Source organism: Bidens hawaiensis, unplaced genomic scaffold (genome assembly GCF_021521415.1).
Source record: "Bidens hawaiensis isolate Kalapana, Puna unplaced genomic scaffold, B.hawaiensis_p1.1 tig00008161_1, whole genome shotgun sequence".
Classification (NCBI taxonomy): Eukaryota; Viridiplantae; Streptophyta; class Magnoliopsida; order Asterales; family Asteraceae; genus Bidens; species Bidens hawaiensis.
The window spans coordinates 846,223-918,311 of NW_027491582.1; positions in this window are offsets into that span (position 1 = coordinate 846,223).

A 72,089-nucleotide genomic window follows, 5' to 3' on the forward strand; every position below is an offset into this window, starting at 1 on the left:
AATGAGTAAACAAGTTAGGCTGACACGAATGAGTAGTTAGAAAATGAATGGGTAGTTAGACAGCTATCAGGAATGGCTACAACTATCAACCGAATGGGGTTTGAAATTAATGAATGACTCAAGAAATCAACGAATGAGCGTTCATCATCTTCAAATCTATCCAAACCAAATCAAACTCAATCAAAACTCAACCAAATCCATTTAAATCGCTTCCAAACCACTCGCAAACACAATCCGCACAAATTCAAACCAATCCGATCACACCAAGCTCATCAATTCATGTCCATTTTGACTAAAATACAGTCAAACACATGAACGTTTCCCGTGTAAATCGATTACAACAATTCAACACGAATTGTTACAATTAAATGATAACAAATACTCAGTACATCATTGCGAGTAAAGCTAGTGTTATTTCAGATTCAATTAACATTATTACAATATCTAATCGATTAGTTTTTCAATATGTGCCACACCCTCTAATTTCGACTAACAGAGTCTAACCACGAGGCGTGTGACATACTAGGATCTAGCTCATTTGCTATACCAAATATCGAATTCAAATATTCAAAACATTATTTAAGTCTCATTCAAATATGAGAAAACCAAAACCAAATTAAACAGTTTAAAGTTTCACGGAAGCTTAAGGTAAATGGTTTAAAGTAATAAACCACGTGCTCAAACATGCACAACCCATCATATGAATACATTGTGAAATAAAAGTTCATGAGACAACTATGACTCCTAACATATGCAATGCAGCCCGCTCCATAGCACATCTTGCAACCTGGACAAGTATAAATACTCAAGGGTCAACACGAGGTTGGTGAGTTCATAAGTTGTAGTAAAAAGTATTTATATTGTATAGATAGTATACATAGCCTAAGTAGTGTATGTATAAGTAGATTTAGCACTTTTCAAATATATCGTGGTAGCTAACCCATTTACAAGCTACAAGACGTTTGAATCGAAGCTGACTGTCTGTATGCCTTTTTACCAGGTATATCACAAAACACTGGCGCAAGTATGTTAGGACAATTTACACCCGTCCGACCCAGTAGTACTACTTAAATTTCCCTGCGATCCCATCCTAATGGTTCAAGGTATGTAAGGACTTTAAATGATATGAGGGCATCTAGTATACACTTGTGATATATATGAAATTACATAAATCCAAAATAAGTTGCTGCGTTTTCCTCCAGAAAACCTATATGTAAGTAGGTACGTGCTTTCAATCCAGAAAATACGTATAGACAAATGTTTTGTGTTTTCAATCCAGAAAACAAGTATAAGAAAATTGTTTAGTGTTTTCAATCTAGAAAACAAGGAAAATGTTTGGTGTTTTCTTTCTAGAAAACAAGCACACGAAAATAGTTTTGTCTTTTCTCTCCAGAAAACAAATTGGAAAAAGCATGAACTCACCTGGTGTCGCGTGTAATAGACTTTTCTCAAAACCCAAAATGATGCACTTGACTCGCTAATCGTTACCGATTAACATTAGGAATCATGTGAATCACTCAAAGACACCACTAATTGCAAGAATTAAGGTTGAATTGAATGTTGTGTGTATGGGTGTGGGATGAGAGGTCGTGAAAGAGGGAGAGAGGGCAGGAGTCTACTGATTTTTGGTGGGCTAGGGTTTGGTTTATTTGTTTTAATATTATATAATCATAATTTTCAAGAATGATCCTAATTGAAACAAGTTATGACTTAAACGAACCTTTTTAATTCCAAATCGAGTCATAACGAATCATTACAACCAAAACACTAACCCAAGTTTATAAAAAGAAATCCTCATTGTTATTTTATATATACTATATTATAAAAGCCAAAAACGTATAAGTTACGCTCATTTGATCATAATTTCACGAAACAAGCTACGAACTAAGCACATAATCATTTGGCAAGTAATTTCACATAAATAACATTATAAACATATGCTTGAGTTATTATTTTATATAATAACTAATAACATATTAAGCGAGCATAATGTACTAAATTGTGTGACACATAAAACCATCTAGCACATAACACTTATATCTGAATTATTTAAACATATTTCATTCGACATTAATCACCAACGCGTACTGACAAACTCATGTGTGTGAATCGTGTAAATGTTATGCATGATGTGTAAGATGACGAAGTTTGTGTTAACGGTGTTAACGTAAAAGTGCGGGGTGTCACATTATCCCCGTGTTGAAAGAATTTCGTCCCGAAAATTGATAGGTGCCGCTAAGTAAATAAGTAGACTCACCGTCTATACATGTGATCATAATGAAATTAAGTAGACAATCCGTCTATATGCATGATCAAAATAAACCAAGTATTGTTTTGCTAGTGTTTGGGCAGAGTTGCCAATGTTTAAAAAATAAAATAAAATCTCGGTTGTCACATTATACCCTTGTTAAAAGAAATTTTGTCCCGAAATTTTGATTATGATAGTTTGAGACCGTAACGATAGTTAGAGCATGGCTGTATAAAAATTTGAGAAATGTCTTGCAAGAATGATTTTTGTGATGCTTTATGAAATTGAGATTCATGGTCTTTGTTGCGAATACCGGTTATGTAAGGTCAAAGCATAAGTGAATATGCTTAAGGGACTAAGATCGAGAGATGATCTGTCTCTAGTCCCCATCATCAACATACTGTTAGTGCTTATATATAGGGTGTACCGCATCTAACCCACCACACTAATAGAACATTGCAAGTGGCTTCTATAACCAATCATTACTTTGCCAATGTGAACCATAACTGAAGGAGAAATAGAATAGTTTGAATTCGTTCCTTACCTTTAGCCCGAAGGATTGAGCTTAGGTGTCTTGTCTAGGGTCGTATCCATAAGAATAATTGCATTGTCGACTAGATGCTTGCACTTCGTGAATTACATATTTAGCGGGTTTGGTTGGTTTCGCAAAGGAGGGTTTCGAAAAAAAACGGAGAGCTTTACGCCGCCTAACAGAGGTTGTTCTTTCTGGTTGGTTGCATGATGGATTTATTCATCATATGTGCGATATAAGATACTTCAAGTGTAGAGACAATTTCTTATGTGAAAAAAGTTTCAAATCAAGATTCCGTACCACGGGAAAGAAAAATGGAAAAACAAAGTGAAAGAGTGCTTATGTGTTCATCACATATAACGTCATTGCAGGAGGGTGATCTATTATTCGGAATGGTGTCCATACGATAAAGGTCAGTCAGCATGGAGTTTCAGGAGTTGAGACAATAGGATTATCTTGTAGAAAATCTGAAGTTAGAGTTTGTTATGATAGAGCATAAAACAGATAAAGCTGAGGGTTGAACATAGCACAACTAAGGTATTCTCCTCCTCTATCCGAACGAAGTATTGTGATGGTTTTATTGAGTTGATGTTCTACTACACTTTCGAAGACTTTGAACATTTCAAAAGATAATGAGTATATTTCACCATTCCTTTTCGTTGCCTTAAAAGGACCACATAACCAAAGATCGCATACATACACTTCAAACCGTAATCCCGCAAATCTTACTTCTTTTTCAGATTCCGACTAAGGATGACGCAAGATTAATTTCAAGTCTACTACAACGGGATGTCAGTTTTATGAAAACCGGCTTATTGCCGGGCAGTGTAAGACGCAGGTCTCTACTTCAATCACCGAAGCCGAATACGTGGCAACGTCGAGTGTCTGTTCATAGATTTTTTTGGCTCTAGCAACATTTGCGGGATTACGGCTTGAAGTTTCTTACTACTCCCATATTTATTGATAATTCTACTGCAATTTGTATCACGAACAACCTCGTTCACAACTCGACAAACGAAACATATTGAAATTCAATATCATTCTATTCGTGATTTTTATGAAAAGAAATTAATTGATATTGAATAAATACACATGGATCATCAAAATGAAGACCTTTTTACCAAAGCACTTGATTAAACAAGATTTAATGTTTTTTGCTTGCTTTAAAAACACTTACTGAAATTCAAAAGCTCGGTTAATCGTTTTTTGTATAGTTTTGTTTTTGGTTATTTGTTTTTCTTTAGTATTTTGGTTTCTAGGGGGTAAAAAATGTGAAAAATAAAAAATTATAGTGTTTTCTGTTTGTATAGATAAAATCCAAAAACATTGAAAATTCTTCTCATAATGAACTTTTGAAGCAGGAAGGAAAAATGATAGTACAATGATTATTTGTATCCTATATCCAGTACGAAATAGGTGTAAAAGACCGTGTTCTTAATTGTATTAGTGCATTGGTAGGTCATAACCAAACGAGTAATGAAGAGGTGTTAGTCTCTTGCAAAATCTTGGTAATGAAGGCAGAAATGTAATAGTTTGTCATGCTTAAGCCTTAAGTCAGTTTGATCACCAAAAATTGTTACAAATTAAATCGTTTAAAAGCTAGAGTTAATGGTTAACACTTCAACGATGTATGATCTAATGGTCTTAAATCATGTATTGATGAGATGCTTCGAAAATTCTGGACTCCATTGGGTCTTTATGTGGTTTCTCAACTGGGTATTCACAAATGTAAATATTATTTTGCTTAAAAGGAGAACCCGCAGTTTATATGCCAATATAAGTTATTAAACTAGATCAAACCACGTTGTGGTGCCTTATAAGAAATGGACCATAAGGAACACAACATATGTAAGCCATACAGATGACATCGTGCATACTCTTCCATGGGAAAGGAAGTCAGGGTATTACTTGATAACGGAGATATATCTTGTAGTGGGAATTATTTGTTAGCTTGCTACTATAAAAATTGAAATTCATGATATTTTGATTTGCTGATTCTAAGGTTTAAGTCAAGTTGGGGTGAGATGGTAAAACCGAGATTAGAGGCTGATAGTTTCTAATATTTTATGCCCTAATTGAAACTTAAAGCATATCACAGAAATTTTTGAAAAATTTGTTGTATGGCTTATGTGGACAACAATATCAATGTCTGACTTAACACCAGTCATAATAAAGCCGAAATAAAACTGTGATTGACGAAATTCTTGGTCAATATAATTCTCTGCTCAATTTCACAAAACTATGTACTGCTTTCATAATTTAAATTTTAGTTTTCGTTTAGTTTTGGTTTTTAGCTTGTTTTGATATAAATTTTGAAAAATCAAAAAATATTTTATCATTGTAAGTCTTTAGAACGGATCTTTCAATGTGATATCACACAATCTTGTGATTATGTGGAAACTAACACAAGATGATTCAATATTAAGTAAACAAACACAACGAGAACACATTGAATATGCTTCAAAACACACGTATATTGACCGTTTGGTCCTTAAGCACAATAGGTTACACAAACCCACTGATATATGTTTCTTACGTCTCACACCGCTAGCTTTACTCTAAACCTAGTTACATGGTTTATATAGAGATTACACAAGCCCAATACTAAACAAAAGCCCACCGAGATCCATGTGATCTCAGTTTACAATGTTAGCCCAAACTAAGTACAAACTAGATCAATACTATCCCAACAATCTCCCCTTGGTTTGTATCTTCAACATTAATCGTGCTCAAGAGTATTTGAGTCTGTCTCTTTGTAAGTACCAGCCCATAAACTTGTACGAATATTTGATTCAACCATTCTTGTATACTATTTAGCAGCAGGCTTGTACAGTGGTTCAGCCATGATCTGAAAGTTGCTACGAGGTTTGATATCTTTCTCACCAAACTTCATAAGTCGTGTGGATCAACAAATCGAAACTGCCCTTTTCGTAGAAGAATGACAACAGTTGTTGTCTCACCGTCATACGTCCGGAACTTCATTTCATCCAAATCACCGTCAGGAATTCTAGTAGAAAGCGGAACGTGACTTGCCTTTTTGGTTGTCGACCACATTACATTCATTGACCATTGTTTTCCCCGGTGTTCGGATCTCGTACCCCTTTGGCTTAATTTAAGAATGATTCTACTGTGGTCATATTGGGAACCACTTGATCAACTTGACTCCTCAAAAAGTTCCAGAAGTCGATTGCCTTTTTGTCGTTGTTGGGGTTGTGAAAAGGAGTGTTGATCAAGTCACTCAGATAAAAATTCATCCATGATCCAAAGTCTTTCATCTTCTTGTAGTACTTCTTATTGCCAGACCTCCTTTTCACCCAACGCTTGACCGATCAACATCAAATCCCCACGACACAACGCTTGACCGATCACCATAATTGTCAGAAAATCCCTTTTGGAATTCAATGATAAATTTATCAGGGTGATCGGAAGACTCCACATTCTGGTTCGAATTCTTCATGATCATAATCTTCTTTTGTGTTCTCGCACTTTGTTCGGCAGTCTTTGGAGGGGCGGCAAGATATTGTTACAGTGTCTCAGAAGCGACTATATTTGAAAAAGGACGTGCACTGGAACCACCACCTTTACTATTAACAGTTGTCTTATCAACAATGTCTTCACCGCTTTTAAATTCATCTCCAAATTTCTTAAGAAGCTTTTGCTGGAGGTCTAAGTACATAGCGGTGAAGCCACCCATATTGGCTTGAAGTTCATTGATCTTTAAATCTTTATCAGAGTTGCTTGATTCAAGCTCTTGAATTCGTACATCCTTCACAACCGAGTCTTGTTGAAGTTCAAAGACTCGTCGTTGTAAGGACTGTACATCAACAAGTTCAGCATCAAGAGTGATCTCCTTGCCCTTGTCTGGCAAAAAACTTGTCTTGTATCGCCATAATGTGGGCAATCTTGTCAAAGACGCTTGAACTTGATTGACCAATCGGGTCAAACGATCCCGATGGCTCGTTTTTTGTCTGAATATTTGCTTCAAACTCAAACTCATGAGAAATATCATCAAAAATCTGGTCTTGAGTTCGATGTTCAGCAGTAAACGACTTGTATCAACTTGAGCTTCAGTAGTTTCAGGCTCAGTTTTCTTTTGTTGGCTTGCTAGTGTAGTTTCTATAACCAGCACACCCGGTCTCGGATCTTTCTTTCTCCATTTTCTTGGAATAAGATCGGTGGCTAAACTTCTTGAAGATCTTCATCTTGTGTCACAGTGACTGATTGAGGAGGCTTAGTCGACTGGAACTGATCTTTAAACATCTCAAAGTCTTCCAACTGATTGTTAGTAGCGGTACAGTTTGTTCTTCCTGGTGCTCAATCTCCATGTGTTGTGATGGAGAACTATTTGGCTCATCATCGGCAGAAATAGTCTCTAAGCTACAGTGAACCACTAAGCAGGTGTTGCATTCTCGTCAGCAATCGAGGCACTGGCACTAGCAGGGACAGCCTCAGTTTCACCAAATCTTCCAAATTTGACTAGTTTGTGAAGTCCTTTGTATACAACTTTGCCCCCCCTTACGTGATTGCTTCATCAACCCAAATGTGTTGGACCCATAACTTTCAAATCTAGCATTTCTACAGATTTGACGAGGTCGGGATAGTGAGAGTCGTATATTAGCTGTAGAAACCTCGGGTACATCAGGAACATCTCTTTCTTCTTTCCCTTGAGGTTTCTTATCATCTCATCGAACACAAACTTGGAATAGTTATAGTTCCAGTCCATGATTAAAGCAACCACAACCGACATCTGAATGTGGCTGATCTCATCTGAACCCCCCTTTCATCCTGAGACACACGTGAAGAATGTGTGAATCAAAAACCTCCAGTAGGGATGGAATAGCTTCTTGATGACTGGAGGGTAGGATCCTTCATATCCCATTCTCAGAGCTACTTCAGCAACAATATTAGTGGGGTAGTGAACATCTTTATTATCAACAAGATCAAGAAGAAATTGAAAACTTTTCAAGTATTGCCTTCTCTCTCTAGGAAAAGGCGATTTTGGTGTCTAACCCTATGCGATCGGCCGCATAGGGTTTTTGGCTTTCCTTGGGTTTTTTGTTGCTCTAATCTTGTTCCAATCCTTGGTTCTGATTGCTTAGTAGGTTTGTTATTGATCACGGCTATTGTTATAGTTTAGTTAGATCGATAACACCCTATTAATTGATTAAGGATCTTGTGGTTTTCAAGGTTAGGGTTGTTTCTTATTTCTTGATCTTGTTCGTTCTTGGGGTTGTTAGATCTTGGATCTTTGGGCAGATTTGGATTAAGGTTCCATTCTCCTCTTGGTTCCTTGGATTCGGCTGGCTTGGGTTTCTTGGATTCGGCTGGATTAAGGTTCTTGTTATTGGTTCTTGATCTTGTTCTTGGTTTCTTCGTTCTTGGCTGTTACGTGAGATCTTGTTCTTGGCTGAATCTTGCTCTTGATCTTGATCTTGATCTTGTTATTGGCGGACCTTGTTCTTGATCTTGATCTTGATCTTGGTTTGGCCGAATCTTGGTTTTGATCTTGTTCTTGGCTGATTTGGTTTATTGTGAGTGAGATATTGTTCTTGATTTGGTTTGATCTTGGCTGATTCGTGTTTCCTTATTTATTGATCTTGATCTTGATATTGATTTTGGGGTATCTTGGCTGGATTTTTATTGGGGTTGCATGGAGAATAAGGGTGGCATTGGTTCTGTTGATCAGGTTATACATGGGTTTCCAGCGAATCGGGTAACGAACATTGATGGGGCTCCCCCTCGTAGGGGGGTTCTGAAAACTGGTTCTTCGGGAAACCCTAATGTTACGGGTTCTTTTGGTTCGTTTGCTGCAAACACTACATTCACTGCTCCGTTAAATGACGTTATCCATAATGTTGGTGGTTGTTCAGCAGTGGGGAACAAAGCTAGTGGTTGCTTGAGCGATAACAAGGGTATTGGATCAGGTTCGCTAAAGAGTCAACAAGATAAGGGTTGTTCAGCTTTTGTTCCGAACGAAAATAAGGTGGTTGGAGCTGAATCGTCTAATATTCAGAGGGATGTAGGGAAGGAAAAACATATGGAAAATTCAAAGCCTTCCTACATGAGTGTTGTTCAACTTGAAAACAAAACATCGAAGGCAACTTTAAGAAAAGTAAATGTTGAATCAACGATGGATGGAGTTGATGTGGTTATACCGGTTGATTCTGTCAAGAAAGTTAAAGAGAGGTTTAATAATACTTTGTTTGGCTATTTTTTGGGTAATAGACTCCCTTTTCCGGTTGTTGAGGATTTTGCTAAGAAAAATTGGAACAAATATGGGCTTACGAGACTAATGATGAATGCGAAAGGGTTTTTCTTTTTCAAGTTCCATACGGAAGCTGGGATGATGAAGTTGATTGAGGATGGTCCTTGGATGATTAGGAATGTTCCCATTATTCTCCAAATTTGGACTATGGAGTCAGATTTGGAGAAGGAGGATGTACGGTCTGTTCCGGTTTGGGTCAAATTACAAAACATTCCCCTGGGTGCCTTTACTGAGGAGGGTCTAAGTATGCTCGCGTCAAGAATTGGGGATCCGATAAGTATGGACTCTTATACTGCTAATATGTGTAAGGAATCGTGGGGAAGAAGTAGTTTTGCTAGAGTACAGGTTGAGCTCCATGCAAATCAGGAGATTAAAAGGAAGCTTGTTGTTGCTGTTCCGGATACGTGGGGGGAGACAAATAAGATCTCGGAGATTAAAGTTGAATATGATTGGGAGCCCCCCAGATGTTCTTTATGTGAGGTGTTTGGCCATTCGAACGCCCAGTGCCCGAAACAAGTTCACGATAGAAAGTTAAATGACGAACAAACGAAAGTCACTAATGATGATGGTTTCCAGAGGGTGAAGGGAAAGAAAAAAGTTAATACGCAAATCAAGAAACATAATCTTGTCTACCGACCGGTGGTTAAACCTGCTGTGCCACAAACTATAAATAAACCATCCGCTCAAGAACAAGACAATAATTATCCTGTGGGTAAACCTACAACTTCCATGGCTAAGGGGGTCCAGTTAAAGGAAAATCATACTGTCCAAACCAGTAACAGGTTTGGTAAGTTGGCGGACGAGTCGGAAAGTGATGAAGATGATGATGATGTGGAGGAGTTGTTTACGGATGTGGCTAAAGCTATGAAAGCGGATATTTTTTCTGAGGGTGCAAGCACACCCGGTGAATTGGGTGTTTAATGGGTACCATCGCCACTTGGAATATAAGAGGGTTGAACCGCCCTCTTAAACAAAAAGAGGTTCGTAAGGTAATACAAGATAATAATATTCAGGTATGCGCTATTCTTGAGTCTCACGTCAAATTAAACGCGGTTTTTGATGTTTGTAAGAAGATCTGTAATAATTGGGATTGGACCAGCAATGGTAGTGTTTGTGATAAAGGTACTCGGATTATTGTGGGGTGGAATACGGATTTGGTTGATCTTATGGTTATTGATTATTCGAATCAGGTTCTTCACGCTCAGTTAAAGTTTAAGCTTGATTGCAAGGTGATGTATGGTTCTTTCGTGTATGCTGAGAATTGTTATTTGAAAAGAAGGGAGTTATGGCGTAATCTTCTTGTTCATAAACAACTCACTCGTGATAAACCTTGGGCTTTACTTGGTGATTTTAATTGTGCTCTTAGTTTGGAAGACAGCTTGCATGGTTCTTCCAAAATTTCTACTGGAATGATTGATTTTCGTGATTGTGTTAACAACATTGAAGTTGAGGATATAAAGGGGGTCGGACTCAAATACACTTGGAGCAATAAACCGAAAACGGGTATGGGCCAATTTAAAAAGCTTGATAGGGTGATGGGAAACTCTAAATTCTTGGAGATTTTTAATGATTCTTCGGCGGTGTTCCTTCCGTACCGGATTTCAGACCACTCTCCATGTCTTTTGAAATTCCCCTCTCTTATTAAAGGTAAGCCTAAACCGTTTAAATTCCCTAATTTCTTGATTGAAAAACCGGGTTATCATGATATTATTGCTAAAGGCTGGAATATTGAGGTGAACGGGTATCACATGTTTCGCGTGGTAAAGAAACTCCAGAACTTAAAACACCCTATTCGTTCTTTGCTGTACCGGCAAGGCAATCTCCATAAGAAAGTTACTGACCTAAGAACCCGTCTGGATGCTTGTCAAACCCGCCTTGACACTGACCCTACTAATTTGGATTTGATTCGGGAACAGAGTAATTATCTTAAGGCTTATCATGAGGCGGCTAAGGATGAGGAAGAATTCATTAAACAAAAGGCTAAAGTTGATTGGTTAAAGCTTGGTGACTCTAACACTGCATACTTTCACAATTCTTTGAAAATGCGAAACCATAGGGGTCGCATTGATATTATAAGTGATGCTCAGGGCCGTTTATTTGAGGGGTTGGATGTTCCTTCGGTGTTTGTTAATCATTTTACGAACATCTTTGGCTCTGATTTGAAACCATTGACGAAACTGGATAATCAGATGTTTACTACTAAACTCTCGGCCTCCCAGGCGGAGTTTATGATTAGACCTATCTCCGATTTGGAAATCAAGGATGCGGTTTTCTCTATTGAGAATTCCAAAGCGCCGGGACCTGATGGTTTTTCCTCGGCCTTTTTCAAGAGTTCTTGGGATATTGTTGGGAAAGATGTGTGTTTGGCGGTTCGTGAATTTTTCAGCAGAGGAAGTCTCCTTAAACAGGTAAACCACACCATTATTGCCCTTATTCCTAAAGTGACTAATATTGTGACTCCGAATGATTTTCGTCCCATCTCGTGCTGCAACACTTTATATAAATGCATTACCAAGATTATCTCGGTTCGTATGATGAAGGGGTTGGAGTCGTTAATTGATATTAATCAGTCAGCGTTTGTGCCTGGGCGTAGGATTTCTGATAATATCCTTTTGACCCAAGAATTAATGCATAATTACCACACTAATACAGGTCCGCCTAGATGTGCTTTTAAAGTTGATATCCAGAAAGCCTATGATACGGTCAGTTGGGACTTCATACGTGATATTCTTTTTGGGTATGGTTTCCACGATAAGATGATTCAGTGGATAATGGAGTGCATAACCACTTCTTCTTTTTCGATAGCAGTTAATGGGAATTTATACGGGTTCTTTAGTGGTAAAAGAGGTCTGAGACAGGGTGATCCGATGTCCCCTTATATTTTCACGCTGGTTATGCAAGCTCTCACGTTGATTCTGCATCGAAAGGTTCGTATTGATGGATCGTTCCGTTTTCATCGATGTTGTGAAAAGTTAAATATTATCAACATTTGCTTTGCGGATGATTTGTTCCTGTTTGCTCGTGGTGATGTGAATTCTGCTAAAATTATTATGGGGGCTCTGAATGATTTCAAAGATATGTCCGGGCTTACTCCGAGTGTTCCGAAAAGTACCGCGTTTTTCTGTAATGTCCCGGACCGTGTTAAAGGTGGTATTTTGAATATTATGCCCTTTGTTGAAGGAAGGCTCCCGGTTAAATACTTGGGGGTTCCTCTTATATCCACGAGGTTAAATTACCGGGATTGTAAGAGGTTGCTGGATTGTATGGATAGTCGGATTGGAGATTGGAAGAATAAAACTTTATCTTTTGCGGGTAAATTGCAGCTGGTCAGGTCTGTTCTTTCGTCTTTATATATTTATTGGGCTGCTGTGTTTTCTCTCCCTTCTAGACTTATTGCTGATCTTGAGAAACGGATTAAAAACTTTCTTTGGGATTATGGTCAAAATAAGGGAAAGCATAAAGTCTTTTGGGATATTGTGTGTCGGCCGAAGTGTGAAGGTGGTTTGGGTATCCGGCGTATACGGGATGTCAATAACTCTCTGCTGGTTTATCATATTTGGAGCTTAATCAATGTGCGTAACTCGTTGTGGGTTAAATGGATTTATGAGTATAAAATGAAGGGGCGAAATTTTTGGAGCTTGCAGATTCCTAACTCGTGTACGTGGGGATGGAGGAAAATTCTTCAGTTCCGTCCTCAGATTAGAAAATTTATATGGCATGAAATTGGGAATGGGAGATCTACTTCAGTTTGGTATGATAAGTGGGATGAGATTTGCCCTTTAATTGAATATATTAACCCTAGAGCTATTCATCGTGCTGGCTTGTCTTTTGAGACCTGTGTCAGTGATGTTGTTCATCATAATAACTGGGGTTGGCCGCCTGATTGGATTTTGAGGTATCCAATTCTTTTGAACCTAAAAGAAGTCAGCATTTGTCCGGATGAGAGGGACAAGATCGTGGTAATGGATGAGAATGGGACTTCAATGAATTTCTCGGCGTCTGGAATTTGGAATCTTATTCGGAGACCGGCTGATAAGGTGTCTTGGGTGCATGTTGTTTGGTTCTCTCAATGTGTTCCAAAACACTCCTTTATGTTGTGGATTGTGCTTCATGATAGGTTGAGCACGCAGAATCGTATTATGGGATGGAAAATTGGTGGGTATCCAAATTATAACTTGTATTGCTGCCCTCTTTGTAATGGAGAGCCGGATTCTCGTAACCACCTCTTCTTTGAGTGTAAGTTCTCTGCTGAGGTTTGGAGTATTGTAAGAATGAAAGGGAAGTTTCAGGGATGTAGGAATGGTTGGGAGAATATTCTTCAATATGTGTCTCAATTTGGAATGTCCAACTCTATTGAAAATGTTGTTAATCGGCTGCTATTTGGGGCTTCGGTTTACGTTATCTGGAAGGAGCGAAACAACCGGCTTTTCAAGAACTCTTTGAAGACTCCGAAGATGGTTGCGGACGAAATCATTAGGGGGACGCGCCTAAAGCTTATGACTCTAAAGTTCAAGAATTCTGAACGGGTTAATCGGGTTCTCGAGGATTGGCACTTTCCGCGGGGAGTTTCCCACCAGATTGATGATAATGGTTGATTTGTTTTAGTTTTGTTTTTTTACATTGTTCTTGTGTAAGCTTTGGCTGTGTTTACCAATGTTTGGTGGTTTTGGTCTGTTTACTCTTGTATGGCATGTCATACATGAGAACTAATATGGCACTCTGTCATATTACTTGTACTTTTTGATTGTGTGGAATGCATTTAACCGGGTGAATCCCTTTACCCAAAAAAAACAATATTAGTGGGGTATTCTGTTGGGTAGTCGGGTTGATTACCAAACAATAGAACCTCACGGATAATAGACTCTGAGATGACACCAAGCTTTTTATGGATCTATGAGTCAATTGTCATAACCCCCCCAGCACCCCTCTTGTTAATGGAAGCATTCTTTTAAAACTCTGTCACCATCTTCTTGCAAATGGTAGGGGTTTCTCATATAGCATGAGAAATCTTGCATTATAGCATGAGAAATTCTGCATGTGTTGAGCCCCACTATCATGGACTTTAATTCCTTGTGTACGAGAGGTGGATCATATAAACATCCAGCAATGTTGTGAGTATCCACAAATTTCAATGATGCTTGATCAGCCATGACTGCATCAAACGAGTCAAGTTAATAGTGTATTCACTTAACTGGATACTCACTCAGTATTATAAAGATAATTGACAACTTGGTTAAAGAACAGGGACCAAAAATGAAAATTTAGATAATATTAGTCCTTATTTGTAAATTAATGTCAATTTTAATTGATAAGTAAGTGGTTTTCGGTCCATAAACTGAGTTTCTGTCAATAAACGGAGTTTTCGGTCCAAGTAATAAGTTCTCTATCCAACATTGATCATGAATGATCTTATACAACTGAGAACATGAGTTCTCGGTCAATCAGAGTTGGTTCTCGGTCAAAGTTTGACAGAGAACCCTTGATATTTCTGAAGATATTTTAAGGGTTCTCTGTTTGACCAATGGTTTTCGGTCAAACCTCCCCGAGAACCCTAAACCGAGATCTCTGAAGATCTTGCCTTTGGACACCTTAAAAAACCCTTGGGTTCCGTCTCAAAATACGTGTCATCTTCCCTAAACCATTGAAAACACCATTATCGGTGAAACCTGCAACTCAAAGAAAACTCATAACACATCAAACATGCAACACACAAACATCATAATTTTTATTTTAGACAAGTTTCACAGCTCAATTATTTAATGAATCCTAACCCTTTATTCCGTCCAGAGAACATTCAACAGTGACCCGAGAACCCTTTTTCTCTAGATTTCAATTACCTATAATTTATCGACGATTTGATGGTCAAGTATGTTTTTTGATGAAAACAATATGAATGACTTAGAGGCTTAAGGTTTTCGGCTAGAGAGAATTTGATAATCTGAAATCTAGGATAATAACATCAATAATGCAGGTGAATGACCTTTAAACTTCAAAAGATTTCTTGGCCGAGAACCCTGATGGGCCGAAAACATGTGTAGTATTTGGGCCGAACCATCAAAATCAAGTTTCCTTTATCAAAACTTTTATGGGTCCCCAAGACATGGGCTGAGAACAGTTTTCAAACCCAAACATGGGCTTGATCCATGGTTTTAAAAATGATCTCTTATAGCATTCGTTTCAACGAGGGTAATCATGAGGTAAAAATAAAATTAATAATAAATAATGATAAAAAACAAAAACAAGAGTAGAAAATACTGACACAAAACAAATTTAATCACTCGGTCTTCTTGTAATTTAGCAATTTTTGTGATTAGATTTCAGTTTTGAAAAACACACAATCTCTTAAGAAAAGATCTGAACATGGAATCATATTGATTGAGATGCTTTCACAATGATTCATGTTCAACATTATTACGACTTAGAGAGACATGTTGATAGAAGGTATAGTGAAGTTAGCATGATTTTCATCACATCGGTGATACTTGTTATGTTCAATTAGGGATAAATCTTAGATGGACATCACTCATAGACCTGTTATGCCTCATATCTCTTCTCTAAGCGTATTTGGTTTTCCCCAGATCACACTAATTTAACTGCAACCCCCCCTAGAGCTTGATCAAAAGATTTTCTAAATAAACAAAATTTGTTTATGCTTTAAGGTTGAACGTTGGAATTACAAACCATCCGGACATATATGCCTTATAGTCAAAGTGTTTAGGACTTATTTGAATGCCCCACCCTTGTAGTTCTGGTTTGAGCCTTTAAGCTTTTGAAAAAAGAAATTTAGTAACACAATAGTATATATAATTTTTTTTTTATTTTTTATGTATATAATTCAAAGGCATAATATTTTTGGAGATCAAGACACTAACGGGCTAGTATATGACAGGGTAATTACTATTTTGCATATCATTCGGAGAGATATATCTGGAGACATGCACAATTCTTCAAAGTGACTTTCCGCAGTAAGTTTAGCAGATTTAGTTTATATAAATTCAACTTTTACGAATCACGGAAGGCTACCATGCAAATCAATTACTGTTCTAATGCATTTTAAGCCTAGTAACTTCACTCGTTAGGCACACAAAATCAATTTTACTATCCTTTTCCAACAGTTGGATCAATTTTCATTTGAAAATATTTTAAGCTTCTAAGAAGCTCTTAACTTAATAACCATATCACTTCCCAGTAGAGTTACAGAAGATAATTTTTTAAATTCAGTCACCCCAGTCACTTTCGGCTCTAAGGTAAATGGTTATCCCGTATGTCTACAGGTAGATGACAGGACCAAACACATATGGAAATACACGTCCCTCGAACTTTGAGTAACCGACATAATTTTAAGCGAAGGAGATTTGTTGATCAACACTCGATTTTGAAAATAACATGTCGTGTTAACAGCCTCTGCCCTGAAGAACGAAGGCAGCATTGAATCGCATAGTTCTTGCCGCCTAGATAAGAGTCTTGTTCCTTCTCTCAGCAACTCCATTTTGTTGCGGTGTCCGAGCTGAGCTGTACTGTCGAAGCATCCACTTTTCGGCACAAAAGTAATTCAATGTTGAGTTCTTGAATTCCGTGCCGTTGTCACAGCGAATACCCTTCAACTTTAAATTTAATTGATTCTCCATAAGCACCACAAAGCGTTTTATCAATTCTGTAGTCTTACTCTTATTTGACAAGAAAAACATCCAAGTGAAATGTGAGTAGTCATCAGTAGTAACTAGACAATAAGAGCTACGAGAAAGACTTAATATATGAACTAGACTGAACACATCCATATGCAGTAATTGAAAAACAGATGAGGTAGTATTAACAAGTTTTGGCTTGTGAGATTTACGATTGTGTTTTCCCAAAGCACTAGCCACCCAATTTCCAATAGTAACAAAATCCTTGACGGGTAAACCACGTACCAAATCGTTTATAGCAAGAAGGTTTAGATTTTTAATGTTTGCATGACCAAGATGACGATGCCAAAGCATAGCGTTATTACCTGACACTTTTGAAAATAAACAGGTAATTTCATCAGGAACATTTTGTTCATGTCGATCACATAAGCATTATCTTTTCTCTGTGGTCGAGCAAGAACCCAATCTTCTGGTATGATGATACCAGGTTTCAAAATCAAACACACTTTGTTAGTAAAATGAGTTGAAAAACCTTTATCGCAAATCTGCGAGACACTGAGCAGACTGTGCTTCAGCTCATAAACGAAACTAACATTTTCAAAATGTTGCACACCATTACTTACAGTACCCTTCTGTGTAATCTTCCCCTTCTCTCCTCCCGCAAAGGAAACATACCTACCGTTAAAAATTTGAGTGTCGTGTAGTTGGGAGATGTCTCCTGTCGTGTCTGGAATAGCCACTATCAATATACCAAGGTCTGATGATATTCCTCCATAGCTGTTCCTGCACTATGTGCGAGATTAGTTATTTTTTGGTACCCAGTCCATAGTAATACTGGGTAAACCGAATTTAGCTAAACTTGTCACGGGTTGCCATGACATATCTTCCCGATTATCTAAGATTGAACTTGATAGCTTGATCACCAGAGATTTAGGCAATCATTCATATCTTGTTTTAGAAAATTTGTTATTTGTATGAATGGATGACTTAGTCTCTGGTTTGAGAGCGGAGACACAGACTACTTTAACTTTCGAACTTGTTTCGGTCCAGAGACCAACTTGGTTCTTGAGATCGAAACACAGTTTTTATCACTTCACCGAAACATGTTAGGCTTGGTCTGATGAGGAGTGCCTTGTTTCTTTTCCAATCACCGTCAGAGGGACTTGCCTTATGATACCTTGATTTATTTGAGGGGTATTTTGAGGCAAATATCTATGATAATATCCATAATATGGAACGTATGGACGGTGTGTATAGTTTCTAGCATTGTGACCAAGAATACCATAGCTAAAACAAGTTTGACGTTTAACGTAAAATTCATTGTGGTCTATCCCTGGTCCAGATTTGTTTTGTGAGCTAGTTTGCTTTACTTGGTATATACCACCTGACTTATTGCTCGATTTATCACAATTTTGAACATTTGAACTTCCTTCTTTAACAAACGTAGGTGATGAATATTTATGAGAACTTTTCTTTTTATCAAATTTATTCAAAAGCACACCATCAGATTTCAAAGTTTTAGAAGAATCAACCACGCAATTGTTTTTCCTCTTAAAAATAGAGCCCACACAAATATTTGAAGTCATAGAGTTCAAAGTAGGTAAATTTAAAGAAATATGAGAATTTATGTCTTTATTATTCAAAACATGCAAATCATCATCCTCATCAGTCCAATTCTTGACAATTACTTCATCTGCACGTGAAGCAAACACATTAGTATCATTCACCCCTGACGTTGATTCAGTAGCTTTTACTGAACCATAAGCATTTTGCCATTTTCAGTAGATTTAACATATTGCATAGTTTGTACCCTTTCTTCATGCTCTTTGGTAGGAGGAAGATCAGTGTAGTTGTCATTCTATGGTGGGGGCACGACACTGTACCCTATACCCTCACATGAGTTTTCTTTCCACAATAACTGATTTTCAATCATGGAGTTAACAACAGCACTGGAGCCATCGAATTTCTTAATATCTAGTTCAGCTCTTTCAAATTTATTAGTCAAATTGATGATCTCCAACTTAGAGGCTTCCAGTTCAGCAGTTAAATCAGCAATTTTCGTTTTGGCATCTAAGTGGTGACAATATTTTATGCTAAAATCAAATTGAAGTTTAGAAAAATCCCTTTTCTGTGCCTCAATTTTTCTTTGAAGGCTTTCTCAGTTTTCTTAAGAGTGAAATTTTCAGATATTATTCCTTCCATTTCTCTAAGCAAATTACTATTGTGGGATATGTATAAAACTACTTTATTAATGCAGGCTTGTGAACATAATTCGGAACTTACCTCGGATGGGCTGGAAGGAGTGAAGGCCATGAAAGCAAATTGAAGTTCCTTTACTTGTTTCTTAAAAATATTCTCTTCCTTAACAACTTCAATTCGGGAAAAGTTTGCAATCTGATTGTTGATTGAAGGAGCTGCCATCTGATCATTCCAAGAGAATTGTTGAGCTACCAAACCTTGCTCACCTTCCCCTGCACTTGCTGCATTTTCTCCTCTTGCGTTTCCCACTGGAACCAATGCCCTTTCTGTGTTTTCTTCCTTAGCTGGGTTAGTGCATTCACGAGCCAAATGCCCTGGCTAGTGACAGTTGTAGCACCTTAGAGTATCTTTGTTAAATACCACCTTCTGATTAGCTGGCACATTCCGGTTGTTTCTGTCCGTTCTCTTTGTAAATTTTTTTGTGCCAAAAACTGCCATGGCAATTTGCTAAGAGATATCCATTTCCTCCACATCATCAGGATGGATTTGATCCAACTCAGCAGCTACAACTGGTTGAACCAGATCTCTAGCAAGAAAGGCGATGTAGCAATTCATGAATCATGCCATTAAGGCGATGTTTTCTTGAGTCTCCTTTGAGATAGAGGAAATTTGATTTGAAGACTGACTGGAAGATGCAGCAGATGGCTGGGACTTAGCAGCTGAAGCAGTTTGTTGAACAGGTTGAGGAAAGAACACGAGAGTTGGTTGTGGTGGTGCCTAAGAGAATTGACCCTGAGCAGACTTAAACATAGAAAAGTTATTCTGCGACTGATGCATCGGAGTGTACTGCCCCTGAGAAGACTTAAACATTGAAAAGTTGTCTTGCGAGATGAGGGCATTGTTAGAAGCAACACTGTAGCCGACTGCATTGTAGGAGTTTGCATGATTTATGGCACGTTGCTTGTCATCCATGTCACAAGTTTTGATGATTGTCATGACTTCTGATAGAGTTAACCTATTGAGATCCTTCATCTTCTTAATCACAACAACATTCATATCCCAACTCTATGGCAGGGAATTAACCAGTTTATTATTTATCTTAGCAGCGGTCAAGTTCATGTTTGCAGATATCATCTCAGTTACTAGAGATATAAATCTTTGCAGTTGTGTTTCCTAAGACTCTTCCAGAACATGATTGAACATATTGAACTTCAGTCGTAAGAGATATTGTCGGCTTCTCCTCATGTCCTCATTACCTTCATACACCTCAATCAGGGCTTCCCACAATGCATTTACAGACAATAATTCTCTAAATCCCATGTCAATTTCGGGTAAAAGTGCCATAGTTAAAGTAGCAAGAGCCTTGTCATCCTCTTCAACCTTTTCAAAGTCTGCATCGTCGTACAGTTCAACAGGCTTCACAACCACTTCATTAGAGCTCTCATATTGATAAGTGATAGCTTGAGGACCTCGAACAATGCTTCTCCAAATCTTAAGCATCTTTCATCTCCACATACTTTTCAAATCTAAACTTCCACTCGGCAAACCCCTCATGAGACAGCAAATGGTGTACACGAGTAGCAGTTCCCATTATGGAGTCCAGTTTTTGATGCAGTGCAACATTTGATGAACTGTTAGTTACTTGGTCCATCTTGGACAAACAGTTAATGGTCTGGTCCAGTAAATAAGTCCAAATAATATATCAGTTTTCCTAAGGCCCAATAAGTATAGGCCCGGATGTATAGTCACAACCGAGAACCAACGTTGACCGAGAACTCAGAAAGTCAAAAGAAAACCTTAAAACAGTAGCCGAGAACTTGGATAGTCAACAGGGAACACTCCTAGTTGACCGAGAACTCCCAAAAATCAAAAGAGAACACCAATAATTGACCGAGAACGATCAAAAACCACCAAGACCCAACTTTGATTGTCCGAGAACAAGCAAATTTGGCTGAAAACTAACAGATTTCACCGAGAACGACCAAGTGATGGCCGAAAACGATAAAAATTGCCTGAGAACTCCCAAAAACCCAAAGAGTTAACTTGGTAACAAACTAAATCCCAAAATCAAAGGGATTTGAATTTTAACCAAAAGTTAAGTCGATCTTCAAGCCAAAAATAACCCCTTTCCTTCTCCGACGAGTAAATCACCAGAAAAACAAGTGCCATGGCCACAAAAACAGTTAACACAAGCAATCCTTGAATCGGTGATATCACCACCGAGCCTAGAATAGGTATTGGCTCCGATACCAATTGTAAGTCCTTAGAACGGATCTTTCAGTGTGATATCACACAATCTCGTGATTATGCAGAAACTAACACAAGATGTTCAATACTAAGTAAACAAACACAACAAGAACACAATTACTATACTTCAAAACACACGTATATTGAATGTCTGGTGCTTAAGCACAATAAATTACACAAAACCACCGATATATGTTTTAACGTCTCACATCGCTAGCTCTATACTAAACCTAGTTACATGATTTATAAATAGATTACATATAAGCCCAATACTAAGCCCACCTAGATCCATGTGATCTCGATTTACAATGTAAGCCCAAACTAAGTACAAACCACATCAATACTAGCTCAACAATCATCTGCTTTATTTTCGATTACCAACCTATGTGAATTAAAGTGTGAACAAGAAAAAGCTTTTACCCACGATTTTAAGTTAAAGTAGTTAATTTAAGAGCTTTTAAGGTAACAATGTAAAGTAAATAATTAAGGTAATTTTGAATGTAGTTATTTATAAAATGGACATCAAACTTGGTTTTTAATGGTTAATTTAAATATTTTACAAGAGTTTAAAATGGTTAAAACTCTACATTCGTTACTATTTATTCGTTTTAACAAGTGAAACAAATGTAGGCCATTCATTATTTAACTTTAACGAATGTGTCTCATTCTTTACAATTTCACATTCGTTTCCGCTTTACATAACGAATGAGGGGTCATTCGTTGTTTTGTTGACGAATATTGGGTTATTCACTAAAACATTAACGAATGAAGGGCTATTCAATCCTGTATTTAACAAATGAGCCATTCGTGTTTATTAGGATATGTGCAAGGATTGTACGACATTTATGAACTCTATGAAACGAATTGACACCCATTCGTTTTCAACAATGTTACTCTCAAAAACCCAAAACACAAAAGAAACTCTGTCAAAAATTTTGCAGGATTTCTTAGTGTAATTTTTGGTTATTTGACATTCATAAGGTATATACAAGCATAATGATGTTTTGAATTTCAATTTTGATTGGTTCTCTAATGGGTTTTGATGCTAAAACCCTTACGGCGTAATAACAAATCAATTGGACATGATAACTTTTATTTAAATTGAATTAGACGGTTCAGGTTTATCATCGACGTATCATCGATCATATCTAACCAAGCTTTAACGTAAATGGTTAGGTATTGAAATGCATGTAATGACTTTCTGGTGTTCATATCAATTTGGATTTGGACTTTAATTAGTCAACAAATTACATTCGTTAATTTACATTTGTTTATGACGTAACGAATGAGATCTCATTCGTCTACTGTTGATAATGAATAACTACATTCGTTACGTCGATTAATGAATGGCCTCATTCGTTGGATTTTTGTTTTAACGAATGAGACTTTGTTTCTTTTAACAAATGTACATAATTTTAATGAATGTGACCATTTGGTTTAAGATATTAACGAATGTGACTATTCGTTTATAATCTTTAACGAATGAGTTATTTGTCATTTGTTACACTTTATAGGTTTAACGAATGAGGAAAATTTTGTCTTTTGCAGAAACGGCTGATAATCCTCATGTTAATGTTCCCGAGGTTGAGAATGAGCAGCCTGCTGTTGAAGAGGCTACAGTCATTAAAGAAAAACATATTGAACAGCCTGTTGAGAATCCCGAGGCTCAACAAGAAGAAGAGGCACAAGAAGTCGGGTTACCGTACGACAAGAAACACAATATCTATGCTTTCTTAGAAGTTGACTTCTTTGGGCATGCAATGTTTGGGAGTGTGATCTCATTCCTAAAGAGATCAAGGATTCAATATGCGATATCTAGTGATTTACCTATATACTTTATCATTATTCAACCGTTTTGGGATACTGCAACCTATGTTTTGGGGAGAGAATGACATTGCTGTAGAGATTCAAGGAAAGAAGATTATAGTTGATGTGTATGTGATTCGTAAAGTATTGCGATTCCCGGATCAGTTGATGATCAGTGTGAATTTGATAAGTTCTTGATCAAAGGGTTGTTTAGAAGATTAAAGTATAAAGGTGACTTGGAGAAATTACAGTACATGTACAATTTCGCTCTGGTGATTACGATTAAGATCGGGTGATTACGTTAACTGTTTGTGGTAGTGTGTGTTGAGAGAGTATTTTGACTTAGTAACGAGGCTCAGATGATAATAATAAGAACTGTTATTACTTTAGATATATTATAGGGTATATACAACATATGAGCTCATTCGTTTGACATGCCTAACGAATTAGCCTCTCTTTCGTTTACATACGTTAACGTCCCTTAACGAATGAACCTTATACGTTAACTATCATTTATTAACATATATAACGAATGAGGACAATCTAAATGGGTCTCATTCGTTAGACAAGCTAAACAAATGAACCATTACATTAATGACCAAAATACCCCTATACATTTATCTAATAACCAAAATACGCTAAAGACCGAGATACAAGACCGTATATCAACAAACTCTCCCTCGTGTCGAGCTCTTTGTCTTTCATGGCTTGAACCTTTTATAAAGACCGTATATCAACAAGCTGTTATTACTTCGGATATATTATAAAGACCGAGATGCAAAACCGTATATCAACGTATATCCGCACAACTATGAATTCCAAACGCCTAGCAAACGCGTACAACACGTTGGAATTTTACAGCTTGTTCATTGTGTTTGACGTCCGCCCATCTGATCTAATTCTTGTATAGAATTTCATTTCCGGGCTCAGATAAGTTAACCAACCACCTAGGATCAGTAACTTTTATAAACTCGGTCTTCAAGCCCGGACCCAAAACAATTTTGGCCTCGCCGGCTTTGTTGTCATAGTACCACAAGTTGAATTTCTTATTAAGACTTTAGGGAAAGTATGTACAAGAAATTTCTTTAACGTTCGGGCTTCATCCACATATCTTCATGTTGGCACTTGTGGCTTGAAGAACTTAAAGCCATACTTTAGTTTATGCAATAGATGCCGATGGAACCAATCCGCCATTTGATTTCCACCTCGATTCATGAATGGTCTATTGTCAAGCGTACGAGCATCCCATCCCGGTAGCGAAAACACATAAGCAATACGTTGAAAGTATTTCCCGTGCTCCCATTTAACAATACATACTTTAAGCTATGAGTTGTATAGCCACGAAATAATATCACCTTTAATAGTCATTGCTGCAATGAACTTCTTCATTTGGTATGCAGATTCTCGAGCCTTCGATTGTAGATAATTTTCATGTTCCACATATCTTAGATACTCGATCATCTTGTTCCTCGTCGAAATTTTATGAGTAAACATACCATCTAAGTCCTGGTCTCGGTTTCAGATACTTTAGATTTACCTTTATCATCGTCATAATTAAACGACGTGTTTCTAGATGGAACACTCGTATCGAATCTCATTTCCTCACTATCATCCACTTCCACCGCTTCTTCATTTAAACGAATCAGTATAGCAATTTTCTCTTTTGTCAACTAGTGATAAATGAACTCACCTTCTTCAACCTCATTGGTATCCACCAAAATTATCACCACACCTTTATCATCAACAAACAAGACCATGTTTACTTTAATAGTATTAACGGGTTGCACGCTAGTAGAATCATGATAAACTACCAACTGCTTCCCTAAATCACCCTCAGATGAAGCACCACCATATGTCGAAGTACCACCTAGTTGCTGATCACCACCACAACCTGCTTCAGGATCTTTATCTTTGTCATCATTCTTTAACTTCTTCAGCATGTCGTCTTTACACGTAAGTTGTAGAGTGATCTCGTCTTATTTATTCAGTCTCTCCCCTTAACCAGTAACCAGGGCACGTAATTCCTGGTTTTCACGTTGAGCGTACGACATATAGCTCACCATTATTAATTGATTTTCTCGCATCTGCTTTTGGAATAACCTATCAGCAGCCATTTGATTTTCTTGCAAATGAATCAGATTCAACATATGAAGCATTTGTTATTGAACTGGAAAGTTGAAAAATGAAGGGTTCACCAGCTGCATAGGACCCTCAGGTCGGTTGAAAGACATAAATGAAAAGTCTTGACTTTGCATCGGACACTGTTGGATTTGTTGTAGCCAAGAATTGTGGTGGAGACAAAATCGTTTGAGGAATTGATGTGAAGCGCGGATTTGACGATGTCATTGTCATAAGTGTAACTCTCGGTGTACTTGGAACACTAGTAACCACCAAAGTAGGAGATACATTAACAGGAGAAGATACCACAACCCGTGGAACACTAGGTTGTGATCCCGATATTTTAACACCCGAGCCTCTACGAGGTCTCTTCTTTTTAGGCTTTTCAATAGCAATCGCTTTGCCTTTAGCTTTACGTTTTCGAGCATCAGCACCTTGTTCATTACCACCTTGTCCACCATCACCATCATCACCACCACTACCACTATTGTTCCCACATTGACCACCTTGACGTTCTGAATCCGAGTCATTGTGGATCCAACAATCATTAGGTGGAGCTACATAATCAACCCTAGCAACATGCCTAATCAATATCTTGAACTTCGGTTTCGCCTGAGCAGTTTGACGACGATATGTTCTAATACGCCTCATCGTGTCTTCATTCATATGCTCGAGTAGCAACAAATCCTCAGACAACTCTGGGTCTCCAGTCAAGTTAGGCTCGATGTGATTGTTAATTAATTGCAGGAAATGAGGAAACATCAAGAACATTTTCTTCTTCGTCGTGCAATTTTTCTTCAGGTGATAGAACACCATCTCGGAGAAATTGAACTGTTTGCTCAAAATAAGAGCAACGAAAGCTGATTGTAGCATGATCCTGCATTCATCATAGCAACCCTTTCGTCCTCCAAGGCAATGTATAAGCACGTGTAGTATGTACTTGTAATGCTCGCATAAGTTAGCCTTGTTACATCGACTTTTGAAAGACTAGTTGTCGGATCATAAGATATCATCGTATACATGTAAGTGCAATACGATACTAAGCAATAAGGCGGAAACAAATAGCAAAGAAATCAAACACATAACAATTCATATTAACAATCACTCTTGAATATAACAATGTCAGAGAGTACAAGTGATTCTCAAAGTATTTCACCATAAGATTACAAAATATGACAAAGTTTTACCTATTTATGCATGTTGGCCTATGGGCGTATAAGTCTACAGTGTATAAGACTTATACGGGCGTATAAGACTTATACATTGGGAACAGACTTATGCATCCTCAACATTCTATTATGACCAAAACAAGCTCGTTTAACCCTACAAGACCTAGCATTAGAAATTTTGCACTAACAAACTCCCCCTTGGATGATGCTAGATCTTGAATTCCGTTATAACAAAAACTTTTTGCTTGAATTATTCAACTAGTTGATATACTAGACCTCAGTTATATTATTTTCAAATTTTGGATCCATTAAATTACCCATGGCTGCTTGACAACACCCCAAGCATCCGAAGATTCATTCTGTTGACCTTGGTCGAATCTAATATTGTGATGGTGAACAAAATTTTCAAAAGAACACCATCATAGATTCCAACCATCTATCCTATATTCATACAGATTATATTATGAGGATTAATCCACAATCTTGCGGACATTAGACTTGAAATGGAATCTTGTAACAATCCTTCGTCCTTTCCTTGCAAATCTTTTAGTAAACATCTTTATCATCACCTGAATCATCATCATTCGAATCATCAACTTCCTTAGACCAAACCATCTGCACATCACACACAAACAATGAATACCTGAATATGACCTTGAAAGTATTAAGAAAAGATTTTTCACACAATTGTTAGTTTTGACTTAAAATCTTAATTTTGACTTTTTCACAATCTGTTGACTTTATAATCTGAAAATGATTATCAACATGACACAAAATTCATCATTTTAAATACCAAATCAATCAAAAATACAACTTCTACAGTTCAATTTCAAGTTTTCAAAGAACTTCTGCTAACCCGTTTATAATTTTATCCAAATGATCAACATACATGTATTACACTATATGAGAAATGCATCGGATAGACATTAAGATACCTGAATTGTAGTATAATCGACTCAAATAAGATGTTATTAATGATTGTTAGTTTTGTAAGAGTTTAAACTGAATTGCAGCTGATATAATAACCATTACTGAGTATTAATACTGAAACTACCAATTTGTCGGCCATTCTCGAAAATCCCGTCTATAGTTGTTCCACTAGATACTACTAAACCATATTATATTTGTTTTTTGGGTAAAGGGATTCACCCGGTAAAATGCATTCCACACCACCAAAAATTACAAGTAATATGACAGAGTGCCATATTAGTTCTCATGTATGACATGCCATACAAGAGTAAACAAAACCAAAACCACCAAACACTGGTAAACACAGCTAAAGCCTACACAAGAACCAAGTAAATAAACAAAACAAAAACAAATCAACCATTATCATCAATTTGGTGGGAAACTCCCCGCGGAAAGTGCCAATCCTCGAGAACCCTATTAACCCGTTCAGAATTCTTGAATTTTAGAGTCATAAGCTTTAGGCGCGTACCCCTAATGATTTCGTCCGCAACAATCTTAGGAGTCTTCAAAGAGTTCTTGAAAAGCCGGTTGTTTCGCTCCTTCCAAATAACGTAAACCGAAGCCCCAAATAGCAGCCGATTAACAACATTTTCAATAGTGTTGGACATTCCAACATGAGACACATATTGAAGAATATACGCCCAACCATTCCTACACCCCTGAAACTTCCCTTTCATTTTTACAATACTCCAAACCTCAGAAGAGAACTTACACTCAAAGAAGAGATGATTACGAGAATCCGGCTCTCCATTACAAAGAAGGCAGCAATACAAGTTATGATTTGGATACCCACCAATTTTCCACCCCATAATACGATTCTGTGTGCTCAACCTATCATGAAGCACAATCCACAACATAAAGGAGTGTTTTGGAACACATTGAGAGAACCAAACAACATGCACCCAAGACACCTTATCAGCCGGTCTCCGAATAAGATGCCATATTCCAGAAGTCGAGAAATTCATTGAAGTCCCATTCTCATCCAAAACCACGATCTTGTCCCTCTTATCCGGACAAATGCTAACTTCTTTTAAGTTCGAAAGAATTGGATACCTCAAAATCCAATCAGGCGGCCAACCCCAGTTATTATGATGAACAACATCACTGACACAGGTCTCTAAAGACAAGCCAGCCAGATGAATAGCTCTTGGGTTAATATAGTCAATTAAAGGACAATGATCATCCCATTTATCATACCAAACTGAAGTAGATCTCCCATTACCAATTTCATGCCATATAAATTGTCTAATATGAGGACGAAATTGAAGGATTTTCCTCCACCCCCACGTACACGAGTTAGGAATCTGCAAGCTCCAAAAATTTCGCCCCTTCATTTTATACTCATAAATCCATTTAACCCACAACGAGTTACGCACATTGATTAAGCTCCAAATATGATAAACCAGAAGAGAGTTATTGACATCCCGGATACGCCGGATACCCAAACCACCTTCACATTTCGGCCGACACACAATATCCCAAGAGACTTTATGCTTTCCCTTACTTTGACCATAATCCCAAAGGAAGTTTTTAATCCGTTTCTCAAGGTCAGCAATAAGTCTAGAAGGGAGAGAAAACACAGCAGACCAATAAATATATAAAGACGAAAGAACAGACCTGACCAGCTGCATTTTACCCGCAAAAGATAAAGTTTTATTCTTCCAATCTCCAATCCGACTATCCATACAATCCAGCAACCTCTTACAATCCCGGTAATTTAACCTAGTGGAAATAAGAGGAACCCCCAAGTATTTAACCGGGAGCCTTCCTTCAACGAAGGGCATAATATTCAAAATACCACTTTTAACACGGTCCGGGACATTACAGAAAAACACGGTACTTTTCGGAACACTCGGAGTAAGCCCGGACATATCTTTGAAATCATTCAGAGCCCCCATAATAGTTTTGGCAGAATTCACCTCACCTCGAGCAAACAGGAACAAATCATCCGCAAAGCAAATATTGATAATATTTAATTTTTCACAACAACGATGAAAACGGAACGAGCCTTCAATACGAACCTTTCGATGCAAAATTAACGTGAGAGCTTGCATAATCAGCGTGAAAATATAAGGGGACATCGGATCACCCTGTCTCAGACCTCTTTTACCACTAAAGAACCCGTGTAAATTCCCATTAACGGCTATCGAAAAAGAAGAAGTGGTTATGCACTCCATTATCCAATGAATCATCTTATCGTGGAAACCATACCCAAAAAGAATATCACGAATGAAGTCCCAACTGACCATATCATAAGCTTTCTGGATATCAACTTTAAAAGCACATCTAGGCGGACCAGTATTAGTGTGGTAATTATGCATTAACTCTTGGGTCAAAAGGATATTATCAGAAATCCTACGCCCAGGCACAAACGCAGACTGATTGATATCAATTAACAACTCCAACCCCTTCATCATACGAACCGAGATAATCTTGGTAATGCATTTATATAAAGTGTTGCAGCACGAGATGGGACGAAAATCATTAGGAGTCACAATATTGGTCACTTTAGGAATAAGAGCAATAATAGTGTGGTTTACCTGTTTAAGGAGACTTCCTCTGCTGAAAAATTCATGAACCGCCAAACAAACATCTTTCCCAACAATATCCCAAGAACTCTTGAAGAAGGCCGAGGAAAAACCATCAGGTCCCGGCGCCTTGGAATTCCCAATAGAGAAAAACGCATCCTTGATTTCCAAATCGGAGATAGGCCTAACCATAAACTCCGCCTGAGAGGCCGAGAGCTTAGTAGTAAAAATCTGATTATCCGGTTTTCTCAATGGTTGCAAATCAGAACCAAAGATGTTCATAAAATGATTAACAAACACCGAAGGAACATCCAACCCCTCAAATAAACGGCCCTGAGCATCACTTATAATATCAATGCGACTCCTATGGTTTCGCATTTTCAAAGAATTGTGGAAGTATGCAGTGTTAGAGTCACCAAGCTTTAACCAATCGACTTTAGCCTTCTGTTTAAGGAAATCTTCCTCATCTTTAGCCGCCTCATGATAAGCCTTAAGATAACTACTCTGCTCCCGAATCAACTCCAAACTAGTAGGGTCAGTGTCAAGCCGGGTTTGACAAGAATCCAGAAGGGTTCTAAGATCACTAACTTTCTTATGGAGATTGCCTTACCGGTGCAGCAAGGAACGGATAGGATGTTTTAAGTTTTGGAGCTTCTTTACCATGCGAAACATGTGATAACCGTTAACCTCAATATTCCAGCCGTTAGCAATAATATCATTATAACCCGGTTTTCCAATCAAGAAATTAGGGAATTTAAACGGTTTAGGCTTACCTTTACTAAGAGAGGGGAATTTCAATAGACATGGAGTATGGTCTGAAATCCGGTACGGAAGAAACACCGCCGAAGAATCATTAAAAATCTCCATGAATTTAGAGTTTCCCATCACCCTATCAAGCTTTTTGAAAAGACCCATACCCGTTTTCGGTTTATTGCTCCAAGTGTACTGGAGCCCGACCCCATTAATATCCTCAACTTCAATGTTCTTAACACAATCACGAAAATCAATCATTCCAGTGGAGATTTTGGAAGAACCATGCAAGCTGTCTTCCAAATTAAGAGCACAATTAAAATCTCCCAGTAAAGCCCAAGGTTTACCATGAGTGAATTGTTTATGAACAAGAAGATTTCGCCATAACTCCCTTCTTTTCAAATAACAATTCTCAGCATACACGAAATAACCATACATCACCTTGCTATCAAGCTTGAACTTTAACTGAACGTGAAGAACCTGGTTCGAATAATCAATAACCATAAGATCAACCAAATCCGTATTCCACCCCACAATAATCCGAGTACCTTTATCACAAACACTACCATTGCTGGTCCAATCCCAATTTTTACAAATCTTCTTACAAACATCAAAAACCGCGTTTAATTTGATGTGAGACTCAAGAATAGCACATACCTGAATATTATTATCATGTATTACCTTACGAACCTCTTTTTGTTTAAGAGGGCGGTTCAACCCTCTTATATTCCAAGTGGCGATGGTACCCATTAAACACCCAATTCACCGGGTGTGCTTGCACCCTCAGAACCAATATCCGCTTTCATAGCTTTAGCCACATCCGTAAACAGCTCCTCCACATCTTCATCACTTTCCGATTCGTCCGCCAACTTACCAAACCTGTTACTGGTTTGGACAGTATGCTTTTCCTTTAACTGGACCCCCTCAGCCATAGAAGTTGTAGGTTTACCCACATAATAATTATTGTCTTGTCCTTGAGCGGATGATTTATTTATAGGCACAGCAGGTTTAACCCCCTCAGCCATAGAAGTTGTAGGTTTACCCACAGAATAACCATATTTCACTAAAATATACGCTCGTATAAGTGGAATATATGTTACATCTTTGACATACACACCAAATATGTGTTAAACTTATATGCCGTATATGTAATAAAAACATATATGTCGTATATGTTTAATACATATCCGCTTGACATGAAAGTGAAACATATCAGATCATAAAATTCACACTTTTGAATCCAATCAAGTCCAAATTAATGACCTTGAATAAACTCTTTGACATTTAATCCCATTTTGAAAATTTTGAATGTAACAAACACTCAATTCAGGTTCTCGGATATCCAAACCCGTTTAATCATTCACCAAAGTCTAAAATAATACATAAATGTAAAATCTTTTGTTTTTTCTTAAATGAAGGCTGCAAAATAAATAAAAATTTCAAAACAACATTTACAAACACCTAAACAAGAAAAAATAAACATATTTTTGTAAGTTGAGCAAGGAATCATATTTATCTATATGTTCTTCCATCACGGTTTAATATTTCAGCTTTATTATGTCTGATGTTAAGTCAGTCATTGGTATTATTCTTCACTTAAACTTTTAAACAAAAGATTCAGAGACATCAGTGATACGATTAAGGTTCAATTAAGCACACAATATCAGATAGTGATCGGATTCTAATCTTGATTCAGGATTAATTTGATTTTTACCATGTCACGCCAACTTGACTTAAACCATAAAATCCAAATCAAAACATTTTAAAATTTTTGATTTTGCAATCTTAGCAACAATGTTCCACAACAAGGCATACCCCCGTCATCAAGCAATAACCTAAGTTTCCTTTACCATGGATGAGTATGCACGATTTCATCTGTCGGCTTGCACACATTGTGTCCCTCGTGGTCCGTTTCTCAATGGTAATAAGACGCAAGCAAGGGGACAATGTATGACTAACATCGTGTTTGATCAAGTCAGTAGTGTAAGTTGTACAAAGTACAAAGTGATCAAGTTTAATGAATTTTTAGGGTTTGCTCTTTGAGCACAATTTTTAAATATTCACCGAAATGAGTACCCAGATGATAAACCGCATAAAGACCCAATGGTTCCAAAAACCTAAAACATCCCATCAATACAAGATTTAAGGTTATAAAACCATAAACCGTTAAGGTTATTAATTCTTTATTTTTGGTGATCTACCAAAACATAAGGCTTGAGTATGACAAGCTATTACATTTCTGTCTCACCCCAACCTACGGCAAAAATGCCGGGGCGCGAACTGATTGCCACAGCTCTCAAGGTACTATCATGCAATATTTAAATGAAAATACCTATTAATTTTATTCAACTTTCAAATAAATCAAATACAAAATACAACTCATTAAACAAACAATAAACGCAAATTTAATTCTTGATTTTATTTTTTCTAACATAATTCTTCACTAAATCTTCACAAAGTTTTGCAACTAATTCAAGCGATAACCTGCATATGCGTATAAAATAGAATTTTGTCAACAACACATGTTGAGTGAGCAACACACCAGTTTAGTTGTACATATAGTATAACAAAATACGTAGCAGCAACAAGTCATATGAGAATAAGAAATTAACCAAATGGGCAAGTATAACTCAGATGTCGAGAAGCACAAAGGCTAACGACTGGCGTATGATCATACTAGACTAAGATTATGTTGGCCCTCTCCGAATGCGGAAGCGTACAAAGCAAGTAAGCACATAAACAAGTAATGTATAAGTTGTTAACACATAAGACAAAGTTGCAGTTTTGTGTATAAGTATATATGAGAAAGTATATTACGCATATGTCCCCAAAACATTGAAAGCGGTAAAATAGGGGAATATGGTACTCACCTCGATAGACGAACAAAAGTGAAAAGAGAATATTAAGATTGATGATTGTGGATCACGTGTTGACGATAAAGCCTAATAAGGAAAATAGAATGTGGAGATACTAAGTAAACGAAATAGATCGAATAATCTCAGCTCATTAATTAAAATTTTATTATTTTAATATTATATTCTTTAAACTTACTTAATTTATAAATCCCATTTAGCCTTATTGAATATTATATTTTATGACGTAGTAATATTTGTATAAATAAAATACATTCTTTGAAATTATTTAGTTTGTTAACTATATAAGTATATTAAAATATTTCATTTTATAAAAATATTATTTAAGTAAATACATATTTTAAAAATTATTAGTTTATTAATTTGTTTAAAAGTATATTATAATATAGTATTTTATTATATAAAAAATATATTTGTGTGAAAGTAAAACACATCTTTTATAATTAATTTGCCAAATATATAAATATAAAAATTTACCCCTTTAACATATATATATATATATTATATATATATATATATATATATATATATTAAGGGTTTGGATATTATAAAATAATCAGATTTTGCAAAAAGGTCCTTGGAGTTTAGAGATGGAAGCATTTAAGGGTTAAAGTCTAGTTTAGGGTCAAAATTGCATAGTCTTGAAAGTTGTTTATATATATATATATATATATATATATATATATATATATATATATATATATATATATGTTTATATATATATATATATATTACATATATAATTATATAATAATATTAAAATAAATAATTAACTCGATAGACGCGATATTTTTATTGAAAAGTCTTCCCAAGTTTAAATTGGGTCGGGTAATATAAGCTGGTAAAATTGAGTTGTTACAGTCTCCCCTACTTTAGGGAATCTCGTCCCGAAATTAAAAGATGCTATAACAAAACCATTAAATTTGAGGAAAAGAATATTTTAAAGATAAAATTTAAAAATTTTCCATCACATCGAACTTTTAATAGTTAAAATAAAGCTCCAAATGCAAATCCGATAAGGGCACTTATATATAGGATGTCCAGCGGCGTATCCACCATGTCCTTATCATCTTTACATTTGTACCGTTATCCCAACTACTTTCGATTTTATATTATGACACACAATCTTGCACGTCATGATTTCCATGCGAGGACTTCGATAATTATGTTCCGGACCATAATTATTGTTATCGTCGGATGGTCCACATGTTTCGTTTAACCGTGTGGGTTTACAACCGTTTGAAAACACATGATTTTGAGGAAACAAAAGTTTCAAGAAGTTTTAATTATAAAACCAATATATAAAACAATTTCAAAAGTTGCCATGAATTTTAATAAAGCAGAGAATTTTTTTTAACGACTTTGAAACGTAAAGATATAAGTATTTAAAGTTTAAGAAGAGGTAGCTTATAATTATTTAGGGTCAATGAAGGTAAATGAGTAAGATAGAAGTACGCTTCAATAAACAATCTATTTAGTCAAAATGACTTTATTTACTAGATAGAAGATAAATAGTCCAGATACGGAAATAATTCAAAGCTATAAAGTGGCGTTACAATACGTAATTAAGAAAAAAGACAAAACAAAAATAGGATAGATAACGAAAACGACAAAAGTCTTCGGGGTCCATGTGCATCTTAATTGATGTGACTTGAAGCACCATGAGGAGTTGTAGGAGTAGGAGTTGGAGCAGTCAAGGTAGATTTATTTGGGGTATCTTGAATAACGTGAGCTTGAACAGCTTGCAAGAAGGTTGTTTGGTAGAAATATGTCTGGTAAACTTATGCTTGTGGTTGCGAGGTGTGGTAGTGTTGGATTAGGTAAGGTTAACCTTGATTGATGGGAGGATCTTGAGGGACAGAAGGTTCATGGGTTTGAGCCTGGTGAGCATGGGTCAAGTAGTATGGTGTAGTCATGAATTGGGCTTGATGAGCTTGAGTAAGTTGAGGGGACGCATTACGGATGTGATTTGAGTTTCCACAATGGTAGCAAGCACGGATATTAGGAACACCGGGTTGAGCAAGAAGGGTAGGTTGTTGCGGAACAAGTTGTGCAGTCGGTGGTGTGACATCTGACCCGATCCGACCCGACCCAGGTACCCGTTTCTCCGATCCGATCTCTTCCTTTTATGATTTAATATTTATTTATACTTATACTTTATTTTTAATAATAATAATAATTTTCCTTCCCGCCTCTTCCTCTCTTTTCCTTTCCGCCGTCCCGTCCCTCTTCTTCTCTCCGCCTTCTCTCTCTTGTCGCCGTCCCGCCCTTAAGCCTTGAACCCCTTCTCTTATTTTTGTCCTTTGTTTCTTCCCGCCTAAGGTTGTCTGCGCAGCTCCACGCGCCAGACTCCTTACAAGGAAGCCTGCGCGAAGACCAGTTGTTCCTGCGATACGCGAGGCGAACTGTTCTCGCAGCGCGCTAAGAATTGTAGTTCTTCTCGCAGCACGCTAAGAACGGTAGTTCTTCCCGCGACGCGCTAAGAATTGTAGTTCTTCTCGCAGCGCGCTAAGAACGGTAGTTCTTCCCGCGACGCGCTAAGAATTGTAGTTCTTCTCGCAGCGCGCTAAGAACGGAAGTTCTTCCCGCGGCGCGCTAAGAATGGTAATTCTTCCCGCGGCGCGCTAAGGATAATAGTTCTTCCCGCGGCGCGCTAAGGTTTGTTCTGTCAGCCTTCGCCCTCGCGCGTGCGCTCGAGCCTTCTCGCGCTAAACCCTTTGAGTTTTCTTCTGTTTAATCTAGCCGTTTGCTTTTGTGTTGTCTATTCTTCTGTGCTGTTGACCTGACCTATCTTATGTCTGAAAAGTTACTTTCAGCGCAGCATGCGCACCAACCCCATTGGTTGGCAGAAAAAGTGACTGACATTATCTTTGGAGATCTGCTTTTTCCATGCTTGACCAGTACCTTTATCTGACCCGCCCATGCCTGCTTACTGTTACCTGTCAGCTTTCTCTTGTCCCCTGCAGCTGCCATATCTTTTGATATCTTTTGCTTTTGGAATCTTTTACTTTTTGGAGATCTTTTCCTCTTTTCTAGGGATTGTGTTCCCTAGGGTTTCCCTATAAATAATAATGTTATTTTCTTAACACTGCACACACAAACACTTATTATCTTCCTCTTCCTTGCTCTCTGCCGTTGATCCTCTGCCGTTTCCTTTCTCTTTGCCTTCGCCTTCTATCCTGTTCTGCCCTGCTTTTCCGGTAATATATATATATATATAATAATTTGTTTAAGTTACTTATTAATTATGCTAACTTATAATCAAGACTTAAATCAAATCATTAAAACAATAATCTTTAATTATAGGTTAACTTGTGCTTGTTTAGAGTTGGTTCTTGCTTTATCTTACACCGCATCGTTTATCAAGTGAGTAATCTCGTACCTAATCCCTTTTTATTTTACTGTTTTGGGATGTTCATGTGTTCATACAAACTTAGAGTCTTAAACTTGTTTATGAACTTTAGTCGCGCAGTATCCCATGTGTTGAGGACGTTTACTTGGCTGTTTATTTGTATGTGTGTATCATTAACCGCTTTGTTCGGCCTATTCCGAAGTTTTCATGGATCCATTAGATGAACACGGGAGACCTATCGTTTACGGTTTTCTTTGTTTACACTTGCACAGATGTTTTCTTGTTTTTGTGCTCATTTGGGAGCACGGATTGAACTATGAACTATGAGCTATGATCTATTTAGGCTTGACCACAATCTGATTGCACCCTTGTTAAACACCAGACATACACGTGTTGCGCGCAGATTTATTGTTATCTATGTATTGTATTAAACTTGATTTCTCACCAACACGCAAGTGTTTGACGTTTTATTTTAACACATGTTCAGGTTTGTTGTAGCTGTTTTGGAGTTTGTGGACACGTAGGAAGTTTTCTTTATTTTGGACCTAGATTAAAATGTATCAAGACAAGTTATTGTTGTTCGAATATTTTGCCTTATAATATTAATTTATGTTGCTTTATGTTATCTTCTGTCTACTTTGCGTGTGCGCGAATGAATGTATTTATTAAATATTGACACCCAATAGTGTCACGAGTAATGAAACAATATGTGGCGCCCCGATGTATAATCCGCCTTTGGTCGGGGTGTTACAGATTGGTATCAGAGCTCGTTGACTTTAGGATAGGTGGTTAGACGTAACGGTCTAGAATACCTAAGAGTCCCTTCTCGCGCATGAGAGAAATCTCATGTTTGCGCGCTTATTGTTAATTACTCGTTATTTATAAATATGCTTGCGCAGACGCAGCGTATGATTTTATGATTTATTTCGCGATATTTCGATTTTTGTTGAATTTCGATTTTTTATTGATTTTTCTTACATATTCGTTTGTTGGATTTGAAAATCCGAAAAGTCATGGTGATACATGAATAGTTGATTTTCAATTTCCATTTACGATTATGTTCTGAGGTTGGAGACTTGAAAAGTCATGGTGATACATGAATTGTCAACCTCTAATACTCATTTTCTTGTATATTTTATATTGAGGATTGAAAAGTCATGGTGATACATGAATCGTCAATCTCCAATACTCGTTTGCTCGTATATTTTAAATTGGGAATTCGGAAAGTCATGGTGATACATGAATTGTCGATTCTTGATTCGAATTTGTTACCTTTATTAAGTCTGCATTTAGGGTCATTTATTCTACTTTAACTTTTGACAGTAACTGACTCCGCGAAACCAAGCTTTATAAGGTTATACTTTGCGCTAAAACCAAGATATTAACTAAAATTAAAACTTTTATAGAATGCCTCCGCTATCTCGCCGATTTCAGAGAAGAGAAGCCTCGCGCATGCGTAGACAGCAACGTTCCCAGGAAATGGCCGCCGCGATAGCCCAAGCCTTGAGCCAAAACAATACCTCCAGTTATAACATTAAGTCCTTTAACGCGGGTAACCCTCCAAAGTTCACAGGTCTTGGAGGAGCCACCGTGATGCTCCAATGGCTCGAGAAGATTGAAAACACTTTCCTCCACACCCAATGCCCCTCCGACAGACGAACCCTATATGCTTCCAGTGTCCTGGAATCCAGAGCGCTTACATGGTGGAATGGAGTAGCTCATGCGCGTGGCGCAGAGGCTGCTTCTAGCATGACATGGGAGGAATTCAAGGAAATTCTTACGCGAGAATTCTGCCCTCCCAACGAAGTTAAGCGCCTGGAGGAAGAATTTTGGAATCTTAAGCAGTACAGTGGCGAAGCGCGCGAGTACGCGACGGGTTTCCATGAACTAAGCCTGCTTGTCCCTCACCTTGTTACCCCTTCCCGCCGAGCCATCGAGAAATTCCTTGGGGGTCTCCCCATGGAAATTCAAGATTCTGTATGGGCCAGAAACCCAGTAACCCTCTCTGACGCCATCGAGTTGGCCGCTGTGCTCAGCGACAACCATGTCAGAGCAGGAACCCTGTTCCTGCGGGGAACTGAGAAGACCAAACCCACCAAAACTGTCCCTGAACCAACAGAAACCAAACCAGTACCCTCAAACCGTAACAACCTCAAGCGCAGGCGCAAAGCCTATGCGCTTACCAACCCGCCCATTGTCCAGCAACCCACCTACCAACCTCCAGTTTACGCTCCTAACCCACTGTCAACTTACCCAACACCTCCTATAGTCCACAACTATGCCTTAACCAATCCCGCACTCCCTGCCCCGCCACCTAAGAAACCTTACACAGGAACCCAACCCTTTTGCCCAACCTGTAGACTTCACCACCCAACTCAGACCCCGTGTCGACAATGTAACCGATGTGGCCGCATTGGTCACTCAGCCGAATACTGTAGAGTCCCTCCCGCCAATCCAATTGCGCCAATACCACCAGTCTACCCGCAGAACCCACAACCAACCTACCAAAACCCACGACCCAGATCGTGCTTTAACTGCGGTGATCCCAGTCATTTCCGGAACGCGTGCCCGAGACTACAAGTTCAGATTACGCAAGCGAATCCGGTGAACCAGATTTCGAACCAAGTGACGCGTGGCCGAGCTTTTAACATAACCGCGCACCAAGCGCAAGCGAATAATGACGTAGTTAATGGTACATTTTTGCTTAACGGATTTTATGCATCTGTACTTTTTGATACTGGCGCCGATCGAAGTTTTATCTCTCGCGCGTTTGAGCAGAAGCTTGCGCGACCGCGCAGCGATTTAAAAGACAATTTTTCAGTTGAATTGGCTAATGGTGAAACTGTTTTAATTAACTCAGTGATTAAAAATTGCACGCTTAACCTTAACGAAAACGATTTTCTGATCGACCTCATCCCCATGCCTCTTGGAAGCTTTGATGTTATTATTGGTATGGACTGGCTCTCGAATAATCACGCCGAAGTTATTTGCGCCAAGAAGTTGATTCGCATTCCTCGAGAAAACGGTGATCTTCATATCTACGGCGAAAAACCCTCCAGTGGTCTTAAGCTTATGTCTTGCGCCGAAGCCCGAAGGCTCATGCGGAAAAAGTGTATTGCCTTTTTAGCCCATGTGGTTAAACCCGATGAAGGAAAGAAGAAGCTTCGCGATATCCCTGTTGTGCGTGATTTCCCTGAAGTTTTTCCTGATGATCTTCCTGGTATCCCTCCCGCTCGTGAAGTCGAGTTCCGTATTGATCTTGTCCCTGGTGCTTCCCCCGTAGCTAAATCTCCTTACCGTCTTGCACCCGCTGAGATGCAAGAATTGGCAAGCCAACTTCAAGAGTTGACTGCTAAAGGATTCATTCGCCCTAGCTCTTCGCCCTGGGGTGCTCCGGTGTTGTTCGTTAAAAAGAAAGATGGTTCGTTTCGCATGTGTATCGATTACCGCGAGTTGAACAAACTCACCATTAAGAACCGGTATCCCTTACCGCGTATTGACGACCTCTTTGATCAACTCCAAGGTGCCTCTTGTTTCTCCAAGATTGATCTTCGCTCTGGCTATCACCAGTTGCGCATCCGCGATGAAGATGTTCCGAAGACTGCTTTTCGAACTCGTTATGGCCATTTTGAATTCTTGGTCATGTCCTTCGGTTTAACCAACGCACCCGCCGTTTTCATGGATCTAATGAATCGGGTGTGTAGGCCTTTCTTGGATAAATTCGTGATTGTATTTATCGATGACGTTCTGATTTATTCTAAGACCAAGGCCGAGCATGAGCAACATCTCCGGTTGGTGTTGCAAAAGCTTAGAACCGAGCAGCTCTATGCTAAGCTCTCCAAGTGTGAATTTTGGTCGGATGAAGTACAGTTTCTTGGCCATGTTGTTAACAAGATGGGTATTCATGTCGACCCATCCAAGATTGAAGCAATCAAGAACTGGATTACGCCATCCACTCCTACCGAGATCCGTTCCTTTCTGGGCTTAGCTGGTTATTACCGGCGTTTCATTTCGAACTTCTCGAAGATCGCTTTGCCTTTAACAGCTCTAACGCACAAAGGTAAACCGTATATTTGGGGCTCGAAGCAAGAAGAAGCCTTTCTGACGCTCAAGCGTTTGTTGTGTGAAGCTCCTGTCCTTGCGCTACCCGAGGGTAATGAAGATTTTGCCGTGTATTGCGATGCATCCAACCAAGGTCTCGGTTGTGTTCTTATGCAACGAGGCAAGGTTATCGCTTACGCATCAAGGCAACTCAAGGTTCATGAAAAGAATTATACAACTCACGACCTCGAACTAGGCGCAGTTGTTTTTGCCTTAAAGATCTGGAGACACTACCTTTATGGTACTAAGTGTATCCTCTACACTGACCATAAAAGCCTTCAGCATATCTTTGATCAAAAGGAACTCAACATGAGGCAACGCCGATGGAACGAACTCATCAGCGATTACGATTGTGAGATCCGGTATCATCCTGGTAAGGCTAATGTGGTAGCCGATGCGCTCAGCCGAAAACCCTGCCAGCTTAACTGTATCTTGCCGCGCACGCAGCTTCACTTTGCGCCGATTCAGAGCAATCTTGAATCACGCATTCGCGACGCGCAGCGCGCATCCATCAGTAATGGTAACCTTCGCGCTGAGTTAGCGTGTGGCGCGGAAGCTCATTTTGTCCCTAATCTGAGTGGAATTCTCTGCTATCTCAATCGCATCTGGATTCCCTTCGATGAGAATCTTCGCGCTGATACCCTGAGTGAAGCGCATAAATCTCGGTATTCCGTTCATCCTGGCGCTGATAAGATGTACAAGGATTTGCGCATTACTTATTGGTGGCCCGGTATGAAGAAGGATATTGCTGTGTTCGTAGCTAAATGCCTGACTTGTTCTAAAGTAAAAGCTGAACACCAACGCCCATCTGGTTTGCTCGAACAACCAGAAATTCCTACGTGGAAATGGGAAGGTATAGCAATGGACTTCATTACCAAGTTACCTTTGACAGCAAGCAAACATGATAGCATTTGGGTAATAGTGGATCGTTTGACTAAGTCTGCTCACTTTCTGCCCATTCGTGAAAACTACCGTGTTGAGCAACTCGCGCAGCTTTATGTCAAGGAGATTGTCTGCCGTCATGGTACTCCTTTGAGCATCATATCCGATCGCGATGGCCGTTTTATATCTCGCTTTTGGAAATCTCTCCAATCTGCGCTAGGAACTCGCTTGGACATGAGTACTGCATATCATCCTCAGACTGACGGACAGTCTGAGCGAACTATTCAAACTCTTGAGGATATGCTCCGATCTTGTGTTCTTGATTTTGGAGGTAATTGGGATTCACACCTGCCTTTGATCGAGTTCTCTTATAATAACAGCTATCATTCCAGTATTGGTATGGCCCCATTTGAAGCACTTTACGGTCGTAAGTGTCGCTCCCCGTTTTGTTGGAGCGAAGTGGGTGAAACTCAAATCACAGGACCCGAACTTGTTCAAGAGACAACCGATAAAATCGCCAAGATCCGTGATCAGCAGACTGCCAGAAGCCGACAGAAGAGTTACGCAGATCGCAGGCGAAAGCCTCTCGAATTTCAAGTTGGTGATCTTGTTCTCCTCAAAGTGTCGCCTTGGAAAGGTGTTGTCCGCTTTGGGAAGAAAGGTAAGCTTGCTCCTCGATATGTTGGACCATTTAAGATTCTCGCGCGTGTAGGAAAAGTTGCCTACAGACTTGACCTGCCGCCCGCGCTCAGTAATGTGCATCCAACGTTCCATGTATCCAATCTCAAGAAGTGTTTAGCTTACGAGAACCTTCACATTCCACTTGATGAAGTTCAAGTTGATGAATCTATGCATTTCGTTGAGAAGCCTGTTGAGATTATGGATCGCGAGGTAAAGCAAACCAAGCGCAGTCGTATCCCTATCGTGAAAGTTCGCTGGGAGTCCAAGCGCGGAGCCGAGTTTACATGGGAAAGGGAAGATCAAATGAAGATCAAGTACCCGCACCTGTTCTCTGCGCAACCTACTTCGAGATAAATTTCGGGACGAAATTTCTTAAAGTAGGGGAGACTGTGACATCTGACTCGATCCGACCCGACCCAGGTACCCGTTTCTCCGATCCGATCTCTTCCTTTTATGATTTAATATTTATTTATACTTATACTTTATTTTTAATAATAATAATAATTTTCCTTCCTGCCTCTTCCTCTCTTTTCCTTTCCGCCGTCCCGTCCCTCTTCTTCTCTCCGCCTTCTCTCTCTTGTCGCCGTCCCGCCCTTAAGCCTTGAACCCCTTCTCTTATTTTTGTCCTTTGTTTCTTCCCGCCTAAGGTTGTCTGCGCAGCTCCACGCGCCAGACTCCTTACAAGGAAGCCTGCGCGAAGACCAGTTGTTCCTGCGATACGCGAGGCGAACTGTTCTCGCAGCGCGCTAAGAATTGTAGTTCTTCTCGCAGCACGCTAAGAACGGTAGTTCTTCCCGCGACGCGCTAAGAATTGTAGTTCTTCTCGCAGCGCGCTAAGAACGGTAGTTCTTCCCGCGACGCGCTAAGAATTGTAGTTCTTCTCGCAGCGCGCTAAGAACGGAAGTTCTTCCCGCGGCGCGCTAAGAATGGTAATTCTTCCCGCGGCGCGCTAAGAATGGTAATTCTTCCCGCGGCGCGCTAAGGATAATAGTTCTTCCCGCGGCGCGCTAAGGTTTGTTCTGTCAGCCTTCGCCCTCGCGCGTAGCGCTCGAGCCTTCTCGCGCTAAACCCTTTGAGTTTTCTTCTGTTTAATCTAGCCGTTTGCTTTTGTGTTGTCTATTCTTCTGTGCTGTTGACCTGACCTATCTTATGTCTGAAAAGTTACTTTCAGCGCAGCATGCGCACCAACCCCATTGGTTGGCAGAAAAAGTGACTGACATTATCTTTGGAGATCTGCTTTTTCCATGCTTGACCAGTACCTTTATCTGACCCGCCCATGCCTGCTTACTGTTACCTGTCAGCTTTCTCTTGTCCCCTGCAGCTGCCATATATTTTGATATCTTTTGCTTTTGGAATCTTTTACTTTTTGGAGATCTTTTCCTCTTTTCTAGGGATTGTGTTCCCTAGGGTTTCCCTATAAATAATAATGTTATTTTCTTAACACTGCACACACAAACACTTATTATCTTCCTCTTCCTTGCTCTCTGCCGTTGATCCTCTGCCGTTTCCTTTCTCTTTGCCTTCGCCTTCTATCCTGTTCTGCCCTGCTTTTCCGGTAATATATATATATATATATAATAATTTGTTTAAGTTACTTATTAATTATGCTAACTTATAATCAAGACTTAAATCAAATCATTAAAACAATAATCTTTAATTATAGGTTAACTTGTGCTTGTTTAGAGTTGGTTCTTGCTTTATCTTACACCGCATCGTTTATCAAGTGAGTAATCTCGTACCTAATCCCTTTTTATTTTACTGTTTTGGGATGTTCATGTGTTCATACAAACTTAGAGTCTTAAACTTGTTTATGAACTTTAGTCGCGCAGTATCCCATGTGTTGAGGACGTTTACTTGGCTCTTTATTTGTATGTGTGTATCATTAACCGCTTTGTTCGGCCTATTCCGAAGTTTTCATGGATCCATTAGATGAACACGGGAGACCTATCGTTTACGGTTTTCTTTGTTTACACTTGCACAGATGTTTTCTTGTTTTTGTGCTCATTTGGGAGCACGGATTGAACTATGAACTATGAGCTATGATCTATTTAGGCTTGATCACAATCTGATTGCACCCTTGTTAAACACCAGACATACACGTGTTGCGCGCAGATTTATTGTTATCTATGTATTGTATTAAACTTGATTTCTCACCAACACGCAAGTGTTTGACGTTTTATTTTAACACATGTTCAGGTTTGCTGTAGCTGTTTTGGAGTTTGTGGACACGTAGGAAGTTTTCTTTATTTTGGACCTAGATTAAAATGTATCAAGACAAGTTATTGTTGTTCGAATATTTTGCCTTATAATATTAATTTATGTTGCTTTATGTTATCTTCTGTCTACTTTGCGTGTGCGCGAATGAATGTATTTATTAAATATTGACACCCAATAGTGTCACGAGTAATGAAACAATATGTGGCGCCCCGATGTATAATCCGCCTTTGGTCGGGGTGTTACAGGTGGGACATGGTAGGTGTTAGCAAGATGGCCATAACGGTTACATTGGTTGCAATGACGACATAGGGATTCAACCGAGTGATGATAGTTACAAGTGGAGCGTGACGGAAAAGGACCGAGGTAAGGTTTCTTGTTTGAGGAGACTTGCGGGTGGGTAGGATTTGTTGCAGCAAGGTTCTTACGTTTCTTGTTGTGAGGATGGGTGGAGGTAGATGGTTTGTAGTCACCAGTAGAGGGATTAATGGGAAAAGTTGAATCGGTTGTATTATGTCTTGAATTCGGGTCACTATCCTAGGGAACGCAACAACTATCTCTTTGGCGATACAGACAACCATACAGTGGTCGTGAGAATCAAACGATTGATGTCGAGGATGACGTTGGTTTCTTGAATGTGATATTCTATAGGGACCAAAAATGAGGATTTATAACATGAAGGATATGTGGGACTTATATTTTAGACCGATGCATCGAATTAATTTGTGGGTGAAAAATATATATTTTGGTCTCAACCAAGGGTGGATGGCTTGAAGACCAAGTCATGCTAGACTAGTATAAATAGATGTTTTTATTCATTTGTCTAATATGAGTGACTGTATTGTGTATGTGTGAGATTTAGGGTTTTATCCCTTTGAGAGAGTCTCCACCTCCAGGATGAGCTCTCCTGGTGGCGGCTGATATTTCTTAATCGATTGTATGTATGAATGTATGTATGAGTGTTTCATCTTTGTGTGAATCAATCGGCTAATATTAATCATACTACCATTTCTATCTTTTGTGTTTTGATTACAATTGTTCATCCTACTTTATTGTTGATTGTTAATCAAATCAGGATCTCTCGAATACACCTCATCCGTCCAGACATCTTTCAAGAGTGAATATGAGTTAGATTCGATCCTAACCCTAGATCCGAGCTCCACTGTCGTTAATAACACCGAATATTCACGCTTCCGCACCGGGGCTCGGACCTGTCAATTGGTATCAGAGCCTGGGTTACTGAATCGTTCAGACTAACCGTTGAACATATTCAGTTCGCTCTTGAATCCACCATGGACGTTAAACGATGAAGTTTGGAGAAAAGTATTTGGTTTGATGTTTGGGTTGATGACTCGTTTGGAGATCCAACATCAATTTCATGCTTATTTGGTCAGAACGATCTAGATCTGATGTAACTGTGTTATTTGGCTCGTTTTGGGGCAACACTGTTTATCTGATTATTTCTAAATCTGAAAAGGTTGATTATGATATGAAGATAGATTTCTTTGATTTCGAGATAACTTGGATGGTGCTACAATGATTTATTTCAGATGCCGAAACTTGATTTTGGATTTGAAAAATTTGGGTTTTGTGTGCTCGTGCTGCACAAACAGTAGATGTTTGTTGTAAAATATTTCCGATGGTACAAACTGATAAGGAGAATGTACAAGTCAAGAATGAACAGGTACTAAAGGCAATTTCATCATTGTTTGTTGCAGCAGATGCAAAGTGAATATTCGACCAGGTTCTGCAAGGGCAAATCAGTGACTGATGACGTAGAAATGAAGTTTTGATGTCTCGAGCACACTATGAACAAAAAAGATTGGACCCGAGTATGAAAAATGACTAAGTGTTGCTTCGAGCACAGGAGGTGTTTTTCCCAAGCACATCTTTGTTTGGCTCAAGCAAAGGTTATTTCGAGCACATCTTATATCGAGCACATCAAATTCGAGCACACTTTGTGAAACCCAGAGCATGTCCTTTGTCTTCTCAAGAAAACTATCTTCTTTAAGTGTCGAGCACACTTTGTTATTTATTCGAGCAGACTCTTTTTCGAGCATACTTTGTTTTGTCTTAAACAATTATGCTTGTGAAGAGAAAACTCAAGTTTGTGTCGAGCACACCCTTGCTCCCGAGCACACTTTTGCTCCCAAGCATGTTTGGTGGAAAATGAAAAAGCACTAAGTAATCCGAGCGCACTTTTGTTTCCGAGCACTATGTAATCCGAGCACAATTGTACTTCCGATCACACTTTGTGCTAGTTGAAAATTGAAAAATCACAAGTGTTTTGATTTCCGGGTACACTTTGTGCTAGAAAAGTGCTTCCGGGTAAACTTTGTGCTAGTGCTAAAATTGAAAAAATCACAAGTGTTTTGCTTTCCGGGTACACTTTGTGCTAGGAAAGTTACTCCGAGTACACTTTGTGCTAGGAAAGTTATTCCGAGTATACTTTGTGCTAGGAAAGTGTTCCCAATCACACTTTGTGCTAGGAAACAGAGTTTGTAAAATATTTCAAAGTTTTGAAGAAACTTTTGAGATTTTTGGTACCGTTGACCGTTTGACCAAGCTGTTCTCTACGGAAGATATATACCAGGGGTATTTTGGTAATTTTTCTCCAATCATCAACAAGCTTATGGAATTCAAACCTCATACAATTTCACGACTTCATCAAGAGCTTTACAAGAACAAGTGTTGACCAAGCTTAAGGATTTAATCACATTAAGTGTCAACCAACTTTTGAATATGTTTATCTGAGATTTTTACAATCTTGATGAGGATGATCAAAATTGTTTCACCCACACTTGATTTGAAGACACATTTATTAAAGACAATTGCAACGAAATTGGGGGAGTAAAAATCTTTGAATTTCATTGCAAATGGCATGCTTCAAATCAAATAAAAGACTCGAGTTAAGGAAAAGTTGATCAAGATTAATAATCCAAGGGTTTTCAAAGATGTTTCATCGTTTGTCAGTTTTCAGATTTCCTAGTACGGATGAGAAGATAGAGTCATCTCAAGCAACAATGTTGAAAGGATGATCAGTAGAGTTCAACCTCCTATGAAATAGTCACTTGAACAGTCAAGAACGGGTTATGGTTGAACTTGAATGCTATCTTAATTCAGGGAATGGTTTGAAGATAATTTAAAGGGGAAGAAACAGATTTGAAGAATGGAAGATTATTTGATGATCACAATGAGTTTATTTCTTTTTGTGATAACCTTGTTACCTGAAGTTGATCTTTTGAAGTTCAAAGCCTCGTTCATATGCCCATACAACTATATCCAAAAGTGGTATAAGAGTGATGATTCGAAATGAACAATGGGAGAAGCTTAACTTGAGGAGGAGAATTTCAATGAAAGACAACGAGTTATGAGGTGATCATGGAAGAAATTCGATGGCATCGGTCTAAGGGGGAGATTGTTGGGACTTATATTTTAGACCGATGCATCGAATTAATTTGTGGGTGAAAAATATATTATTTTGGTCTCAACCAAGGGTGGATGGCTTGTATAGACTAGTATAAATAGATGTTTTTATTCATTTGTCTAGTATGAGTGACTGTATTGTGTATGTGTGAGATTTAGGGTTTTATCCCTTTGAGAGAGTCTCCGCCTCCAGGATGAGCTCTCCTGGTGGCGGCTGATATTTGTCCGAAGATATCAAAAAGTTACTTACACTTAGCTGACCCAAAACATTTCTATGGTTACTTACACTTAGCAAAAATACATATCAAATCAAAAATCAAAATTACATATTCAAATAACATAAGCAAATTACATAATCAGAAAGTTGTCCGAAGACATTACAAAAACAAAGCCTATTCTATTGTTCTTGTCTCTTTCTTGCATTATGAATGGCTTGTCTTCGATTGATTATCTCTGAAGCAGCTTTCATTTTGAAGATATTAAGGGCTTGGTAGTGAGTGTGACTTTCTGGTATAGCCAAATCCCTTATATCCATCAAGTCTTCATTGTGCAGGCATGTCAAGTCTTCATCTTTCTTAATGATCCCCAGTATTTTTCCATCAGAGTTTCTCAGTACAAAATGATCATCATCTTCCTTGTATTCAATTTCAGTTATAATGCCATTCTTCTGTACTGTGTAGTTGGGGCGTCTCATTCTTCTTCCCATACTTATACAAGTATTCATGTTGGACAATGGATTCTTATCTCTGAAAGTCATCTGAAAGTCTCTCTCAGCTATGTCCATTCTTTTTAGCTTTGCAGTCCTTCTTGACTTGTGAGTTTGGGTTGTTCTCCAATTTCTCTTTTCTTTTAGGAACTTGAACCTTTTGTTAGCTTCTTCCCACAAAAATTTTGACAAATCATTCATCTGTCTACCTGCCAATCTGCTTTTGTTTCTGTAATCATACAATCTGAAAGTGGCCATCCTTCTCAATTGTTCTTTATTGAATTTATGGAAGTCACTTCTCACAACAATTTCTCTCAATTTTCTACTCTCCATAATCAACTTTAATGCACCAGTAACAGAATCAAAGTACAGTTCTCTTGGTAGATCCACATTAGATTGTGGTCTTGTTCTTTGTTGTGATGAACTGCTTGATTCACCTCTTCCTCCTTGATCTCTTCCTCCTCTTGGAAATCTTCTTGAAATAGGAGGCCTGAAGGGAATGGACTTCTTTGGTTTGCTAGGCCTCAAGTGAAAGACATTAATGTATCTAGCCTCAACCATCTCTGTTGGTAGATTGGCAAGTTCAACAACATTGTGTTCTGCTGCATTAAGTTCTTTTATCATTTTATCCATGCCAGGAGTTCTTGCCAATCCAGCAGGTACAAACCTACCATCAGCATAGATCTTGGGTTCTCTCCTTCCCTTAGGGCTTTTTCCCATTCATCCTTTTTAATATAAAAGAGGTATTTCAAATCCTCCTTTTCCAAGACATTGAAGTCTGCTTCACTCATTCCCCTTTGGTTGATCATTATGTTCCTCAGTATATTTATCATTTCTTCATTTTCCCATGGAACAAATGGTTCATCCTCAGGTTCAGGTTTCGCATCTGGAGGAACAAAGGTTTCAGCTGATCTGTTTTGTTCTTTTTCCTTCTCGATCAGAGTTTGAATTCTTCTTCTTTTAGCTTGGGGTTCATAAGTTGCTTCAGCCTGTTTGGTAGAGCTCTCAGCTTGGACCCTTTTCAATTTTTCTTTTCTTTTCAGTTTGTTGTATTGGTCCAACACTGATTCTCTGGATAAATTTTCAACAATCTCAGGCTTCATACCTCTCTGCAGTAAATAACCACACATGCCTCCAAACTTTTTCTTCAACTCCTCAATCTTCCCAAGCTTTTCATTCTCTTTTACACATTTTTCAATCACATTCTCCCTTTCATTGTTGTAAAGATCTTGGAGTTTGTCAAAGGTGAAGTGAGATAGATCTTTTTCTGAATAGTCATGCCTTCTGAGATAATCTCTGTATTTCTGGGCATCTCTATTCTTTTCCTCCATCTTTCTCTTCAAGGCATCTCTCTCTTTATCAAGTCTTCTTTGCAACTGATCATCATCAAGGTCAGTCAAAGATTTAAAACTTATCCCATGCTTTCTCAGCTTTACAACCAATGGATTTTTCTTTTTAGCATCCAGAACACTCAGCTCAATGTTTGCCCTATGTTCCTCAGTCATTGTGACTTGAGGGGACACAACATTAGCAGCTTTCACATTCATTGCCTGATCATTCTCAGGGTCATCATCATTATTATCAGAATCTTCAGACTCATCCTCATCTTCAGTTAGATCATTCATTGCATTAATCTGTGGTTCATCAGAGGGTGGATTTCCAGGAATTGGTACATTTGGCACTCCTTGCACATGTTCATCTGGCCTTAAAGTATGTAAAGGAATTGCCCTTATGGGACTTGCTTCATCATCTGGTGTTTCAACAAAATACTGGTTTTTATCATCCCACTTTCCTCTTTTAGCATATCTTTCTTGTTCAGTTTGCTCAACTGCCCTCTTTCTTCTCATATAAATTTTGGCAAATCTGTTGACTTTCTCAGCAAATTCTTCTTTTAGTTTAGAAAGCCTTTCTCTTTTCTGATTGAGTGTTTCATAAGGCTCAGACACATTTACCCTTTCTGACCAACTGTCAGTGGGATTCTTCTTCAGATCTTCAGTCCATTTCTTGGCAGCCATTGAAGCAATGGACTCACCAATTTCTTCTTCAATGATCAGACTTGTATTCAAGTTGGCAGGTACAGCAGTTTCTGGTTGTTGACTTTGAGATTGAAACTTACTGACCACCATAGCTAGGGAATTGTCAACTTCCTCAGCTCTATTCATCATAATCAAGGTCTCAATTGCTTCTTGATCAGCCACATCATCACTTATTTCTTTTGCAAGCTTAGCTTGGTTGATCAAGACCTCCTGTTCTGCAATCTCTTTAGGTGTCATGGATTGGGCCAATATCTCCCTATCTCTTGTTTCTCTAAAGATATTTTCCTGTTCTCTTAGGGCTTCAGCATTGGCAATATCATCATCTCTAAAAGCTACATCTTTTTCAGGATATGCCTTAGCAGGCTCTTCTACATTAACTTTTGCCTTGCCTTTCTCAATCCTCCTCCTTACATCTTCATCCTCTTGAGGGAAATTATCAATGTCTCTTTCAAGTTCATCCATTTCTTCATCATACTCTACATTCTTGGAGCATTCGGGTTGTTCAGCTTCAGGTTCAGTGAGTATTAGCTCCTCAGTAGCAGTATCTCCTTCATTCACTACTTCAGTCTCTTCTTCTGTCTGTACATCATTTAAGACGTCAGTGGCTATGTCAGTTAACATATACTGAGCCACATCATTGATAGCTACATTTTCTTCAATATTTATCTTTTCAATTTCATTCACCACCTCAACATTTTCTTCAACCCTTCTTTCATTAATGTAATCATAATCTTGTTCACCAATATCTGACATATCACCTTCATATTCTTCATCATCCAATATTCTCCTCTCCTCACTACTTTCCTCTTCATCATCATCATACATATTCAAGATCAACTTTAGACTGTCTGCAGTATCCACAACTGTTACAGTCTCAGCAACATTCATATCAGAGACAGTTGGTATATTATCATTCTCCCCCTGTTTTAGGGCAGCTGAGGTCTTCTTAACCTCCTGTTCCAGGGTTTGAATTCTCAATTTAGCTTGTATAAACTTCTCAAAAAGCATCACATTTTCATTTGTCACCTCCTCATTTCTTCTTCTCAATTCAGCAACTTCTTTCAACAGCTCCAGGTTTCTTTGGAACAAGTCTGTGTCAATGGGTGAGGTTGTAGGTGGTGATGTAAAGAGTGGTTCGTATTCAGGTGGTTCTTGAGTTATGGTTTGAGGTTGGACAGTTGATTGTGGTGGTGATTGTGTGTTAGGTGGGCTTGAAATGATTGGATCAGTATGAGTTGGGCTTGTTGTTGGTGGTGTTTCTGGTGGAGATTGCAGTAGTGATTGTGTAATGGATTGGTCAATGTGTTGTGGTGACTGTGGTGGTGTTGGAATAGTTTGTTCAATTTGCTCAAGTTGCTCCCCCTGATCAGGTGCAACAACTTCCAAAGCTACTCATGCTCCTCCTTCATTTCCATCAACATTACCATCTTCATCATCAGAATTTCCATCATCATCACTGTCATCATTATCAGCACTTTCCTCCTCTGAGCTTAACTCAGGTACTGGCATTATCTCCAAGTCATGGTTTAACAACCATGGCAAGATCTCAAATGGAGCTTCAACATTGAATCTATTAGCAACACCTGGATTCTTAATTCTCTTGTAAGTGTCAGGGTTCTGCAGTAGGTGTGTAATTCCCATAGTGGGTAGATCCTGTAATTCTCTGTTAAAGATTATCTGCAGGAACCTTGGATATTGTAAGAATATGTCCTTCTCTGCCTTCTTCAAGTTTGACACCAGTCCATCAAAGATCATTTTTGAAAAATTAAAGGGTAGATCATACATAATCCCAACAGTAGCATTTGCTAAATCATGACTCATCAAAGTCCATGATCCTTTTCTTGGAGCAAACCCCTGTACCACATGGTGAATGAGAAATCTGTACATTATTGGGAACATACCCTTCTGAAATTGTCCATCATGGACTGTTCCCTGATAACCCATAGTCTCTTCAAATATTCTCATCAGGTGTGCTGTATTGAAATCTATATGGTTATGATCATCGTCATTCAACTGTAGACATCTTCTTATCATCCTTTCAGTCACATGTATCTCATGGCCAGCAACAGAGGCTTCAATTCTACGGCCATTGATGTCATCTATCAGTGTTGCAGATCTCCAGAAATCAAGAGAGTGATTTCTGTAGATTACTGGATTTCCAGTTAAGGCAAAACTGACATTTGAACGAGCCATCCATCTAATCATTGGTGCCACCGGCTCATTGTCAGGTGTGACTTGCAGAAGTGCACACATATTATGTTTTTTTTCAAAGAAGTACTTCGGCTGTTCTTCTTCTGCCATATCTGAACATCACAATCAAAACATATTCAAAGTGAAATTAGTCATAAAGTTCAGTACTTTAGATAATTTCAAGGTATAAAAATGAAGAAGAAAGAAAAGAGAGAAAATCATCAACAGGTTCTTTGACAAATTTATAACTTAAACACATAAACAGAGTATTAGTAATCAGATACATATTCAAAGCCCATTATTGTCTAATTATGATCGGAAAACACATTATTAATGCTTACCGAGTCGGAATTAGAGGGCTGATTCAAGTTAGGGTTTGGATTAAAGTTGAATGCGATAAGTCGGTTAGGTTTCTTTTTAAGTAAGCGATTTCAGTGGAAGGAGAGAGAGAAAGGGAAAAATAATGTTGAAAATTTTCCTAACTGCCTCTTATATATACCTTTTAAAAGTGGGTTTTAAATGCTTTTTGTCATTTTGTGAATTATTAGTTGTCAAACAGTAACATTATCCACTTGATATATTAAAAACAATATTTATCTTTTGAGGTAGTAAAACCTTACTTGGAATTATTCTTTTCAAAGTCTACTCGGTATACATCCACTTACAAGGCTTACCCGGTCAAACTTTGCATGGAAAATTTTCATTTTTGAATATACAAAGTTTGCTCGAATCCTTATATTTATAAACCTTACTCGATCAAGCTAATTAATTTTAAAGTTAAGACATAATTAAGAAAGCTTACCCGAAATACTAGATTTCTTGAGAAATCAATCACAAGGCAAATAATCAAGTATAAACATCAAATAAACATCCTTACTAGGAATCAATCAAGACACCCATATAGATTTCTCAATTTCAAATTAAAACTTATCTAGCATAAACCCTAATAAGAATCATAATCAATTTTATCATACTAAATAACATATTCAATCAAGCATACTTGAAAAACATAGTGGTCCCGAGCAACCATTCAAGAGAATAGAGTGCCCGAACACCTTTCTAATGCAAAGTATACACGAATAACCTTCGTATAGTACAAAGTGTGCTCAGAAAAGGATTTCTAGCAGACAGTGTACTCGGAAAGTTAAGTTTTGAAATTACCAAGTATATTGAGGGAACAAAAGTGTACCCGAAATATAAAGTGTGCCCGTAAAACAAAGTTTTCCCGAAAACACTTGTAATTTCAAAGAAATCATAAACACACATATCACAGAGCATGCTCTGAATGAAATTAAAACACAAACATTTAAGTGTGCTATAGTCTAAAATTTTAAACAGCTTTCCCGAAAATCCTATGTTAGCACTAAGCTTGCTAGGATAAACACATTCAATCATTAGGTGTGCCCTTACCCGAGGGATTTCAACATGCCAAACCATACCCGAAAAATGACAAACTTAAATAGTAATATCTAAGCATGCCCAGAAAGATTAACAAACATTTCCTAACAACATATTCACACAAATCACAAAGCTTACTTGATGTACTTGACTAAGTTCATAAAGTTTGCTTGGAATCACAATCAGCATATAACATGCATAGCTTGCCCGAAACAAGAATTTTTTGTTAAAAGCTAGCTATAACAACACATAATCATCTCAAGACTTCAAGCTTGCTCGAGAAATGAGTACAACAGTGTACTCTACCCGGAAAGGGTAAACACTTCAAAGCATGCCCGAAAATCATAAAGTTAGTCAAAAATGACTAAGCTTACCCGGAAAGGTCATAAATCATCAAACCTTACCCGAAATATCATATTCAAACATATTCAACTGTTTTGTGCCCGGAAAGGTTATAAAACATTAAACCTTACCCGAACTTACATATTCAACCTATTAAAGGAAAAATGCAACACTTTTTGACTTAAACCACTTTGTTAAAATATATTTTTCATTTCAGATCATAGTTTAAGAGCAAATGGTGCATTTAGAGATCAAATTTCAGTTATATTTCTCTTCAAAACAGTTTCTTCCATTTTCTGAAAAGATCTCAAGAATGGGATCATATTGACTAAGTAGCTTTCTCAATACTTCATTCTAAGCATTATTATGACAACATAGATAGGTTAACAGCAGGTATAAACTTAGCATGAATTTCATTTCTTTGGTGATATTATTAAAGTTCAATTTAAGCATAATGCATTAATGGTCAACACTGTGCTATGATGCCTCATATCTCTAATCAAAGCTTATTTGGCTTTCCCCAGATCACCCCAATTTGACTCCAACCTCCTGTATTTGGTCAAAAATAGTTTTTATATGACAGAACTTATTGTATTTTTGTATTTTTTGAGATTCAAACATATATAGAGGTTGAATGTTGGACTTACAGTTAATAACATGCCTTTCATTCAAGATGAGACAGATTTTGTCAACATCTTTGTAGTTCTTGTTGTTCAAGATGAGACAGATTTTGTTCAACAATATCATTTGAGGAATTCTTCAGAAAGGTATATTCCTCTTCTTTTCTAGCAACCTTTTTCCACAATTTTTCTAAGTCCAGTGGTTTCTTCTTTTTCTCTTCAATTACACTGGTCTTGTAGAATGAATCATCAAAGTCTTTCGGATAAATCTTGAAAAACCTTATTAACTTTTCATGATCAAACAGCCATGCTGCACTATTAACTGTATTAAATTGATTCTCATTAAAGATGATGTCAGATGATTCTATAACACTCAGGTGATCTTTCACATAAACTCTGTAGGCTTTTGAGTATGTAGAATATCCAACAAAGAAGCAATCCAGGGATTTTGTTTGAAACTTGTTCAAATAGTCCCTTGTATTCAAAAGAAAACATTTGCATCCAAAGGGCTTGAAAAATTGATTCTCATAAGGAGTTTTGTTATGCATTTTGTTCACAAGTACCCTGTTCTAAACATAGCAGGCTGTATTTATGGCTTCAGCCCAAAAAGTGACAGGCAGGTTAGCATCTGCTAACATGGTTTTGCAGCTTCAATTAAAGTTCTGTTTCTTCTTTCTGCTGCACCATTTTGCTCAGGAGTTCTAGGAGCTGAAAATTGTTGTTGTATTCCTTTTGCTTCACAGAATTCTTGTATAACTCCATTCTTGAACTCAGTGCCATTGTCACTTCTCATCATCTTGACTGTCTTATTCAACTTGTTCTCAATCATTGTTACACAACCTTTAATCAACTCTGCAGTCTCATCCTTGGTACTTAGGAAATAAACCCAAGTGTATCTTGAATAGTCATCAATGATCACCAGACAATATCATTTCTTCCTAATACTTGGTACACTCACAGGACCAAACAGATCCATGTGAAGTAATTCAAGTACTTGATCAATTGAATTGATGAGTTTTGACTTATGAGTAGATTTGTGTTGTTTTCCCTTTTGACATGAATCACAATGATCTTCCAACTTGAATTCTCTTGTAGGTAAGTCTATGACATGCTCACCTTTGACAAGTCTATTCATGTTCTTCAAGTTCACATGACACAGTTTACTATGACACAATTTTGACTCATTTTCAGTGGCTTTGGAAACAAAACATGCACCTCCTCTTGAAGTAGCTTCTTTCATATTCAATTCATACAAGTTACCATTTCTTGGTGCCATCATCATAATCATTTCAGGTGGAATTACAAACTCAGGTTTTAAAATGAAACAGTGTGAATCATCAAAACTGACTTTGTAACCCTTATCACACATTTGTGATATACTCAGCAGATTGTACTGAAGACCTTCAACATGAAATACATTATCAAATGAGACTTTCCCATTTGTTAAGATTCCTTTTCCAACAATCTTTCCACCATTTTCATCACTCCCAAAAGCTACTGGACCTTCATACTTTTCTTCATAATTGACAAGAGATCTCTTGTCACAAGTCATGTGCCTAGAACAATCACTATCCATATACCATATGTCATTTAGAGGAGTGGACTGTTCCTGCACATACAAAGAAAGTTTGATTAGTTGAGTGATGAAGTGCAAGCCTTATCAACTTGCAGCTCATCAGATTCAGTTTCAGACACAGCTTGGGAAGTGAGTGTTGTTGGTTCAGGATCTTCATGAGTCAATTCTAAGTTGTCTGAATTATCAGTTTCATAACCACACTTTCTTGGAGTTTTAACAAGTGAGGTTGGACACTGGTATTCAGCTGAGTCAGTGGCATACTCCTTTATCACATAGTCCTTCTCAGTGTAGTCTCTCACATCAGCAACTTGCTCAACCTTACTCTCAGTCTTAGGTTTCCAAAGAAAACCATGTGGTTCATATCCATGCTTTAGTAGAAACTTCTCATCACCAGTGAGTTCTGTTGGTTTCTTTCTAGAATGTGCATCTTTTCTTCTTGTTTTCTCACTGTTTGATGATCTTTGAGAGCCATCAGATTTGACTGATTGACTGTCTTGTCTGATTTCCACAGGCTGATAATTCTTCTTCACCAATTTCTCATTTTTCGTAGAAGACACACTTCTTCTTACTGATTTAGTCATTTGTTTCTTTGTTTTAACATCAGTTTTCTTTTCACTCCTTGTCTCCTTTGCAAATTTCTTTTCTTCTCTGTTCAAAGTTTAATTTCCACACACCTTTCTTTTTCCCGGATATATATCATACTTCTGTTTGTATAGAACAAAGACTTGGCCATACTTTGTTCCATCTGGTACATGGAAAGGTTGGAATTTCAATCTTTCATTACATGAGTCTGTGTGATGACCATATTCATCACATTTCTTGCACTAAACCTTTCCTTTGAATATTTCATGTTCTTTTGGCTTCTTGAACCTTTCACTTGGTCTTGGTGGATCAACTCCAATTGTCCTTTTAGACTTTAAACTGTCAAAGTCAATTGAGAAGGGAACAAACTCAGCTATTCTTATGTCACTTCTTTCCACTTTCCCTTTCACAAAAACAATTTCTCTTGTACTCAAGGATTCTTCCTTAATGTTTTCCCTTTGTCTCAATTTCCTCTTTTCATATTCTTCCATTGTTTCTATTTCACCAATGTCAAAATCTTCAATGCTTGAGAAAATAGGGTAAACTGGAATAAAGTTTTTAACATTCACATCTTCTTTTATCCTTTTCTTGCTGTTTTGCTTTATCTTATCCAATACATCCTTTCTAGGAGGCCTTACAGCATTGTAATTCACCTTCTTTCTTTCACATAAGTCAAAAAACACATGTTCTCTTTTCATTCTTTCATTCTGTTTCTTCATTTTTGGTGTGACAGGTGGGTACTTTGGAAGTTTATCAATTGATTCTGGCTTCTTGTATCTTTTTCCTCTTTCAGCAGCTTTAAGTTCCTCTTCAGTAATTTGATCACTTAAATCACTCAAGTCATCTTGATTCAAATCAATTGATTCAAAATCATCTTCAGAGACTTGAACACCAATTGACTTTTCTTCTTTCAGTTCTTTCTTCACAACATACTATCCTTCTTCACTGACTTCAACATTCTTGTACAAATCTACAAGTTCTTCTTTGTCTTGAAAGACATCTTTGAATTGTTGTAGATATGCATTTCTTTTCTCTTTATCAACTTTTGGCATAAAATTGTTGTTGAATGGTGGAGGTACTGCTTTGTATTTGTCTTCTTCCTTAACTTGGTTCATAATTCCACAGATGTTTCCAGTGGAGACCAAGTTCTTCAAGAATTCATTGTCAACTTGCAGTTTTATGTTTAACAACTTCTCTTCTATAATCATTTTCTTCAACCCATCAATTTCAGTGGTGAATCTTTTCTGAGCTCTGTAACTGTTTACACAGTCTTCTTTTAAACTTTTCATTCTTTCTTCACTCACTAGTTCACTTGCCTCATATGTATTGATGATACTTTGTTTCTTAAAACACTCACTTTCCAGCTTGCCTACTTTTGTTTTCAATTCATTGATAAGTTCATTCAAATCAACAGTAGGAGCAGAGTGTACCTGAGATGATGATCCAGTTTCTTTCTCAATTATAGCCATGAATGCCACATTTGCCCTCTTGATATCTCATCTGCAATGTCTTCTTCATGATTACTCCAATCAAATTTTCCTTCATGTTGTGTAGTCACTGCCACATTTCCTTGATTTCTTGGTTGATTTTGGTTGGCTGGAACAGTGTTGTTTGGAACATTTTGAGCAGCTTGAAGGTTTTGATTGTTGTTCATTTGAAAAACTTGATTCTGATGCATACTTTGATTCAGATTATTCATTTGAGGCTGAAAGTTGTTGAAGTTGGGATTATAGTTGTTGTTGGGATGGAAGTTGTTATTGAAGTTTTGGTTGTTGTTTCTTTGCTGATTTTGCTGGTATTGTTGTTGACCTCTTGGTTGTTGATTCGGGAATTGATTCATCTGATAGTTCCTTGACAAGTTGCATTCTCTTGCAAAATGTCCTGGCTGTTGGCAATTATAGCAGATTGCCTTTGACTTGTAAAATCCAATTCTTTCATTTGGACCAGAAACTAGAGATCTACCAGTTCTATTATACAACCTCTTACTTCTCAAAGCTAACATTGCAGCTTGCCACTTCAAATCCATGTCCTCCAAATCATCAGCATCTATCTACTCTAGATCATCTTGCACTACACTTGTGTGAATCAAATTCTTTGCAACAAATGCATTATATGACTCAGTAAACATAGACAGCAAAGCCTGTGTATCATTGCTTTGACCATGTCCTGTACCAATATGAGGAACATTTCCACTTGGCATAGAGGCAGAATCAGTGTTATCAATCAGTTGCACATTGAATCTTTGCTGGTTTCCTTGATTACTTGTGCTACCACCAATGAAAGCCTTTGTATTGTCAGCATTATGCTCAACAGGTTCTTCAATGATAGGAATCTGTTGCTGATTCTTGGTAGTCAGATTACCCATAGGAATCAATGCATTTGAAACATTGAAGCAGGGTCTTTCCTCCCTTATCATTTCATTTTCTATCATTTCTATCTCTGCAGATTGAAAAAAACAAACCACATCATCTACCTTTAGCACATTGAAGTTGTGCTTTGTGAGGATGAACTTGCAGGCAGTATACCATTCCTTAGGCATAGAGTTTAGCAGCTTGGTGTTGAGATCAAAATCAGTCATGACATAATCTGTGGTTCTGAGCTCATTCACAATTCCCAGAAACCTTTCCAGAATTGATTTCAACCTTTCTCCTTCTTTATACTTGAATCTTTCTAGTTGCTGCTTCAATCTCTGCTTCTTGATGTTCTTGAGTTCAACATTTCCTTCAAACATCTCAAGAATTGCATCATACATTGCCTTGGCATTGGGATGATGTGCAACTTTGGTAAGTATTTCCCAAGACAGACCTGACCTAGCTTCAACATAGCTAAAGCCTTGTCATCAACCTTTCTCATCCTTTCTCTCACAGCAGCAGTTTCTTGCGGATTTGCACCTTCTTCAACAGTAGCTTGTGGACCATTCTTGATGGAATTCCACATATCAACATCATTGTAGCAAACGGCTGCTTCAAAGAGTACTTTCCATTTGGTAAAGTTTTCCTGTCCATACAACCTTGGTATCTTGTTAGTAGACACCTCTTGTTCCTCATATCCAGACATTTTGAGAAAATAAAAAAATCAGTTTCTTTGTAAAAATAGAGTTTCAAAGTAATCAGATTTGAAAACAGAATGCTCAGATCTGATGTGTCTGATGTGATTAGAACAAGATTTAGATATAAAGATTAGAACTTTAATTGAAATAAGGAAGAGAAAACACCGGTAGATTGTAGATCTGGAAGAAAAATGAAAACAGGGCTGCTGACGTGACAAATTAATGGAACAGTGGTCTGCTTACTTCATTTTTCTTCAAATCTACAATCAGCAACAATCTTTCCAAAATAGTAATAATTAGCTTTGATACCACTTGTCAGGTCCCTCGATTTCAGCTGGATCTTACTTAATCATGTCATAACTCACACAGATTAATGTGCCGACAAGAGAGTTAATGACGGGTTGCTATATTTAGAAAGATATCCGTTTGTTAAAGACGGAATCAATAATAAACATACAGTTGCTTAATAAGTATTCAATGGTAGAAAGCACACACAGGATTCACTCAAAAGATTTCCATTTATATAACATTCATCATATAAATAGGATAATCGATTTAGGGTTTTAGGAATCCTAGGACAGCCGTCACAGGATATTCTCTCTCAATAAATGTGTCTGTCTATCCTTATCCGTGAATATCGTGTTTTGTGTGTATCTGTCTCTCTGGCGGCTTGCCCTAAACATTCTATTTATAGGCCTGCCAACCTAGGACAGCTGTCATTCCTTCTAGAAACCCTAAATACAACGTACATATTCAAATCACATATTCAAAATAAACTAAGTGTAAAACAAGTCTTCCGGGTAGGATTTGCATCAATCTTTATTTTCCGAGTACGCTGTGTACTCTCCCATCCTTCAGGACTTGGTAACATAGAAGTGTGCCCGGGATCAGTTTCCGGGTAGACTTTACTTGAAGAGTATTTTACCAAGTAAAATACTCACCAGGTAGACTTCAATCTTCTTGACTTTGCCAGACTTTGCCCGGCAAACTCATACGAGCAACCTTGTTATTTAATGATCCATTTCAACTTTTTGTTAAAATAACTTATTAGCAAAGTGTACTCGGGAGAATAATACCTTGCTTGAGTTGAACCTTGCCCGATGTTACTTAGAGATATTCCATTTTCATCAAGCCTACATGGACCATATTTATTAATGAATACCTTGCCTGGTTTTCCAATCACTTAGCTTCTTGGACTTGGTTAACCAAACCTTACTCGAAAGAGTAATATACTTGGCTCTGAAGAACAACCTTGCTTGATAAAGTGAACCTTGTCCGGATTTACATAAAATAGTGTACCTTGCCCGGCAATGCACTAATTTGCAAACCCTGCTCGGATATCCACTAAAGAAGACTTCTTGAAGTAAACCTTGCCCGATAGACAAAATATCATACCCGGTTAAGTAAAACCTTGCTCGGATGTCTAAGGTGTGCCCGGATCCATACTTAGCGAATTCTGAGGAGGTTGAGAAGATTCCAATCTTCCATATACTTCATTCTGGTCAAATCTTTGACTCAACAATCTCCCCCTTAGGTCAATTGTTTGACTCAACAGGATAAATTAAGGAAATCATAAGAATAGTAAAATGTTTAATTATGTGGAAATGATAATGTTGTCTTAAGAAGTAAGGGAATTTAGACCCACAAGGATTAAATGTAAAAGATTATAAGATGAGGGGGATACATTGCGTAAATAGTTGTTTTTTTTTGGGTAAAGGGTTTTACCCGGTTAAATTCATTCCACACAACCAACAAAGTACAAGTAATATGACAAAGTGCCATATTAGTTCTCATGTATGACATGCCATACAAGAGTAAACAAAACCAAAACCACCAAACAATGGTAAACACTGCTAAAGCCTACACAAGAACCATTATCATCAATTTGGTGGGAAACTCCTCTCGGAAAGTGCCAATCTTCAAGAACCCGATTGACCCATTCAGAATTCTTGAACTTTAGTGTCATTAGCTTTAGGCGAGTACCCTTAATGATTTCGTCAGCAACAATCTTTGGAGTCTTCAAAGAGTTCCTGAAAAGCCGGTTATTTCGTTCCTTCCAAATTACGTAAACCGAAGCCCCAAGTAACAGCCGATTAATAACATTATCAATAGAGTTGGACATTCCAAATTGAGACACATATTGAAGAATATTCGCCCAACCATTCATGCACCCCTGAAACTTACCTTTCATTTTGACAATACTCCAAACCTCAGAAGAGAACTTACACTCAAAGAAGAGATGATTTCGAGAATCCGGCTCTCCATTACATAAAAGGCAGCAATACAGGTTATGATTTGGATACCCACCAATTTTCCACCCCCATTATACGATTCTGCGTGCTCAATCTATCATGAAGCACAATCCACAACATAAAGGAGTGTTTTGGAACACATTGAGAGAACCAAACAACATGCATCCAAGAAACCTTATCAGCCGGTATTCGAAGAAGTTGCCATATTCCTGAAGCCGAGATATTCATTGAAGTCCCATTCTCATCCATTACCACGATCATGTCCCTCTTTTCCGGATAAATACTCACCTCCTTTAAGTTCGAAAGAATTGGGAATCTCGAAATCCAATCAGGCGGCCATCCCCAGTTATTATGATGAACAACATCATTGACACAGGTCTTTAAAGTCAAACCAGCCCCATGTATTGCTCTCGGGTTAATATAATCACTTAAAGGACATAAATCATCCCATTTATCATACCAAACTGAAGTAGATCTCCCATTACCGATTTCATGCCATATAAAATGTCTAATACGGGGACGAATCTGAAGAATTTTCCTCCACCCCCAAGTACAAGAGTTAGGAATCTGCAAGCTCCAAATATTTCGCCCCTTCATTTTATACTCATGCATCCATTTAACCCACAACGAATTACGAACATTGATTAAACTCCAAATATGATAAACCAGAAGAGAGTTATTGACATCCCGGATACACCGGATACCCAAACCACCTTCACTTTTCGGCTGACAAACAATATCACAAGAAACTTTATGCTTTCCCTTTTTGTGTCCATAGTCCCAAAGGAAATTTTTAATCCGTTTTTCAAGATCAGCAATAAGTCTAAAAGGAAGTGAGAAAACAGCAGACCAGTAAATATATAAGGACGACAGAACAGACTTGACCAGCTGAAGTTTACCCGCAAAAGATAATGTTTTATTCTTCCCATCTCCAATCCGATTATCCATACGATCCAGCAACCTCTTACAATCACGGTAATTTAGCCTCGTAGAAATAAGAGGAACTCCCAAGTATTTAACCGGGAGCCTACCTTCAACGAAGGACATAATATTCAAAATCCCACTTTTAACGCGATCCGAAACATTACAGAAAAACGCGGTACTTTTTGGTACACTAGGAGTAAGCCCGGACATATCTTTGAAATCATTCAGAGCCCCCATAATAGTTTTAGCAGAATCCACATCGCCTCGAGCAAACAGGAACAAATCATCCGTAAAGCAAATATTGATAATATTTAATTTTTCACAATGACGATGAAAACGAAACGAGCGTTCAATACGTACCTTTCGATGCAGAATTAACGTGAGAACTTGCATAACCAGCGTGAAAATATAAGGAGACATCGGATCACCCTGTCTTAGACCTCTTTTACCACTAAAGAACCCGTGTAAGTTCCCATTTATGGATATCGAAAAAGAAGAAGTGGTTATGCATTCCATTATCCAATGAATCATCCTATCGTGGAAACCATACCCATATAGAATATCACGAATGAAGTCCCAACTGACCGTATCGTAAGCTTTCTGAATATCAACTTTAAAAGCACATCTAGGCGGACCGTTATTAGTGTGATAATTATGCATTAATTCTTGGGTCAAAAGGATGTTATCAGAAATTCTACGCCCAGGAACAAACGCAGACTGATTGATATCAATTAACGACTCCAAACCCTTCATCATACGAACCGAGATAATCTTGGTAATGCATTTATATAAAGTGTTGCAGCACGAGATGGGACGAAAATCATTAGGAGTAAAAGTGGTGGTCACTTTGGGAATTAGGGCAATAATAGTGTGGTTTACCTGTTTAAGGAGACTTCCTTTTCTGAAAAATTCATGAACCGCCAAACAAACATCTTTCCCAACAATATCCCAAGAACTTTTAAAGAAGGCCGAGGAAAAACCATCAGGCCCCGGCGCTTTGGTATTCCCAATAGAGAAAAAAGCTTCCTTGATTTCCAAATCGGATATAGGTCTAACCATCAGCTCCGCCTGAGAGGCCAAGAGCTTAGTAGTAAAAATCTGATTATCTGGTTTTCTCAATGGTTGCATATCCGAACCAAAAATGTTCATAAAATGATTAACAAACACCGAAGGAACATCCGATCCCTCATATAATTGGCCCTGAACATCACTTATAGTATCAATACGACATCTATGGTTTCGCATTTTCAAAGAATTGTGAAAATACGCAGTGTTAGAATCACCAAGCTTTAACCAATCGACTTTAGCCTTTTGTTTTAGGAATTCTTCCTCATCTTTAGTTACCTCATGATAAGCCTTAAGATAAATACTCTTCTCCCGAATCAACTCCAAATTAGTAGGGTCAATGTCAAGACGGGTTTGACAAGCATCATGAAGGGTTCTTAGATCATTAACTTTCTTGTGGAGATTGCCTTGTCGGTGCAACAAAGAACGGATTGGATGTTTTAAGTTTTGGAGTTTCTTTACCACGCGAAACATGTAATAACCATTCACCTCAATTTTCCAGCCGTTAGCAATAATATCATTATAACCCGGTTTACCAATTAAGAAATTAGGGAATTTAAACGGTTTAGGCTTACCTTTAATAAGAGAGGGGAATTTCAATAAACATGGAGAGTGGTCTGAAATCCGGTATGGAAGGAACACCGCCGTTGAATCATTAAAAATATCCATGAATTTAGAGTTTCCCATCACCCTATCAAGCTTTTTGAAAAGACCCATACCCGTTCTCGGTTTATTGTTCCAAGTGAATTGGAGCCCGACCCCATTTATATCCTCAACTTCAATGTTCTTAACACAAGCACGAAAATCAAGCATCCCAGTGGATATTTTGGAAGAACCATGTAAGCTGTCTTCCAAATTAAGAGCACAATTAAAATCTCCTAGTAAAGCCCAAGGTTTACCACGAGTGAATTGTTTATGAACTGCAAGATTATGCCATAACTCCCTTCTTTTCAAATAACAATTTTCAGCATACACGAAAGAACAATACATCGCCTTATTATCCAACTTAAACTTTAACTGAACGTGAAGAACCTGGTTCGAATAATCAATAACCATTAGATCAACCAAATCCGTATTCCACCCCACAATAATCCGAGTACCTTTATCACAAACACTACCATTGCTAGTCCAATCCCAAGTGTTACAAATCTTCTTACAAACATCAAAAACCGAATTTAATTGTACGTGAGACTCAAGAATAGCACACACCTGAATATTATTATCTTGGATTACCTTACGAACCTCTTTTTGTTTAAGAGGGCGGTTCAACCCTCTTATATTCCATGTAGCAATAGTACCCATTAAACACCCAATTCACCGGGTGTGCTTGCACCCTCAGAACCAATATCCGCTTTCATACTGTTAGCCACATCCGTAAAAAGCTCCTCCACATCATCCTCATCTTCATCACTTTCTGGTTCATCCACCAAATTACCAAACCGGTTACTAGTTTGGACATAATGCTTTTCCTTTGACTCAACCCCCACAGCCATAGAAGTTGTAGGTTTACCCACGGGATGATTAGTGTCTTGTCTTTGAGAGGATGGTTTATTTACAGGTTGTGTCACAGCAGGTTTAGCTACCGGTCGATAGACAAGATTATGTTTTTTGACTTGCGTAGTAACTTTTTTCTTTCCCTTCACCTTCTGGAAACCATCATCATTAGTGACTTTCATTGGTTCTTCATTTAACTTTTTATCATGAACTTGTTTCGGGCATTGAGTGTTCGAATGGCCAAACACTTCACATAAGGAACATCTGGGGGGCTCCCAATCATATTCAATCTTAATCTCCGAGATCTTGTTTGTCTCCCCCAACGTATCCAGAACAGCAACAACCAGCTTCCTTTTAATGTCCTGATTTGCATGAAGTTCAACTTGAACTCTAGCAAAACTACTTCTTCCCCACGATTCCTTACACATATTGGCAGTGTAAGAATCCACACTTATCGGATCCCCAATTCTTGAAGCGAGCATACTTAGACCCTCCTCAGTAAAGGCACCCAGAGGAATATTCTGTAATCTGACCCAAACCGGAACAGACCGTATATCCTCCTTTTCCAAATCTGACTCCAGAGTCCAAATATTAAGAATAATGGGGACATTCCTAATCATCCAAGGACCATCTTCAATCAGCTGCATCATCCCAACTTCCGTATGAAACTTGAAAAAGAAAAACCCTTTCGCATTCATCATAAGTCTCGTAAGCCCATATTTGTTTCAATTTTTCTTAGCAAAATACTTAACAACCCGAAAAGGAAGTCTGTTACCCAAAAAATAACCAAACAAAGTATCAGTAAACCTATCGTTAACTTTCTTGACAGATTCAACCGGGATAACCACATCAACTCCTTCCATTGTTGACTCCACATTTAATTTTCTTAATGTTACCTTAGTTGTCTTGTTTTCAAGTTGGACAACACTCACATACGAAGGCTTAGAATTTTCCATATGTTTCTCCTTTCCTTCATCCCTTTGAATATTTAAAGAATCAGATCCAAAAACCTTGTTATCATCCGAAACAAAGGCTGAAAAACCTCCATCTTGTTGAATAGTTAACGAATCAGATCCAAGAACCTTGTTATCATTCAAAGCCACGGCTGAACAACCACCATCTTTGTTGATTACATCATTTAAAGGAACATTGAATGTTGTGTTTGCAGCAAACAAAACAGACGAACTCGTAGCATTAGGGTTTCCCGAGGAACCAGTTTTTAGAGCCCCCCTACGAGGAAGAACCCCATCAATGTTCGTGACCCGATTGGCTGAAAACCCTTGCTTGATACGATCAACAAATCCATCACCACCCTTCCGCTCCATGCAAAACCCTAGAACGAAAATAACACCCAAGAACAAGAACCAAGAACAAGAACCAAAATTCCAATCAACAAATAACACCCAAGAACAAGAACCAAAATTCCAAACGAACCAAGATCACGTATCAAGATCACGGCTGGAAACCCTAATCTTGAATACCCGAACCAAGAACGGCTGTTTGAAAACCCTAGTACTCGTTAATAAGCAAGAACACGGCTGCACCAAGAAGAAATCCTAATCTTGATTAACCACAAGATCCTTAATCAGTTAATAGGATTCGTATCGATCTAACTAAACTATATCAAATAGCCGTGATCAATAAAAACCTACTAAGCAATCAGAACCAAGGATTAGATCAAGATTCATGCAGCAATAATCCAAGAAACGGCCAAGAACCCCACAAACCCTAATCGGTCTCTCTCTTTTGTACCTTTTTATTTTCTTCGTTTATCTTTAATGATTATTTGCGTAAATAGTTGTTAAATGATGTAGTCAATAAGATTAATGTGTGATGACTACATGAGGAGTTAAGTCAGTTTAAAATTTAGATTATTAAGTTTACAATAAACTAACGAAATATAAATTGTGGATGTTGGCGTCCCATGAGCTTTCCATGGCAATTTGAATGGCCCAACGAAATAACAAAAAACAATTGAGTTGGATAACCCATGAGCGTTACATGGCAATTTGATTGTCCAAACTAAATAACGAATTAACAATGCAATGAAGCTTGTCGGCCCAATGAGCGTTACACGGCGTTTTAACCAACCAAACTAAATAACGAACTATCGAAATAAATATGGGTAGTCGGAGTATCTTGTGAATCACCACGTTTGATTACTCCAACAAAAATACGAAAACAAGTTGAGAAATGGATAGTAGGAGTGCCCTTGGGTTCCATGGATTTTTCACCCAACTAACCATTTAAATAACGGAACACAATAATCGGGAAAACCGAGTTTAGCCATGAACCATCGTGAATTCAGTTTAAAAATATTATAGGGATGTAACCACTAATGTGGTCACAATTGACAGCTTAGGGTGTCGGTCATATAACATTTTCGGGTCTCGCTCGGGTCCATAGGGTTGAGTATTGTGGTCAGGTTATCACCCAGGTAAGGAATAACGTCTTACCTTTGGTTCTTGGAACCGTTTTGCCAGTGCCCAACTCACAGTTTCTCTTCCCCTTTCATTTATCGTAGGGGCATGCCATATAACCTATCCCTAAGGTGTAAGAGCGAAAACAACAGGTGGGAATTCTTAAGGAATTTCTCGAAAATAAAAAGCAATCTAATTTTTGAAAATTTTTCTTTGAATGTTGAGGCATAGCCTCGGAGTTTGTGTGTGTGTTCATAACAATACAATAATTAATAAATAATTATCTACGAAAGCTGTAAACAATTAATTTTGAACACATAAGGCAAACAGATAAGCACGTATGGGGCTCCTAAACATGTTACTAAGGCACCACTAATGACATATCTTAAACCTTCAGCTCTGATACCAATCTGTCACACCCCAACCTACGGCGAAAATGCCGGGGCACGAGCTGATTGTCACAGCTCTCAAGTACTATCATGCAATATTTAAATGACAATATTTATTAATTTTATTCAACTTTCAAATAAATCAAATACAAAATACAACTCATTAAACAAACAATAAACGCAAATTTAATTCTTGGTTTTATCTTTTCTAACATAATTCTTCACTAAATCTTCACAAAGTCTTGCAACTAATTCAAGCGATAACCTGCATAGGCGTACAAAATAGAATTTTGTCAACAACACATGTTGAGTGAGCAACACACCAGTTTAGTTGTACATATAGTATGTATAACAAAATACGTAGCTGCAACAAATCATATGAGAATAAGAAATTAACCAAATGAGCACGTATAACTGAGACGTCGAGAAGCACAAAGGCTAACGACTGGAATATGATCATACTAGACTGAGATTATGTTGGACCTATCCGAATGCAGAAGCGTACAAAGCAAGTTAGCACATAAACAAGTAATGTATAAGTTGTTAACACATAAGACAAAGTTGCAGTTTTGTGTATAAGTATATATGAAAAGTATATTTACGCATATGTCCCCAAAACATTGCAAGCGGTAAAATAGGAGAATGTGGTGCTCACCTCGATAGACGAACAAAAGTGAAAAGAGAATATTAAGATTGATGATTGTGGTTAACGTGTTGACGATAAAGCCTAACAAGGAAAGTAGAATGTGGAGATACTAAGTAAACGAAATAGATCGAATAAGAGAGCTCGTTAATTAAAATTATTATTAAGTTAATATTATATTCATAAATCTCATTTAGCCTTATTTAATATTATATATTATGACGTAGTAATATTTGTATAAATAAAATACATTTTTGGAAATTAATTAGTTTGTTAACTATATAAGTATATTAAAATATTTCATTTTATAAAAATATTATTTAAGTAAAATATATATTTTAAAAATTATTAGTTTATTAATTTATTTAAAAGTATATTATAATATAGTATTATATTATATAAAAAATATATATGTGTGAAAGTAAAACACATCTTTTATAATTAATTTGCCAAATATATAAGTATAAAAATTTACCCTTTTAATATATATATATATATATAGATATTAAATCTATAATCCAAAGTATAAATTACATGGTATTATTTATACATATATATACATATATGTATATTTATATACACATATACATATACACATGGGCGAAACAAAGATGCGGGAAAAACACAAGTATTATTGTCGGTTTTATGGAAAGATAATTTATTTTTTAGTTATTATTATATATATTTATTAAAATAGCTTAAAAAGAATAATACCAAAAATAAATCAGAAACGGGGTGGCAGGGACTCGAACCCGTGACCTACCACTCCGCAACCAAGGTTCCAACCAACTGGGCTAACCAGTTTATGCGAAATGGATTAGGAACTCTTAAATAAAAATAAACAGAAGCAGATCTAATTACAACCATAAACCCTAACAATCTTTAATCGATACATCCGTTAATGCTTCGAGTAATTAAACTTAAGGTTATTATTCAGCGATCATAGATGAGTTTAATGCATATATATACTACCTTTAACGTTGCTGAATTGATGTTGAATTCGCTACAACAGCCGACGGCCAGCCGGGATCCAGATGAGGGTCTTGCAGGTCACGAAAACATAATTAACAGTGGGGGTTTGAATGGCGATAGGTTTATGAACGTGCAGAGAGGATTAATTGGATTATTATAGACGAAAAGGATATAAACCCATTCTAGGTTACGGACGGCTTGTTTATTAAGAAAATCATATCAAAACGATTTTTGTTTCTTAATTGGTTACGTCGGTGATACCGGTTATGGAATGAAGATCAAGAATCACCAATATTTTCTATAATTACAGCAATAATTTTGCTCCAAGCAACTAAACGGGTCACGATTTGCGAATTGGGTCGGGTAGACGGTCCGGGTTAAGGGTTTGGATATTATAATATACTCAGATTTTGCATAAAGGTCCTTGGAGTTTAGAGATGGAAGCATTTAAGGGTTAAAGTGTAGTTTAGGGTCAAAATTGCATAGTCTTGAAAGTTGTTTATATATATATCACATATATAATTATATAATAATATTAAAATAAATAAATAACTTGATAGACGCAAAATTTTTATTGGAAAGTCTTCCCAAGCTTAAAATGGGTTGGGTAATATAAGCTGGTAAAATCGAGTTGTTACAATTTCTGCCTTCATTACCAAGACTTTATGCTAGAATTCCAACCCATCTTTTAATATGGATATTTAGGTTTATATCACTTATTCTCTTAATTGTTTGTTTTAAAGCCTACCAATGAACTGAACATTAAGCAATAGACTTTTATACCTAATTTTACCGGTACTTGAAACAAGATGATCAATGTACTATCATTTTCCTTTTATGCTTCAAAACTCGTTTGGAGGAGCATTTTCAATTATTATTTTGTATTTTATAACTTTTTTCAAAGTTTTTTTTTATAGATTTTTAAATGTTTTTTTATTTTCCCAACCATTTCTCTCCCTAAAATCAAAAACTAGCTACAAAAATTTTGATAGAATATTTACAAAGAAACATGACCTTGATGAATGGTTACACAAGGTAGGAATCCATAACCTCAGGATCACTCTCTTTCCCACCTCCACATTCTTAATACCATTAAGGCCCAACAAATTCAAAAATATGTTTTTATCGAAAGCTTTAGTAAAAAGCTCGACTTTTTGTATGTCGGTGTGAAATTTGTCTATGGTTATGAACTTCTTTTTGTAGAAATCACGAATGAAGTGATACCGTATATATATATTTTTAGTTTTAGAATGATTTACCAGGTTATTTGTTATGGAGATTGCAGCAGTGTTATCATATATGGGAGTAGTAAGAAATTTCAAACCGTAATCGAACATCTGCTGTTGTATCTATGGAATCTGAGAACAACAACTGGATGCAACCACGTACTCAGCTTCACATGTAGATAGCAATGCAGTTGTCTGCTTCTTACACTGCCATGTCACC